Here is a 72089-nt window from a genome sequence, read left to right as displayed (position 1 = left end):
GTTTAATTTACTACATTCCTTTTTTGTTATTTCATGGTTTAGTTTGTTTTTGATTAAAAGCCTAGTTTTGCGGCTTGGTTTTATATTGTGATTTGTGGCATTTGTGCATTACATAAATGGTTTCGATTTATGGATTTACTAGTTGCAATAGTAGTTCAATATCTGTAATAATTGTGTCTACCAAGTATCAGAAGTGATCTTTTTATATAACCATGTTAGCAATGAAATCCTTTTCTAGCATGGTTACACATTTGAGGTAATTAAGACCATTTATAACCACAATATGGTGTTGTGTAAATTATGCGTGTTTGTCTCTTTAATATCATGGTTATTTAATGAATACATTAAGTATAATAAGCAAGTTGTAGGGTGTTACACCTTTTTCAACCTATAGTAAGGGTGCTATCGACTAATAAACTTTTATGACCAAGGAAAACCATCTTCCTTCCATGCTTGAGTTGTATGTGATGAGTGCCTTCTTCACATATAGGACATGCTTTATATCCCTTAATACTATATACTGACAAGTTTCATATGTTGAAAAATCATTTATCATGGTAAGGATCATGGCACGTAGTTTGAAGGTCTCTTATTTATGTGCATTAAACATATCAACATCTTCCTTCTATAATTTCTTCAAGTCCTCAATTAAAGGTGCCAAAGACACATCAATATTGGTTCCCAACTATTTTAGGCTAGAGATCGTCCAAGACAACATGATATATTTTTGCTTCATACACAACCAAGGAGGCAAGTTGTTAATCACAAGAAGAATCGGTGCAATTATGTGTGCTACTAAGATTACTATATGGATTAAGTCCGTATGTACAAAGCCCAAGCCAAAGGTTTCTTGGCTCACTACCAAATTTAGAAAATTCTTCATCTATTATCATCCATTGAGGAGAATTAGCAAAGTGACAAAGTTTTCCTTCATTTATTTTCTCATTAGAATGTAATCTTAAGTTCTTTGATTCTGTGGCATTTGCAAACAAATGCTTAAACTGCGATATTATTAAAAGATACCACAACTCCTTCAAAGGAGGACCCTTGGTTATCTCACACAATCACAACCATCTTTCTTCACTTTGTGTCTTGAAGTGCCATATTTAGGCACTTATTCAACCCTTAATACTCTTTTCTATAAGTTATGTAGTCATTAGAGCATGTATGTATCTTCTTATACTCTAAACTTATAGGACACATTCTTCTTCAGCTCGTATATTCTTTTTGGAAGTGAATTCCTTTTAGGAAGCATATCACTCAACAACTCAACCAATTTCATGAAACTATCATTAGTCCAACCATTTCTCACCTTCAAGTTCATCAACTTCAACAATGTTGTCAACCTTGTATAATCATCTTTACAGCTGAATATAAAGATGTCTCTGCATCACTACGCAAGCTTTCACATGCTAAAGATAACTATATGCAAAGGACTTGGCCCTAATATCATGGAACATATTTGAAAATTAATCACCAAGGTCATCATTCACAGCTTTTTCCTTTTCAAGGCAAAGAAGTCTTTTTAATTTAACCATGTCATGTCCAATTTGTGTACCTCAAATTTATCCAATCTCAGATAAGATGCTCTATTATCTCATGAATACTTCATTGACTATTGTTTAAGCACTTGACACAAATATAACAACATAAGCCATTCCTTTTGTTAGGAGCATTTCTTTGAGCAAACTCAGGAAACTTTTCAACCCCATCCTCATTTTTTGCTGATTCTCCTAGCTTTCAACCAACTACAATCATTGTTCTACATAGTTAAGGAGTATAGTTGTCAAGATCAATCTCAGCGACTTAATTTGAACATTCAAGTAAATCAAATAATTAAGTATTAGTCAATAAATAAACTTGACTAATACTTAATTACAAATTAGTGAGAATGTCTTTTTTATTTTATAAAAATTTTGGTAGATTTTCTCCTTAAATATAAGCAATCCAATATAATTCACACAATGTTCAACTCAACTAACCCAACAATTAACCATAAAATCAACCAACCAACAATATAAGGAACAAATAAAAGGCAAATTTGAACAATTATAACACTACTAGAAAAGAGACATTTAACATCACAAAATACTAGCAATTAAGAAGAAAAATGCCGTGGAAAAAAAAGCAGTGGCATTTTTGTAAATAAGTGGCCTAATGATTGATTTTCCAGGGAGATTATTAAGAAAACCACCGTGGAAAGTAAATAACCGCTGCTAAAAATAATTTTCACGGTGATTTTCTTAATAATTGCCATGAAAAGTTTTAAAATAAACCACGATAGGGTTTAGTTTTACTCATTTTCACAGTTCCGTATTAGTGCGCTGTAGTCCTCCTCTATCCCACCACTAACGAACTTCCATTACCAACCATTCCCCAACCTTTCCCACCATTTAAACTCCTCCATTTAGCTTGTGGTGTCTTGCCGCCGTCCATTGCTATTTCAACGCCCATCTTCTCACCTTTGAATCATCTTTACTAAGTGAGTATCCTCTTCTTTCATTCTTTTCAATTTTTCTTGGTTTTTTGGATGTTTTGACCATAAAAATTTGCTATATTTCAAACAGATTTGTTAGTTTTACATTGTGGTTAGTTTGCATTGTTGATTTTGCATTTTTTATATGCTTGAGGTGTTGATTGGTGACATTTGGTGTGAGAAAACCTCAATTCCTTCTTATATACGGTATTAGAAACATGATTAAATGTTTGGAGTTGATTAGTTTTGAAGTTTTTGATTTTTTATAATTTTTTTAATATTTATTTCGAATTTTTGGTAATTTTTTGTAATAAATTTGATAAGTTAGTAATAAATAATATGTTCAGTATTTTGTGAATTTTTTTTTCATTATGAACTTTGATTAATGATAAAGTGTTGTTTAAAATTTCATTACAAATGGATATCATTTGTCTTCCCGTTTTGGATTCAGAAATTTTAGCTTTAAGAATCTTTATTTATTGAATTAGTTTGAAATTGAATTTCTATTTTTGTTTTATTTGTTATATTTCTTCAAATTTATCCTGTCTCTAATTTGTTTATTACATTGTTAAGTTGGTTTAGTTGATTGATTTGTTTATTTTTTGAATAATTTGAGATTTGTTATAGAAAAAATTAGAATGGAGAACCTGAAGGGAATAATATTTTTACAAAAATTTACTTCTTTAAGTATATATGTGTTTTAATTTATTTTTACAAAATGTTAAATTTTATATACAAATCTATTTTTATTTTTTTATAACTTTAATTTAGAAATAAGTGTTTGAAAAGAAATTATATTAAATTAATTTAATATTTTTATAAAACTTTATGCATGTTGAAATATGTTGTGAAGAATAGTTTTAATTTTGATTAAAATAATTTTTGTTTAACTATTTTACAAAACTTATATTTGTTTGTTTGATTTTATATTTTTATCAACATTTTCGCTCATTCACTATACATACCAATTTTTAAGAAATTACTTAATCTAATTTTTAATAGTGATTATATATTTCATTTTTTTATTATAATATATTTAATACATTTATGGTCCTTTTAAATAATTACAATTTTTAAGATTCTTTATAATAAATATAACTTTTTCTTGTTCCTTCACTCTAATTTTCCCTTTGTTATATATTTAAGGGGAAATTCTGTCGAATTTTTTATTTTTAAAAAGAGACATTCTCTTTAATTTGTAATTAAGTATTAGTCAATTTTAATTTCTTGACTAACATTTAATTATTTTATTATTTCAGTATTTGAATTAAGAAGTTAGAATTGAGCTTGACAACTATGTTCATTAACTTTGTAGAACAATGGATTATAGTTGGATGAAAGCTAAAAAAATTAACAAAAAATATGAGGATGGGGTTGAAAAGTTTCTTAAATTTGCTCAGAGAAATACCTCTAGTAAAAGAGATAGATTGTACTATTGTCTTTGTGTCAAATGCTTAAACAATAGTCGGTGGAGTATTTCGAGATAAAAGAGCATTTTATGTGTAATGGGATAAATTTGAGGTATACAAATTGGATATGGTATGAAGAAATTAGAAAGACTACACCGTCTAGAAAGGAGAAGGTTGTGAATGAAGACTTTGGTGATAGAATTTCATATATGTTTCGTGACATAAGGTCTGAATCCTCTACACATCTCTCTCCCACTTTTGAAACTTTGTGTAGTAATGCAAAGATGCCTTTAAGGGTGTAAAGATGATTACACGAGGTTGACAAATATGTTGAAATTGATGAACTTGAAGGCAATGGTCAGATTGATGCTAGTTTCACGAAATTGCTTGAACTGCTAAGTGATATTCTTTCAAAGGGAAATTCACTTCCAAAACAAATGTATGAGACAAAGAAAATTTTGTGTCCAATGGGTTTGAAATATGAGAGGATACATGCGTGCCCTAATGACTGTGTATTATTCAGAAATGAGTATGAAGGGTTGAATAAGTGCCTTAAATGTGGGACTTCAAGATACAAAGTTAAGAAAGATGATAGTGATTATAGTGATATGACCAAAGTATCTCCTTTGAAAGTTCTGTGGTATCTTCCAATAATACTCCGATTTAAGCGTCTATTTGCTAATCCCACAGAAGTAAAGAACTTAAGATAGCATTTTGATGAGAAAATATGTGATGGAAAGCTTCGTCATCTAACAAATTCTTCTCAATGGAAAACAATAGATCAAAAATTTCCTCAATTCGGTAACGAGCTAAGAAACCTTCGACTAGGGCTTTGTACGAATAGAATTAATCCATATGGTAATCTTAGTAGCACATAGTGCTTGGTCGGTGCTCCGCGTAATTTACAACTTGTCTCCTTGGTTATGTATGAAAAGAAAATATATCATGCTATCTTTGATGATCTTAGGGCCAAAACAGCTGGGAAACGATATCGATGTGTATTTGGCACCTTTGATTGAGGATCTAAAGAAATTATGGGAGGAAGGTGTTGATGTGTTTGATGCATATAAACAAGAGACCTTCAATTTACGTGCCATGATCTTCATTACGATAAATGACTTTTCAGTATATGAAAATTTGTCAGGATACAGTGTTGAGGGGCATAAAGCATGTCCGATATGTGAAGAAGGCACCCACTACATGCAACTTAAACATGGCAAGATGACGATCTACCTTGGTCACAAAAGGTTTCTTAGTCGGCACCACCCTTATTGTAGTTGAAGAAGGCATTTAATGGCTCACAAGAATATCAAATGGCTCCAATACCATTAACTGGAGGAGGAGAAGTTTATCAACAGGTAGAGGGCATTAATGTGGTCTTCAATAAAAAGAAGAAGAAGACTGCCGATGAGAGGAATATATGGGAAAAAGAAAAAAGATCTATCTTTTTCAATCTTCGATACTAGCAAAGTCTTGATGTGAGGCATAGTTTAGATGTAATGCATGTGGAGAAGAATGTGTGTGTGAGCCTTGTTGATATACTTTTACATATAAGTTGAAAGACTAAGGATGGAATCAATACAAGATGAGACTTAATCAAAATTGAAATAAGAAAACTCCTCCACCAACAAGAAAGAGATGATAATTGGAATAAGTTCTTAGCGATCAGGCAAGGGTGACGGTGGATAGGATTCTTCGTAGTCAAGGTAGTACAGCAGTGCCCAACCCTACTGATGAGGTTCGACTATTGGCTCAGGCTAAAGGATATTTCATTTTGTGGCTAAAGAGACTAGTTGCAAAGCCATTAACAAAGAAGGTGACAGCGAAGAAGGCCACAAAGAGTGCATCATCAGATCCTGTACTCCTGCTTCTTCCTGGTGATGTTGCGCTTATGTATTCTAGTTTGGAAGTTCTTCATTTCATAGTGGCAAACATGGATAAACCCGTTACTTTCAAGATGCCACTGGGGATTGTGGGTTCAAATGTAATATACAACTTCACCATTGATAAGAAGGACCTCATTCAGTTCCTTAACTGTCTTCATACAGTTGGCTACTTTATAAATTACAATATCATTTTCTTATTTGATGTTATCCTTATGCATGTCTTAATGTTTCTTATTTGAAAAACAGGCACTTTATTGAAATCTGTTAGCAAGGAGGACTTGCAGGAACATGTGGCTTTATGTATCCTCAAAGGGTGCAGAAAATAGTCAATACTGTGAAAGCGAGGTCGATCTACATGATGACCACAATGACTTAGACAAGAAAGTAAATATATTTTACACCTTATGTGGAAGGGTAAGTATATTATTGTATTTGAGATACACAAGTTGTATGTATAGGATTATAATTAACATGGTTTGTATTTTACAGTTATCATTGGGTTCTAATTATTTGTGCCCTTTTTAATAACAAAGTCTACTGGTTCGATTCCCTCTGTGGAAATCCATCCGAAGAAACCAGAGATATTTTCGACACGTTAGTTTATGTTTATATATTTATTACGTGTGAAGTGTATAAAAACATGCTCTAATATCTTTTTTTTTTTAATTGTTGATAGGGCTTTTCATAGTTTCAATATTGTGAAGAAGCAAAATAGACAACCATCAACATAGATTCTCCCAAAAGTATGTTGTTTTAAGCTAAATATATATTTTTAAATCTTTTTCAATAATTAAAGTTAATGTTTATAATCAAAGTCTAATGTTTAATTTTATATTTCATTTTGTTAGTACCATTATCAACAAGGAAGTGTTGAATGTGGATACTATATCATCTGCTACATGAATGACATCATTGAGACAGGAGCGACTGAGAAATTAAACGAGGTAAAGATAAGTTACATTGCATGTAATTCTTCACTTCTTTTCATATTTTTGATTAAGTTAACTATGTTATTTTTTATTTACAAGTATTTCAAAATGCTGCTCTATATCACATGGATGAAATCAGCTTGATGAGGGACATTTTGTCAACAACATTGCTACAGAATTTTAAAAATTTGAAATAGTTAGGTCATTAAAAATTCATTGTTAGATTTTTTTCCCCTTAGTTTCCCTCCTATACATGTTTCTTAATTCTATTGTGCAGACAGAATTCACTTGTTACTATTCTTTGAATTATGCCTTTACTTTTCATTAGGAGAAGTAGCTTCTAAGGTATCATCTTGTAGTTATATGATTGGTTTCTATCCTACTTAGACAGATTGGCTTCTCTACTTTAAGCTTTGTGCCTTTGTTAAAAGAAATTTCAATGCTTGTTGCACTATATGTATATATTAACTAGCTAGTTGATTATTTGTTCATATGGTCATCTTGAAATTGTTCTGCATATTCTGTACTGTCTAGATTTATTTGGAATTGTAAATTATAGGAAGGTATAAAAGAAATTCACGCGGTATTATAAAAAAAAATTTAGTTTTTAACGGCGGTTATTCAAATAACCACCATTAAAACAATTTACCACGACGGTTATTAACTAAATCGCCATGGAAAATTGACTTTCCACGACGGTTCTGTAAAAAAGCACAGTGGAAAGTCAATTTTTCACGGCGTTTTCAACCGCCGTGTTTTATTTACCTTTCTACGTCGACTGTATCCACCTCGTCTCTAAAACCGCTATGAAAAACCCTTAATAACTGCCGTTAAAAGCCTTTTTTCTCGCGGTATAATCAACAAAATGAAAGTAACACAATCTCAAACCAGCAAATAAAGATTCTTAAAGTTAAAACTTTTGAATCCAAAGTAGGAATCCAAATGATATCTGCTTGTCATGAAATTTTTTGTCAATTAAAGTTCCGAATGGCAATTTTTTTGGCCAAATAGTAAGTAAATTAATAATAAAATAATAAAAAATTCGACATATATATCTGAAAATTTTGGAAAATAGCAAGTAATTAACATATTTTATGAGAATAACCATCAAAACATTCCAATCCTAAAGCCAACATGCTCCAAATTCGAACAAAAAGAATACAAACGTAATAAATCAACAAAACCAAATAATACAATGTCAAAATCATGTTTTTAGTCAAAGAAAAAAATACTCAACATTCCAAAATACCAAAAATACGAAACGCATGGAAAGAATAGAGGAGAAAAGGCAAAAAAACTCATAGATAACCAAACTCACAAAGGGCGACGGATGAACATGGTGGAGATGACGAAAAGAAGGGGGAAACACTGGCAAAGGTGAGAGGAGGAAAATATCAAGTAGGAATGACAATGGGAGACCACGGATTTTTGCTGTGAAAAGTGACTCTCTATCACGAGGAGTTAGGGATTTGAAATTCTTAAAACACTTTTAATGACGGTTTTATTTAAAACCACCATAAAAAGGTTTTTCCTCCAAATGACATTTATCAACATAATGATACCTTTTAAAGCCTCTAGGTAACCGTCTTTTCTCAATTCTTGCATGATCATTTTAACCTAGGTTTGGTACCCTTAAAAATTATTGACATTCAATATGATAGATAAGCATCTAAATCAAATGGGTCAAGTGTATGAAAAAGAAATAAATATAAACTCCAAAGTTTTCATATTTCTGCAGCCAAAAGGGCATGAAGAGTAGACGTTTAAATGATGCTTTTGTAAAATATCACATGAAGGAACCGCACTGTTTAAAAGCTTCATGGTAAATAAAATTGTTGGTCATGATTGCATGGGCCATCATCGTTGGTGTTTAATGGGTATAGAAGGGTCACTTCTAGCTTCCCATTTAAGATTATACTTGATCAAATGAGCACAGTAGAACAAGCTTTTGTAGATCCCAGTGAAGTTAGAAGGCTTCTAGAATAACTCTAGCCCATCAAATCAAGATATTTAACTCCTAATATTTTTGATAAAAGAGAGCTAGACGAAGTAGACAATACTTTCCACACTTGCTTTGCTAGAAGAGTTTCATACACCTGCTTTGAAGATCTAAGTCCAGAGCCACCATCTTCTCTGGGATGAAGGAGAAATAGGTGAAATATATAAGATAGTCCTTTCATTTTTTTTTTTGTTGGTCTCCATGTCTTCTCAACAATTTGCTGTTTTAGTTGGTTCTTTATATAAAATCGATAAAAAAAAAAAATTTGCATAGTTAAAAATTTTGCTTAAGCTTTACTCATTTTGAGATAAATTAACAAAATTTCTAATTTTCACAATTTGAACCATATGACCTGATTAATGATTTCTAAATTAAAACTTGTGTATTTCGATAGACTTTTAATGAGATTTTCTCTAATAAAAATCTGAGGGCATTAGTTTCTCACGTGCCATTTTGATCTAATAAACTGAGCTTGAGAGCCCCCCATTATTTATTAAAAAAAATAATCTGAAATTCCCCTAGGGTGGTATAAGGAAACTCCATTTTCCACTTCTCTTTCCTTTTGCTGCGAACCAAACAAGGCCTTAACTGACTATTGACTAGTGATGAGTGCCCCTCCAGATTCCAGGAAATGACAGGATAACACGATCATATCGAGTGAAGTGCGCGTTTGGGTGGTCAAGTGAAGGGGAGAGATGACTCTAAAAGTGTATGCAGATCGTATGTCTCAGCCATCCCGTGCGGTGCTTATCTTTTGCAGGTAATATTGATTCATAAGCTAGCCAACGTTCTTGGTTTTTTTTTTTTATCCTTGAAAGTTTTTTTGTTTTTTGTTTTTTTTTTTATATTCCGGGAATTTGCTTTGGTTTGGTTTGGTTTATGTCGTATTATCTTTATTCGCTGTAATATTGTGAAATTGATAGGTTAAATGGAATAGAGTTCGAGGAAATCAAAGTGGAACTATCAAAACGTCAGCAGTTGTCTCCCGAATTCAAAGGCACGTATAATTATTAAACTTCCGAACTTCCTTTCTGGGGGGGTTCAGTTTTCTGGAACTTTTTTCATTTCAAAGATGGAGGGGTGATGGACAAATTTTATGCACTCTAATTTTTCCTCCTTTTGGATGTGTGCCTTCAGCACTTAATCCCTTGAAGAAAGTCCCTGCTATTGTTGATGGAAGATTCAAGCTGTTTGAGAGGTACTGTATTTTCATTAATATTCTTTTGGGCATTGGAATTACGATTTCGATGGGAAACTGAAATTGGCATTCTTGTTTTGGCTTTTCTTGATTGTCATTCATTTACTTGTAGCAGCCTTTTACGTCAGAAGCTACTTTACACTCTTACTTGTGCGTCTGTTTGAAGATGTTCCTGAAATGTTGTTGCTCTTGTGTATCTTGTACTGGTCCTGGTAATCACTGGCTGAGACCCCAATTTTTTTAATATTTGTCTTCCCTGAATGTGATGTGTTGATTGAGATGGGAAAATTTAAGGTGGCAAAATAATGTCCTGTGTATTTGATAAGGCAATTAAGATTATTAGACTGCCAATGCCTCTTTCCCGTGCCCTATCCTCTGTGCAATATATATTATTGAAATAATTATTATACATTTATCATGGCTTCCCACTGTTTATTTCGTTAGATTTATCTTCAGGCAGATGGTTTTATGAATTACTACTTTTTCCAGGATCATTTCATCACAAAACTTTAAGCTGTTTAATGAAGGACCTAATGTATTTTATTAATATTTCTGACGTACTTACCAATGATCTATATGTCAAGATGATGACAAGATTTTGCGATGTTTTCAGTTAATTTCTAAAATCGGGTGCAACTATTAAGTAATGCCAGTAATCTATTTTTTTCATTTTTTATTGTGTGTTATTTTCTTCCTGGCAGCCATGCAATTCTTATCTACCTCGCCTCCGCCTTCCCTGGAGTTCCAGACCATTGGTCAGTATAGTCTTTCCTTTCCGGTGTGTCAAATTTAATAACAATCTTTTGAATGAATTTAAGATCTTCCTATGGAGAGAAGATAATATATTCACAAGTTAAAGTATTGAATTTTGGTGTCTCCCCTTAGCTAGAAGTTTTATCAAATCAAAGCAATCACCATTAAGGGAGTTCCTTGGCTAGTGATATATCATTGATGTTCATCATATTGTGAGATTTTCTTTCATGCATAGGAGTAAAACCAAGCTAAGCAAACATGTTCTGTTCAACTATGTTCCAAACTTCGAGCGTTAGACATTCACTTTATGGTTATGCCAATGATTGCCTGCATTTATGTTAGTCTTTGCTTGATGTTGTGGTCTGGTTTTATCTCTATAGTTACTCTTCATTCACTGAGATTTACAATTTTAACTGTTTTTCTAACCCATTTTATCAGGTACCCTGCTGATCTTTCCAGGAGAGCTAAAATTAACTCTGTGCTGAGTTGGCATCACCTGAACTTACGCCGTGGGGCAGGTACTTCTGAGCCCAGGATGAACTCTAGATTTTATCTATTATAAAACAACAAACAACAAGCCTTATCCCACTAGGTGGGGTCGGTTAGATTTTATCTATTATCAATAACGAAATTTCTTTTTTTTTTTCCTGAAATTATATGAAAATTAGTATAATTGTTGGTCTACTTTCACTTTTACTACACTCTGCATCTGATGTCGTGTTCTTGCTGAATAACTTCATACTCTGGTAACCAATGGTTGTTAATGGATTTGTGTTTTCCTCATAATTTTATTTTAACCTTCGGAAGTTTAACGATATTATAATCAAAGTAGCTAGAAAGTAGTGGTTAATGTACTGAAAATCTCTTTAGACATAATGCTTTGCATAATTTAATTAGTGGTGGATAATTATGTTATTAAACTCTGAAGCCTTGGACTGTACAAGATGGAGAAAATCTAATGTGCGAAGAAGACAAGAATCTTTCCAAATTGGCTGTTACTTAATATACGAAGACTGTTCTAACCAATTGCCGTACGTTTGGTAAAATTAGAATTTTGAGGGCATTCTAAAAAAGATGTTTAAAGAGAGTAAATCACCAGAGGAGGGAGGATGAGAGGGAGTTAAAAATATATTAGCAGAGGAAACAGATATGGAAACCGGTAATGCTTTTCTTTCAAAGGGTTTTGTGTGTACACAATCTTGCTTTTAAATAACTAATCTGCTAGAAGCAAAGTTGTTTGCAAAGGTTTGTGCAAAACTGGAAATTTCATATACTTCAAGGTGAATTAATTTTTGCTCTTTTGTTGTTGTGGATGCACATAATCTTGCCTTCATTATTTTCTTGTAAGTTCCTTTAGCATAAGTGCGGCTAATGCTATTCCTTTGTCATCGTTTTTGTGCAAGTGCATTTTTCTTCATCTTTTATGATCTATCTTTCTTGCTTTTGTTCCAGCCACATTTGTTCTGAATACCGTACTAGCTCCTTTCCTGGGTCTTCCGCTGAACAAACAAGCTGCTGCAGAAGCTGAGGAGATTTTGTCCTCATCTCTGTCAACCTTAGAGAATGTATGGCTAAAGGCGAATGGCCGGTTCTTGCTTGGTGGCTTTCAACCATCCATAGCTGATCTCAGCCTGGTCTGTGAAATTATGCAATTAGAGGTAAATGGGGAGATTTCGTAACATAAATGCTTTCATTGTGTCATGGCAAGGCAGGGGATGATTTTAATGGAATTCATTGTTTTCTTATCATGCATGATGATATCTAAACAGATAATTGTTAAGAAAAGTCAATGATGTTATGTGATCTATATAACTGACTTCTCATAACAAAATAGAGATTGTTATGCTCTCTCTTTTTTGGAGAAAGCATGGAACATGTGACTGTGGCGAAAACGATGATGTCGAGTTTTTTTGCAGTGAGTTCTTAGAAGCCAATTTTGGAACAACGTACTGGTTCTGTATGCCTGCCATCATGGATAATCTTTAAACAAACATCGAGATACATTGTTGCATATTATTATCTGAATATGGTGATAAAAGCTTCTTAATTCCATGGAATACTATTATACTAACTTCCATTTATCCTAAATGCAGCTTCTGGATGAGAAGGATAGGGATCGTATTCTTGGCCCACACGAAAAAGTTCAGCATTGGATTGAGAGCACAAGAAATGCAACAAAACCTCATTTTGATGAAGTTCATAATGCCCTCTATAAGCTCAAAGCAAAAATCAGGGTTAAAACCGCACTACCCTCAAAGATGTGACAATATAAAAAGGCTTGCGGTATACATGTGAAAAGCTGACTTGTAATAAGAATGTTTTTGCCTTTAGCTGAAGGCTTGAAGCTTGAAATATGTAATTTATCATTTGCAATCAAAAGTTAAACCGTTGTCTGATTAACTGGCTTCAGTGAAGTTTTGACATCGTATTATAGCGTCATTTTCTCTATTTAGGGGCACTTTTGGCTTCCATTGAATCATTATTACAAAATAACGAGTAGAATAAACCTAAAGATCCCATTAAAATATTGAATTTACAAACTGGTATTAGCAAATGCATAAAATGTATTTTCTCGTAAAAATTGACTGCAATATGTATCATATATATTTTTTAATTTTTAAATTTCACATAAGGCACAGGAGTTCATCCATTTATGGCTATTTAATCACGAGACATCAAATGAAACATCAAAGGAATATTAATACTTTTGTTTACCTTCAATTTTAGTTTGGATGATGATCACGAAATTTGAACCATGCGTGCTACAGCTAGAGGTTTTAGAAATTTTCCTGACTTCATTTCAACGAATGAAGAATCTTGAATAATGGTTGGCAAACAAAAGAATCTTAAATAATGATGATATTTTAGCTATCAATTTTAGGAAAATCCTTTTCTGTAAAATTTCCCACCAGTAGAACAGGACGACAAAACAGATACACTAATAAAATAGTCCGCCAGTTAAATAGAAAGAAAGGAAAAGAAGGGCGGGGGGGTTTAACACTAAGACCCATCGTTTCAAAACCCAGGTTGCTGTTTGCAGAAGGAGATTTGAATGAGAAAAAAATTATAGAGGCAAAATTTTCTCAATCTGACAGAACAATAAATATTTGCCAGATGACATGCTTTTGTGGTCGGAATCTTATAGAGATAAAACTGCAATAACATTGCCCTTGCAAAGCATCTTCCTTTCATGTAGCCGAAATATTTGGCACACAGCACGTCAGCTTTCCAGCTCAAAGGTTTAGATACGATTCCTGATCTCCCAAAACGTGATGATAACTCAACTTTCTCCCACACAGACACCTCGGTCACTTGGTTGGCGTGGCTTATTTAAAGCTCGGTCGGAATGGGAGACAATCTTGGACACAGTGAAGCCGGCAACTTCGAAGGTTTGAGATTTATGAGGAATCAAAGAATTGCGAAGGACAACATCTATTCCTTCATATGTCCAAACGCTTACTACTGCATCCCCTTTCAGTCCAATGGCAAACCAGCCAAGGCCAGCAACGGCAACGTCTACAGAACTTGAGTCCCAACTGTTCCCACTCACATGGAATTCTCGTCTCACCCAACTCCCCAGCTCTTGAACTCGTTTCTCCCCTATTGGTGGCTACACAGAAAATATTAGATTAGTGTCGTACAAAAAGAAAACCATAACGCATTGTACATCATGCTTATCAATCATTGTATTTTTACAGTTCTACATGCATTTTTACTGTGTGATCAAATGAAAATTACAACTGGCCAAGAGGCCAGCACCTTAAGGATATTTTGGCAGTTGATTATCATAGTTCTCAAAAACTTTGTATACCAAGTAATTCAGCTTCTACAAAGGCCGTAAACTTCTATGATTTTGAAAAATAAGAGCATGATCTTGCAATGATAGGTCAAAAATTCGCCTGGACACAGTACAGAAGAAGACAGCTGTTTAGGATGCCCCTTAACAAAAGAAGTTTTGAGGATGCATGAACATTTTAAGTCAGCTTATAAGATCCATGGGCAAAAAACTATCCTATATGTAGTAAACTGAGCAAGGAAGCACCTGCAGCTGGCGCCCAAAATGGTCCTGCAACATTTTATATGCATTTTCTACTTTACCCATATGCAATGGAAGTAAAGAAGATGCCCAGACCGTGACATAAACAGAATCCAGGGATGTTTCTTCTATATCCAATCTCATTAAACCAGCCACGTGAATCGATTGACCAGCCTGCCATAATCAATTAATAAAAATATAAACCAGCATAGGATTTAACAAGACGCAAAAGATAATGATAAACCTTGCGAATCAATGAGAATGCATAAGAATCCAGGCTGACAAGATACCAATACAATCAATTCATAACTCAAGATTAGATGTGAATATGTTTCTCGGATACTTAATGTCCACAAGAAACAGTGAAGCACCCCAGCAGAGCAATCGTAGTACCAGATTTGTATACGCAGGCCATGCCATAAAGCCCCCGTGAAGTACATATTTTCTTTCTCCAAAAGCCATCTTTTAGCATGTCACAAACAATGCCAAGCACGGTAACGTAAAAACAGCTCCCAGAACAACAAAGGATGCATCCAAAGATCAACAGCTTAAACTGCCAACCAATAATTCTAGGAAATTACCAGAATCTCTTGTAATCTTATTGGTAGTTACTACCCAGTCTGAGTCAAATATGGAACATAAAATATAGAGAATTCTCAAAAAAGAGGGGGATATTGTGATAGAAGAAATTGAAAAAACATTCCATATTCTAATCCAGAAGGGATATAATCAAATGAAAAATTGAAACATAGTTTCTCCCCCAGTGCATCCAATCAAGAAAATACTATCTTAGATTATTGAAATTTAGGTTTAAAGTAAAATACATGCAGAATTGTAGGGGGTGAAGAGAAACCTGCCATATAACCCAACAGCATTCTTTCTTTTTTTTTTTTTTGGTGGTTTAAAATGATATGAGAATAGAGTTTAGCTACAACAGAAACTCTGGAAGATAAAGATGGATAACAAAGCAACGTAAAGAAAACTTTCCTATCTCAACATCAAACCTGGAGAATTATCCTGAGTTAACTATGAGATTCCAAAAACAATAAGAAACGCAAGCCAACAAAAACTTAGGGAGAAATTAATCATTTGACCCATATAGTTTGTTTTGATTTTCAATCTGATCCTGTAGTTTTTTTTTTTTTTTTTTTGGGTTTCCAAAATAGCGTAAATTCCACTCACTTCAGTGTTACTCCCTACACTTTAAAACAAAAAAAAAAAAAAAAGAAGAGAGGGAACAAGAAGAAGAGGCTAAAATTTTACTCCCTGCCTCGCCCACATGGCATAACAAAGGTAATTTCTAGCTGAGGTGGCAAGCAGCTGGAAAATGTAGCTGCGCCCATGAGTAAGCAAACCCACCGCCTCAGGAAAAGGAAGATATGAAGTCCTCTCAAAACAAAAATGAACTTGCAGACTAATTAGCTCAAGAAAACTTCCCAGTCCATTTTTATTAAATTCACAAGGTTGGCCCTTAGAAAAACAATTAGCAGAAACCCCCCTAGAGGCCTTGAAATTAATTCTCAACCAAATCAAATGCATAGTAAGAAACCTCTGGTTAAACACTCACAATCTGTTATAACCGAAGACACCATAAACCAGTAGGGACAGCAAACTGCCAAAACAAATTGATTAGACTATAAAATCTAATTGATTAGACTAGAAAAACAAGACACAATAACTTAAACAACAAATGCTCAGAGTAAAATCAAGGAAACGTATCTCAAGATCTCAATACTAAAAAGGTGCCAATTGATAGATATCCGCAGATAATGATACCAGTGCAAGGAAAAACTATGGGGTTGTTAAGAAGAATAAAAAATCTTCTTGGGGGATTGTCTAGAAACGAATGAAAAGTGCAATGTGTTCAGGGAAGATCTTGAAGAAGTTTGTTAACAAAAAGTAGGTGAAGGCAAAGGGAGGGGCAGGCAGAAAATTGGGGAGTTTTGTATTCTTTAAAGGCGACTATCTATTCTGTTGAGCTAATCAAGGTGAGCCAACCAAGCACAAAAATTAATTTTTCTCCAGAAATGGGAAATGACCATGAAAATTTTATTCCAGCCATGTAGTAATCCTCTATGACTTTGCGCAAAAGAAACACACATTTAACAATAATAGCCAGTACTACAAATCAACTTTACAGCGTTCTAACCTTGATTCTATATGTCCTAGGTTTCAACTCCTTGCCAATGTGCACGAGCTTCTGCTCTTCCCTTGTCAACCTTGTTGTGATCTGAGAAGGATGCAAGAGGCCAGGTGTGTCAAACAATTTCGCCTGACCTGCTAAAATACCTTCCACTCTAATAATCCCCAGCGTAGTCCCTGGTATAGGTGCTTCTGTCAGATGTGTTATCCTCCTTCCAATATGCTTTCCGATGGAATTTATTAATGTACTCTTTCCCGCATTCTGTGCTCCAACAACCCATAAATTCCCTCTAGGCCCAGCCAAACCAATAATATCATCCACAAAATTCTTCAGTCCCCAATCTTTCAGTGCACTCACCATGTGCATGCTAGTAATCTTATTCACTCCACCCACTCTTGCTCTTTGCCTAATCCAATGCTCTAATCCTGTTGGTGACAAAGAACCAGGAAGTAAGTCAATCTTTGTTACCACAAGCACCACCCGAGGCACATTTCCTGATTTGCCTTGCTTCCATGCAGAAGAGTTATCATCAATTGTTTTAGATACTAAATTTGCAATCTTCCTTGAAATGACCCATCGAAATCTGTTGCATCTACAACCATCACAACCACCGACCGGGACCCCGTTGTCAAAGCCAGCTTCCTCCCCACCGTATGATAGAAGTCAAAATCTGGAAGCAAATTTTCCACTGTTGGATCCTTCACCTTCCCATAGTGCCTCAACGAGTGGCATCGTGCACAGACCACTGGCTTGTCCGGTCTCACATTCAAATTGCCATCACCATCAAGCTTTTCAGGCTCAATAACGAGTCCCCTTTTGATAGAGTTGGAAAATTCAGGCACTTGTGCAACATGTTCAAGATGGGTATACAACCTATAGCTCAGGTCCTTCTGAGAGGGTTTAATAAAAAAACCAGGGTGCTTTGGGTTGGAGTCCTGCATATAAACCCCACAACCGGGGCAGATAAGAAGAGATTGCGATGCGCCTTCATCATAATTACCATCTCGAGAGAGAAGCAAAGTTTGTGTAGATGCTGACGAGAAATGCCTAAACAAATTGATTGACGGATGTAAGCATTTTCCAAAGTTTTGGCCATAGGGTTTTGAATAAAGAACTAAAAGTGAGAAAGAACTTGAATGGGCATGGTTGCTAGACTCAGAAAAGAGTGATAAAGTGGCAAGCGGCTTAAGTCTAGAAAGTGAAAGTTTTCGAGCTGCCAGCATTTTTGTCAATGGCTTCAATTCTTGTTAGTATACTGTATATCATAGAGTGTTCAAGTGCTGCCTAATTCGTCGTTCTTTCCTGCCAATCCCCTTTCCACTCCCTCGTAACTAGACACAGAAAAAGGAGCAATGTTGGCCTGTTCATCTCCGAAACTTCTGTACAAGGCAGGTTCACATAGCCTTCATAAGACTCATCCAAACTTGCAGGACAAAGAATCCCATAATCAAACAATCAAAAGCATAGACAAGCCACTGGTAAAGCTTCAACCAAAAATCATAGTGAAGAATAGCCCCGCATGGTCATTAAATGTTATTAGAAAGCAATTTCAGGAGATATTCATAACTCTCAACCCATTTCTAAACACCGGAGATAAAGGAGACGAGGGTCGCTCTGGAAGCCGAAGCAGAAAGAGACGATGTTGGCTTAAAGAACGAAAGCCGGGTGCCAGACACGAGGGTGGCTCAAGAAGACTACGGACAACGGCGAGCTCGAGGACGAAGACAATGGCTACCTCAACGAAGTAGTGCAATGGCGTGGAGGGAGAGGAGAGAACGCTGCGCCCGCAGAGAGTATGAGGAAACAACCCACCGAAGCGGCACAAGCAAATACGGAGGGAGGTTTTCGAGCCCGATGGAAAAGAAGAGAGAAGAAACCGGATGAGCCATGAGTCAAAAATTAAAAAGAAACAAACATAAAAATACCCTCAAATATATAAAAATCCAGATAAGTACATGTAAAAAGTAATAACCCACATCAGAATTGGGGTAATGATCTCGCGTTTGTAAATATTACCGAAAGACAACTTTGCCCCTTATAAATGCACAAAAAGGAAGAGAATGCAAAAGGAAGCGAGTGGCGGGAAGCTTGTGAGAAATCACAGGAAGCAGCTAAAGAAAGGCAAGGTAAGTTTTATTTTAAAGCCATTAATACTATCTGAAGTTCAACATCTTCCTTCTCTCCTGATGTTGCTTATTTCGGCAGGTTGTGAATGTTGGTGAGTGGATTTTAGGTGGCTTGAGAGGTGAAGCTGTTGGCTTTTCATTTTTTGGTGTTGCAAAGAACTTCATTCATAGGTGTTGGCTTTTCAATTTTTGGGTTTGCATTGGCAAAAAGTGTTAAATAAATGAGTTTGTTGGTGTCTGATGTAGGTTAGATTGTTTAATGTTTGAGCATGACAGAAGGCATTAACATGGGTGGCAAGCATGAGCATAAATAGTGAGGAGACGATGAAGTATGTAGTTAATATATAAGGTAAAGTTATAAAAAAACTAATATGTTGTTGGTAAGGGAGGAAGTGGGGTTCTATTATAGATAGTGAGGAAAGTGATTATTGTTTACTGTTTTGTATTTTTGCATATTTGGGCATGACAGAAGGCATTAGCTTGGGTGGCTCTACGTCTTCGAAGAAACTTTCTTGTTATTTTCATGTTGGAGGGACATTTGTAGTTAATGAAGAAGGTGTAGTTCAATATAGAATCCAAATATGAGCTCAAAATGATGAAATACATCTTCCTTCCTCTTGAACCCCTTAAGCCAAAACACTTTTTCTTTTTCACTTAAATTTTCAATTTTGATTCCAATGCTTCCAAGACTTGTTCTTTAGGTGTATCTTACATAATTCTTCATTCTAAACATATTGGAAGCATCAAAACAATCAAAAACCAATTCTAGGTGAAAAGTCCTCTTGACCATGGGGTACCCTAAGTTTTCCAATAATAACACCATAATCACATAATACCACTTGATTCAAGTCATAAACAACTTCTTAAACTAATTCCCATCATCAAAATCATCCTCCACCATTCCTATATAATTTCGGCCAGTAGGAGGGGAAGGAAAAATCATGGATTTTCAACCATAAAACCCAAGATTTCTAAGTATTAAACCAACTAGGATTAACTACTAACCTTAGATCCAAGTTTGGTTAGTTGATTTCTTGCCTTGTTCTCCTCTTTAAGCTTCAAGTTTTTAATTCTCAAGAGTTTCCCCTATGAAAACCAAAATGTTAAGGAGGTGGGAGAGGAAGATGTGATTTTATAAAGGTCTTTGGACAATTTTGCCCTTAACCTTTTTCAAATTGTCAAAATTATGTGATTGATTGATAATTGTTATATATGAGATCATAATTCCTAAGGACTTATGTCATGCATATCTTGAAAATTCTCCTTGCTTCTTCCACCCTCCAAATAGCGCCAAGAATAGCTTAGTCAAGAAGGAAGAAGATTTTTCACAATATATCCTGTATAACTTTCTACCGGATTAAGTAACTTTTGTATTGACAACACCATAATTGTCCCTGATATTTTTGACCACTTATCCTCATCTTTTACCATTTACTTTTGAGTCATCACCCCTCATAATGGCTCTTAAAAGAATAGAACTCCTTGGTCAAAAGTGGTGGCTAAAAGTATTATTTTTCCTTCCGGGAATGCTTTCTAGAGTTCTAGAATTTTTTTGGGATTTAACTCCCCCTATTGTTACATCCCAATTTTTGGGCCTAGAAGTACCACAAATAGTCTAAATTGGATAGGCTACTAAACCCCTTTTGAGCAGAAGTTCCAAAGATGAAAAAGGAGGTCAAAGCAATTTTAGGAACTAAACAGCAAAGTAAAAGTTTTTAGGGGCTCAAGTATAATCAAGGCTAGAGGCTCCAGTAAAGTCTTAAGAGCCCAAAAAGAGAAAAGAGAGTAGAAATAGGCCAATGATTAAGTTAGAAGTTAAGTCCAAGCACAGACTAAACCGTAAATTCAGAAAATTATGACCAACAGGGATAAAAATTGAAGAGTATACAAAGAATTTAAAAAAAACCCTAAAAAATATGAAATAATATCCTAAGGCTCTTCTGTGAAGAGAAAAGACAAAAATACCCCTGAGGCAGCTTAAATGGAATTTATGAGGTTATGGCCGGTAAAAAGTATATCGTTTGAGGTAATTATTTAAAATAGCAAGAGACCTCAAAAATGCATACAAAAATGAGATTAAATGTTTGAAAGGTTTTACTAATTTATAAAATTAGTCCCGCAACCAAAAGGCCAGTGGAATGGCTTTAATAAAATATAAAGCCGGTTATGCTGTTAAAAGGATATTTTAGTAAATGAATTTTTATGCAAGGTTTAAAGGAAGTGTTATGGCCTAAGAAAATTCATAGGTACTCTCTAGAATTAAAGGGAATTTATAGAGTGGACAAAAGAATTCTTTAAGCTCCGGAAGGCCATAAAGAAAGTCGAAGAAATTACGTGGGCCAAGTAAATTCGGAGGAAATTTAAGGATTAAGTTTTGATCCAATGGCTAGGATTTAGGGTGTGTTTGGATTAGCGGTGGAGAAGTAACTTTTTTTGCAATCTGACTTTTACAGAAGTTAGATTGGGTAAAAGTTAGGTGATAAATTGTGATTTATGTTTGGATTGGCTTTTGTATAAAAGTCAGTTTGAGAAATTGAAAGTTGTTTGGATGATTAATAAAAAAGTCAGTTTAGATGCAAAATGATTAAAAAGACATAAATTTTATTAAGTAATATATATTTAATATTAAATGTATATAATGTGACAATTATAAAGAAAATATTAGAAATAAAATTATTAGAAATAAAGAAATTAATTTATTATTATGAAGAAATTGAAAAAAATACTGAAATACTTAATTGAATATATTTAATGGATATATGTGTGTGTATATATAAATCATTTGCCGCTGGCTCTATTCTTTCTCGTTTTTTCAGAGAGGAGATATGTATGTGAAAGAGGGTTAGGAAGGCAAAGAATTTAAAGTGTAATAATAAATGCTCTCCAGTAGTTTTCTCTGCTGCACTGATGGTCTTCACTGTCAAAAGTAAGATGATGCAGCTTATGGAAAAAGCTCATTTGAGGCAGAAAAGTCAGATTGCCAAATCGCTGAGCCAAACATCACCATTTCATAGAAGCTAGCTTTTACCAGTTGAGAAGTCAGTTTGGGCTCTCAAACGTGATGCCAAACACACCCTTAATCTCCCTTCTCCTCCACTATATTTGTGACACCTAGCACCTTCTAGAAGAATGAGGTAAGGATGATGCAAGAAGATGATGCAATGATGATGTAAAAGTCAACTTAGAATTCCAAAATTGCCCTTACCCTTTGGTCCATTCAAGTCAAAGTTTTGGCTATAAATACCCCACCTTGGAAGAGCATTTTGGTAGCCATTTGTAGAGGGAAAACTTTGCCAAAATTTAGAGAGAAAAACGTAGGGGTGAAGGCCAAGAAGAAGGAACAAGATTCAAGCTTCAAGATCAAGGTATGTGATGGTTATAGCATCTGTCTTAATGCCTATTTCGAATAAGTTACTCTTTGTATCTGATTCTGAAATTCAGCATGATTAAAGCAAACTCTGTAAGATTTAAATTCATGGGTAGAACACTTCATTTGGATATGTGTGCGATTTATGGTGATTTTTCAAATTTAGGGTTTGAAATCTGGAAACAATGTTTAACCTTTGGAATAGTGTCAAATTTCGTACAATTCTGGTACTGTTCAGCATAGAATTTGTTCCTAAAACTATTTTTCCTTTAAAGAGAACTTAAGGAGCTTTCAGTGAGACTCAGAACCACTCAGTTTTGATTTTTCTAGAATTAATTATGAATTTTTAAAATTGAGCAAAAATTCTAGAATTTCTATGTGAACAGTACCCGTGAAGCAAAATTTTTAGATTTGATCTTTTTGAATCTAAGACCATCTAAAGTAGTCCTAATTGACAAGAAATGGATCTCAAGGATAGGAAATGATAAGATTTATGTTAGAAAAGATAGAGAGAAAACTCCAAAACCAAGAGAAAGGGTTAAGGTTCAAGAGAGCTAGTTTTGAACATTATTTAATCTCTTAGTCTTAATAGATTGTATGATCAATGTGACTATGTTTAGGACCTTGGAACATCCAAGTGGATGTTTGGTGATGTTGACCGAATGCCTACATAATTGGAAAGTCAAAGGAGTCAAAGGAAAAGTAAGAGGAAAGCTTGAGGTGCAAGGTAGTAAACTTACCTATTATCATTGCTTGATGTTGTATGCTTGTGTGTTGCTGTACATGATGTTTGAATGTTGTTGTGACATGTATTGGCTGCTGTAAATGCTATTTATGATTAGTAGATTATGTCTTCATGGCCATGCATCAAGAAGGTAGCTTTAAGCATGCTAATATGTCACTAACTAACAAGAGAACAAGCAAGTTGCATGTAGTGCATTAGCATCCATCTAGCATGATTAATATGGTATTGTTTGCTATTGAGATTCCCTAGATTCTCACCTCTCCCTAACCAACCATTTAGGTCAATCATGAATGGGCAATAATGGCATGAGAAGCAAGGAGAAGAAAGTGGAGAATTGTTCATGTTAATGAATGATATTATTATTCAATGTGTAATTCTCCTATTATGTGATTTATATTATGGATGCCTATGATGCCATGTAATTAATTATAATATTTATGGCATGAATGAAAGTGTATGAGCATGAATGGTAAAGAGTAAGCCATGTTATGTATGCCAAAGAAATAAAAAGAATTAAAGTAAAGAGATGTTAAGAGATAAAACGTAGGTCATGGAGCAGTGAGTTTGTAACTCCAATTTGACCTATCAAACGAATGAGTTAGGCCATGAGATTTGGTAGAGTTATAGTACACATCCTAAGCTTTAAAATGAGAGCTAGATCACCTTAATTGGATGTGTACATAAGGAGATACGAATTTTCAAAAGTTGAGGCACATAATCTGGAAGTTCCAGATTTTATAAAATGAACAGTAATATTTATTGATTAAACTGTATGTATTGGGTAAAGATAAGTCTAATTAGATATTTTTCCCTTAAATAGCATTAAAATAGCTTTCCATAGAATTTTAGAACACCTCAATATGATTTTTATGGAATTAGCTATGAATTTTTGAAGTTGGACTTGTAATCTGGAAATTAAATAGTAAATAGTAACCCGAGTAATTATGTTGAAATTTTAAATCCACAGGCTTGTGTCATGATCTGCTTGAACCATAACACTTATGAATGCGTACTTTAAGGGGTTAAAGGAAGGACGTTTCACCTATAGATATATCTTTTTGAATTTCCTAGATAAAAGCCTTAGTTGGCTTAAATAAGCTTTAAATATTTTTAAAGCTAATCTCAGGGTAATTTGGAAATAAAAATACTTCTACAATGTTCTAAAAATCTCAAGGTATTTTATCCATATTTTTTCCAATTTTTCTGAGGCCTTGGAGTACATGAAATAATTAAATTTGATTAATTTTCCTTAATTAGTCAAATATTGTGAAAATTACTAGAAAATTAATATTAATTAATTTCCTTCATATTTTTAACTTCTAGGACCATCATCCTGTTTCAAAGAATTTTCTCCAATTTCTGGGGTTTTCTAGGCATTTTCAGAGCTTTCTATCATATTTCTCTAATTTATATTGACTTACTCAAAATACTGAAAATTTTACTTTGGTGCTTATCTGATTTCACATCAAAAGTTGTGCAATCTACATTAACACTAATATTCTGGCCCTTAACCATCTTTAAATTAATTATACCTTAGTCACAAAATACTGGATGTGACAATTCTCCCCTCTAAATTAATTTCGTCCTCGAAATTTAAAACGTATCTTAGTTGAAAAGTTCTGGATACTTTTCTTTCATCTCTTCTTCTATTTCCCAAGTTGCTTCCTCTGTGGATAGTCCCTTTCAGACAACCTTGACTAGTGGAATCTGCTTATTCCTCAACTATTTGACCTTCCAATCAATAATTCGATCTGGTTCCACTTCAAAAGACAGGTTGTCTTGAAGTGTAATATCATCGTATTCCACAATATGCGTTGGGTCTGGATGGTACTTCTTCAATTGGGAAACATAAAAAACATCGTGTGTCTAACTCAAGTTTGGGCGAAGGGCCAATTTATAGGCTACTGGACTGACTTTTGAGAGGATTTGGAATGGTCTGATGTGCTTTGAATTCAGCATCTTTGTCTTAATAGACCGACTTACTCCTGTGGTTGGAGACACCTTGAGAAATACATGATCTCCAGCCTCAAACTCTAACAGCCTTCTCCTAATATCTGTGTAACTTTTTTGTCTACTTCGAGCCGTTAAGAGCCTCTGCCTGATAATCTCAATTTGTCTCGAGGTCTGATCCACTAAATCTGGACCATACATCCATCTCTCACTGAGTTCTGTCCAGCACAAAGAAGATCTATACTTCCTGCCATATAAGGCTTCATATGGAGTCATCTAAATACTAGAATGGTAACTGTTATTTTAAGCAAATTCTACTAATGGGAGGTATATATCCCAGTTTCCTCTAAAGTCTAGCACACATGCTTGTAGCATATCCTCCAAAGTTTAGATTGATCGTTCTATCTAGCCATCTATCTGCGGATGGTATGCTGTACTAAATTTGAAAGTAGTGTCCATTTCTTTCTGCGGAGATCTATAAAACTTCGAGGTGAATCTCGGGTCTTTGTCAGATATGATGCTACTAGGGACACCATGTAATCTTACTACTTCCTTAATGTATAGCTTTGCCAACTTTTGAGGAGGATCTTTGACATTTACTGTAAGGAAATGAGTTGACTTCGTGAGTCTATCAACTATCACCCATATAGCATCATGCTTCGAGGACCTAAGTGGTAGCCCTATAATGAAGTCCATGGATTTGCTATATCATTTCCATCCTGGAATGTCTAAGGGTTGTAGCTGTCCAGCAGGCTTCTGATGATCTGCTTTTACCTTTTGGCAGGTAAGACACTTTGACGCATACTCTGTAATATCTTTCTCCATTCCAGGCCACCAGAAAACTTCTTTCATATCGTGCTACATCTTGGTCATTCTTGGATAAAGGGTATACCTGCTCTTATGTGCTTCGTCTAGAATTCTTTCTCTCAAATCGGTTGCTTGAGGGACATACATTCTTCCTCTAAACTTCAGTAATCCCCCGTGAGAAATTTCAAAATTTCTAGTTTCTCCTTTTAGTAGCTTGGCTTTGAATATTTCTGCCAATCGATCTTGCTACTGAGCTTCCCTAATTTGATCGTAGAGCAAAGCTGTAAATTGCACCTTACCACTTCTATCATCGACTACCTGCATCTAATACAAAGAACTCCAATCTCTAAAGTCCTCTAACAGTTTCTGCTCTCTAATCATTAAGGATGCTATCTGTACTGTCTTACGACTCAATGCATCTACTACTACATTCACCTTACCAAGATGGTACTTAATCTGGAAATCATAATCTTTTAGCAGTTCCATCCATCTACATTGCCTTATATTCAACTCTTTCTCGTCTTACAGATACTTGAGGCTCTTATGGTTACAATGTACTTCTACCGTTGCACCATAAAGATAGTGTCTCCATATTTTAAGAGCATAAACTATTGCTGCCAGCTCAAGATCATGCGTTGGGTAATTCTCCTCATGGGATTTCAGCTGTTATGAAGCATAAGCTACTACTCGACCTTGCTGCATAAGCACACATTCCAATTCTTGCTTACTGGTGTATGTATAGACTACATAAGTCTAGGTAGGATCAGGAATAATTAGCACAGAAGTAAAAGTGAGCCTCTTCTTTAGCTCCTAAAATCTGGTTTCACATTTCTCATCCCACAAGAAGGATTAATTCTTTCTAGTGAGCTTGGTCAGCAGAAGGGCAATTTGAGAAAAGTCCTTAATGAATCTTCTGTAATACCCTGCCAGTCCAAGGAAACTTTTGATCTCAGTAACTGACTTTGGTCGTTCCTAGCTTAGAACAACATCTACATTGTTAGGGTCAACTGATACATCTTCTTTAGATATCATATGGCCAAGAAAATGGACTTTGTGTAGCCAGAACTCACACTTACTGAGCTTGGCATATAGTTACTTCTTCTTCAGGGTATTCAGGACAATCTTCAAATAGCTTTCATGTTCTTCTGAAGATTTTGAGTACATTAGAATATCATCAATAAAGACTGCGACAAACTAATCTAGGTAAGGTTGAAAGATTCTATTCATACAATCCATGAATATAGTAGGTGCACTGGTCAATCCTAATGGCATCACAAGGAATTCATAATGCCCATATCATGTTCTAAATGCCATCTTTGCAACATCATTAGACTTGATCTTGAGTTGATGATAACCAACCTCAGATTAATCTTAGAGAACACGGTAGCACCAGCTAACTGGTCTAACAAGTCATCAATTCTCGGAAGTGGATATTTGTTCTTGATGGTAATCTTATTCAACTCTCTGTAGTCTATACATAACCGAAGACTACCATCCTTTTTCTTGACAAAGAGTACTGGAGCACCCCATGGTGAAACATTAGGTCTAATAAACCCCTTCTCTAAAAGTTCTTCTATCTGCTTCTTCAGCTCCCCTTCTCTAAAAGTTCTCATCTTTACCGTAAAGGCTTATCTCCTTTCTTTCACATTCTTATTTCATATATAGCTTGTTTGAATACATACTGTTCAAGACTTACTGCTCTTAGTTCCTTTAGTTCTTACTTTCCTCACTTTCCTTCATTGACTAGAACAGAATTGAGCTTAATCTAATCAATAATAATGGTATCTGTGGAAAAAGTTAAGGGTACTCTCTCTATACTAGAGACCAACCTGAGGAGGTTTCCCTATCTTAAACTTATCCCTGGTCATCTCATTCTCATGCCCCAGAGAGATACTACCCTTATAGCTCAGCAACTTTCCCTTAGGCTTGGTCTACTACAACCTTGGGAGCCATTGTGCTCTACTGTAAGCCTCTTTAGGATCCATTGTGACCCTGGATTCTTTCACATTCTACTCAAGCCATGTTCCACCATTTGGGAGCCTTTAGATCAGTGGACTGAGTTAAAGAATAAGCCACCTACCCTCAGCTAGTAACTTGACTGATTATTCCCCAAGACTGATCACAGACGCTAGTACTGCCTTTTTAGGCCTTACTCAATCCTTTCCGTCAACTCCGGAATCATTCATCTTTCCTTCCTTTCCTTTTCTCTTAACCTTTAGCTATCTCAGGCCATTTCCCTTTCATCGAGCCCTTATAATTCTCTGGACCATTAATTTACCTCTATGGCCTTCTAGACTTGTTATCATATCCATGCCAATTTGTCATGCCTTACAAATTCTCTTTCTCATCTTACAGGTAGAGGTCTTGTAAAATCATTTTTATCATCTTCTCAAATATTCTATCCTTTCATCACTCTTAGCCAGTTTTGCTCTTATTAGGGTAAGGTTAACTCCGCAAGCTTTGCTCAGTAGCTGTTACTTTTTCCTGTGGGAGGACATATTGTGTAACAACCCCCGTAATTCAAGGTAAATAAACCTTTTCAAAAGGATAATTACTTTAAAAGGCTAACCATGGTAGGAAGGACAACCCTAATCAAATAGAAATCTACCATAGACAATAACAAACCAAATCTTTAACAGAGTAGTAGCTACTGTTCTAGAATAGTAAAGATAGTTAATCAAATAAGAAAGGATCAACATTTGATTTTTCATGTATATATCAAATGCATCAGCAATACTCTAGAATCTCAAATACAATTAAGACCAATTGTAAAAGGACTAGGGCATTTGAAGTCCACCAAAACAACTACCACTGCTGCCCATTAACAAGTGCAATCAAAATAACCATCACATATGTCCAAAAAGGGCTCCGCCCAATAGTACAAGTCTAGAATGCAGCGGAAAGGCTATGATAATGTTAACTAAAACAAAAAGGCCCTAAAGTTTGGCAATATACATCAGTCAAATCATGTATATCAAAATAGAGGCTATACTGAGTGGAAAGGAAAACTCAAGCCTCGAACACCTTCCCCTTGGGACCAAAACCTGAACCCTTGCCTGAAAAATGTTAAATAACCACGGGGTGAGTCAAATTGACCCAGTAACCACAATTCCAATTCAACAGGTATCCAGGGAGTGATTACAAGATAGCTAAGCTGGCAAAGTACAATTTCCAATAACATATAAGTTAAACATCTTTACAGAAAACAATATATAATAATTCAAAAAGTAACTTGCATACATAGGACTTCATCAACCATCCTTATAACCTCCTTGTAACCTCTGACAGAACCCATGGGCTATTCACACATAACAGGATTAATCTCTTTTACAAGACTGCACCAAGCTCTCCAATAATGAGGTGTAACTCGGCCAAAAGTTACAGAGCTCATATCGGACCATGGGTTCCCTTTCCTTGGAATATGGAAAGGTGTCATGTCCCTTGGGCTGACCCTTGACCCGGCCAAAGGAAGGGTGATACCGAGGGCCCTAAGAATGTTAATGCCAACCACTGGGCGCCAAGTGGCGGCTATACCACGTGGTATAAATAATCAGACCTCCCACAACTACATTTCAGCACAACCAACACAGCCCAATCCAACCATCCAATTCCACACAATTTCATATCCATAAAGTATTCTCATATTCAATAATCAAATTTATTCAATATCAACAAGATATTCATAAGATGAAATAATTCATGCCCACTTAACTAATAAATTTATCAAAACATAAATCTTGATACAGATATATAATTTACTTTTCATACAAAAACCACCATAACACATATTGAGAACATTCATAATATCAACACATGCTTATAATCACATCAACAAGCATACAAGGTAAATTAGAAAGTGGTTACCTCAAGTTCTTGACACAAGAACTAAAAGTAGGAGGATTCAAGACCCAAGAGCCCAAACCAAGCTCACTCTACAATAATAAATTGATAAACATATATTAATATAAAAAGACTAATTAATATAGCATTAAAATAGTTTATTAACTAAATCCCTATAATTGGCTTATCTAAAAATTTATCCTTAGGAAAAATAATAATTCATCTATTCTTCCAAGTGACAATTCCTAATACTTCCCAACTCTATTTCTCTCATTCACATTATTAATAAGAATATTTCCTTCAAATCATCTAAAAATCTCCAAAAAGTGCTTACTTTAACTCTTAGAAAAATAACCATATATCAACTATGCCTTCAATCATTATTAAAATCATATTCCCTTCTTCCATTAATCATTTCCCACTCATTAGAATCAATAACTTAGAATATTTTCCTCAATTTCCTCCAAACACCCAACTTCCACTAATTAAAGTCTCTCCAAGAATCATCAACATTACTATTTCAACAACAATCCTCAAAATTTAAGCATTGGATCCTCAATATAACCTCAAGTGAACTCAACTAAGAGATAAATTTTGAAATTAATATCATCATTAATACAAATCACAATTTCCCAACCAATCCCTAACTCACATTGCCTCAAATCAACCATCAACTAAAAATCTAAGTCATAAGGCTTCTATTCTAACCCCATAAGCTCCATTAATATCATCAAAATGAGTTAGAAACCTTAAAAATTAAAAAAACTAACATACCCTAATAAACTTTATTTTCAGCCATAAACATACAGAAATAAAAAGAAAAAGCTAAATAAAAAATAGTAGGATGAAAATAGCTCACCTAAATATCTTACATGTATCCAAGTAGAGTCCTTCCTTTCTCACACACTCAAACTACCTCTCACACCCACTCACTGTCGCAGCGCGGCGAGGACGCAGACCAGAGGAAAACAACGAAGGAGAAGAGGGGGAAAAGCGGACGAAGGGAAGGGATTAATAGTGGGTCACGTGACCCACTATATCATTCTAATTTTCAATATTTTTTTTTTTGAAAGCCACAGTCTAACGGGGGCTTACACCCCCTCGCCTTCCTCCCGCTGGTAGTGGGTGGCCCACGTGCCACCCACTTGCCTTTTTCTATATATATATATATTAATATTTTTTTAATAAAAATAATAATAAAATTTTTTTATATATATGATTTATATGTATATAACAGAAATTATGATTTACAATTTATTCAATAAGCTTTAATATTAAATATTATGAATTAATCTCACCCATATAATCTAAATCCTATAATAAGATAAAAAAAATGGAATGTTACATATTGCTCACACCAGAACATGTCAACTCAACCACTTTCCCTGCCTTGATGGAGGACATAACACTTTCATAGGTACGATGTCAACTCTACTACTCCAGGAGGACGTGCTGTTACCTTTATAATATTGTCAACCCCATCGTAACTGTTTCCCTTCGTTTTCTTTAGAGGACAGCTTGCTCTCAGTAGAGCAGTGTTAACTTTGCGTCAGAGAACCACGTCCTAATTTGAGAGACATTCTATGGCCAAGAATATTCAATTTCTATCAAGGCACTATATCCTTATAAAAAGGAGCCTTTCAACCTGACTTATTTGATCATCTTTGGTAGTGGCATTTGTCTATAAGGATCTCATCTCTTAGATTCCCTATTAGCCTGAGTGCTACGATTGCACTTCTCATAGATACGTTAGGGACACAAAAGAATACTATTTAGTCCCCAACATTATCAAGTATATAAGCATAATCAGGCTCTAAGCATCATTGGGAACTTACTTATCTCTTTTTATAAATCAGTTCCCAGTGCAACCATCAGTTTTTACATTCTCATCTATTTATGTTCAACTCTATCCTTAAGAGGGATCTTGCCTAACCCTACTATTTCTAACTTTCTTTACCTTTTGACCAATCATTTCTATGGTGATGTATTGATCATCATATACTGATCACATCACACAGCGAATATTCAATCACCTTGCTATGTTGTGTTTAGGCCAGGCACCTCACTTATCATCAATTTTTCATTCAATATCATCTAATCTCTATCCCTCTTTGTTTACTATCCCTTGGGGGTTTCTACCTCTATTTAGGGATTTGAAAAACCTCAAACATCTTGTCCTGTTACCTTGCCTCTATCGAGGTCACATTGATTACTTAAGGTTTAAGTTGCCACTCGGTTCCCTACTAGGACACTAACTCATACCCCTGATTGGCTCACTATTCTCTCAACCATTACTCTTTGGGAGAGTCTTTTGATTTTGACTCATACTTAGTCAAGCTCTCTCAGCTCAACTATTCTTCTACTTCTTCTAGACCCAAGCACTCTAACTTGGTTATCTCTCGAACCCATCCTAGGGTACTGGGAAGAGTTGAAATGATAGTCCTAACCCACTGTTCATCAGTCAATCAAGATCCACTTCGGCACAAGGCCTGATAGTAACAGCGTACTTGTTGGAAGTATCCTAGGTAGGAAATCATAGTTGGGCACCATTCTTCTTTAAGATACCTTCCAAAATAGTCCATCATATCCCTTAACTGGGCCTCTATTCTTACTTGTGGTTCCTCCGTCTCTTGTAGTAGCCACACAGTTAGGGACACGGCTCTAGGGTCAACATCATTAGAATCCTTTAAGGAATGACCTAAGCTTACATGAACTACCCACTCCATAGCATGCTCTTCACCATCTACTAGCGAATAGTTCAGATTTGGGATGTCCCCATGATTCACAGTAGAGTCTAAGTGCACACTATTAACCATCCTACTCAAACTCAATTCACATGTCAATTTACCCATAATTGACACAAATAATTCATAAATCCTACTAAATAGAGTATTATATCCTGTGCCAAAACGTCTGCTCTGATACCAAAAATGTCATCCCTTAGCTATAGACCATATTTGAGATCATTTTACGTCAATTAGAACCACATTGGATGGCTTACAGCGCAAGAAAACAAATCTGGAATTTTTGCTTTCTCGGGTACTGTTCATTTGGTAAATCCAGATTTTTTTTAGCTAATTTTGAAAATTCATAACTAATTCTAGAAAAATTAAAATGAGATGGTTCCAAGTCCTAATGAAAGCTTTCAAAGAGATCTATATGAGAAAAATACTTTCAGGGGCTAACTCATTGTGGAACAGTGTCATCATTGTACGGAATTTACACTGTTCATATGATCAAAACTGTCTTCCAGGTTTAAAACACTGATTTTGAAAAATCACCATAATTCACACACATCTCCAATTCTAGTGAATTACCCATAGAATTAAAGCTCAAGATGTGTATTTTAAGCATACAAAATCTCATGGCCAAATTCATACGGCAACTATTTCAAACATTTATTAAATTTTACAGCTCCATAGGTAACAATTTCCAACATCATTACATACATATATCAAATTCATGCCATGGAATGTAAAAATATGAAGCTATTCTTCCATTATGCTCTTCCCTCTTCAAAATGCCTCTGCCCGTACTTGTATCATGGTCAATTTGAAAGGAATGAGATTTCATAGAAATCTCAATATCAAGATAAATTCAACTAAGCATTAACAAGCATCATTATCACACAACTTTACTAAAAGCCATTGTTAGGGAACTAAAACTAACTCATACATTGTGAAACTCTAACATGCAATAGCCAAGGCATAACATGGCAAGGAGCAACCACAAGTCATACATAAACATTCATATAGCTCAACCATCCAATGGCAATAACATAAATATAACAACAATGCAATGTTAACAACAAAGTTAATTAAATCTTGCTACCTCAAGTGAAGTGAACCTTAACTCTCTCTTCTTGTTCTTGGCTCCTTCCTTCACAAATATCAAAGCCTATCCAACAAAAGGGCATAACCATTACATTCCATATCATAACAAAACTCAATGTTTAAATTGAATAGAACCCTTAATATCTTTTTCTTTAATTTTTGAGTTTTGTTTCCATCAACTTATAACTTATTCTCTTAGGCCAATCCTACATAATTTTTTATGTAGAATCCAAATAGGAGCTGAAAATTATGAAATTCATCTTCCTTCCTCTTGAACCCCCTAGGCCGAAACACTTCCTCTTTTTCATCTAAATTTCTAATTTTGATTCCAATGCTTCCAAGACTTGTTCCTTAGGTTTATCTTATATAATTCTTCATTCTAAACATATTGGAAGCGTGAAAACAAGAAAAAACCAATCCTTCAAAACTCTTGACTCTGGCAAGACCAACTAAATCTCTATTGAGACTACTTTTTTATTTAAAAGAGGACTTATTTCTTTTCCTCTTTGACAAGCATCACAAACAACATTATTCTCAAATTTTAATTTTCATTACTGGATTACTAAATCATTTTTAACAAGCTTGGGTACTTGGTTTATATTGACATGAGCAAGTCGCTTGCCCCATAACCAACTTTCCTCACTTTGACTTATAAACTAGTTATCTGAGACGTTAGAATCAATTGTAATAATGTGGCAATTACCATCTGTTGTTGCTCTTAGCTTTGTCTTTAATTCTTCTTTGACTAACTTGAGATCATCTTTGTTGATCATCATGCATTCCTCTGAGTCAAAGATTACCCAATTTTTATACTGAGCAAGTTGTGACAGAGTCCTTTCATGTAATACACATCTTCTAGTTTCATTCCATTGTTGCCCCTAGCATCCATTCTTGATTATTTTCCACCAAAACTAACTTTTCCTCTATCTTTAAGTTTGAGATTGGAAAATTTTTCATTATTCCTAATCATATGTCTTGAGCATCCATTATTAATGTACCATTTACTTATCTTGGACGCTTTTACACAAGTCTACATTAAAGAAAATCAAGTTTTAGGTACCCATACCTTCTTGGGTCCTTTTAAGTTAGTATGAATATTCTTTTGTACATAAGTACCTTTAGGTACCTACTTCAATATCCCGTAAGCCTCTTTCCTCTTATGATGACAAGAAGATGCAGTATGACCCTTATAGTTACAATATGAACAATGAGCAAAATAATTAGAAGCATGAACTGAATGTTTCAAGAAATCAAGGTAGGATTTTTCACTACTCTTCTTCTTTCCATTTCTCTTGTCCAATGCAGGATCATACCCTAATCTAGATTTGTTTGATATACGCCTTTGAGCTCTAAGTATTACTTTCAATATTTCATTACATTTAGTGAACCTTTTGAGAGTTTTGATTAACTTTATGTTCTTCTCTGAGTTTTCAGACTTTGCACAAGATTGTGCAGCTTCTACCTTTTGTTGAAGTTGTTCTTCAAAGGTTTTGATTTTCTTTTTGGAGCTTACTAACTCCTTGACTACTTTCACAAATTCAGAATATAGAGCATCATACTCATGTTACAATTCATCATAGGTAGGGTCAAAATTGTTTACCTCCTCTATCTCTGATTTTTCTTTTCCTTGGGCAATGAGACAAATATTGGTTATTTCTTCTTCAACGCTATCTTCACTTTCTAATGAACTATCTCCCCAAATCGATGAAACATATGCTTTCTTCTTTCTAAATCTTTCCTTTTTCTTGTCCTTGTCCTTTCCTTTAGAAAGGATAAGACAATCCATCTTGATATTCCCTGGGTTGTTGCATTCAAAGCAAATTATCTTATCTTTGACTTCTTTCTGAAGGTTGAAGCATTTTTTTCTCAACTGGAATTTCTTCCTAGCTCTATTTCTGTAGAAATTTTTCAACCTTTTTATGAGGAAGCCCATTTCATCATCTTCCAAATTGTCCTCATCTTCTTCTTTACTTTCTTGAGATATAAGAGCAATTCCCTTTGTTTTTTCGTTCATCTCCTTTTTGTATCTTTACTTGCTCTTGTATTCTGTAAGACTTCCAAAGAGAGTAGTTACTGAATGAATAGATTCTCTCTTGGTTTCCTAGATAGTAGTTAGTTTTGGTTCCTATTCTTTAGTGAGACCATTGAGCATTTTCTTCACTTGGTCTTATTGACTATATTTCATTCTAAGAGCATTCAGATGATTAATTATGTATGAAAATTTGACTTTCATATCTCAGATGGTCATTCCATCCTTCATCCATAATAACTCAAACTTTGTAGTTAGAGTATTGATTCTACTTTGTTATGAGAATCTAATCTTGAGAGATTTCCATATTTCTTTGACTATCTCCATACTCGATACTCAGAAGTACTTTTTTTTAACTTAGAGCACATGTGAGTATAATAATAGCTTTGTCATTAAGCAAGATCAACCTTTTATCTTTATCATTGAATTCACTTAGAGACTTTAGAACATGTTGTCCATTTTTTTATTTCATAGGAACATAGTTTCCTTTCTCAATCACATCCAAGACTATATTCTGAGTCTTTAATGAAAATCTTCATTGTTATCTCTCAGAACATGAAGTTCTCTCCGTTAAAGCTTAGTGGCTTAGTTTTGAAACTTTCTTGGGGTAGTACACTATCACATCCCAATTTTTAGTAGCCTAAAAAAGGTAGGCTACCAAGCCCCTTTGAGTAGAAGTCCCAGAGATGTGAAAGAAAGTTAGAACGGGAATAGGGACTAAACTGCAAAGTGAGAAAGTTTCTAGGGGCAAAAGTGTAAATAATGTCAAGGGCTCCAAAAGAGTCTCAAGGGTTCAGAAAGAGAAAATAGATTAGGTGTAGGCCTAATATTGATGTGCAGGCCTCAAAGTGATGATTCATGAGGTTGAGCCCAAGCAGGGGCAAAGCTGTAATTTCATGAAGTTACGGGCCAATATGGGTAATTATGAAAAATATACAGAAAATTCAAAAAAAATCCTAGAAAATGAGAAACAGTGTATAGAGACCTTTTGACAAAGATAAATGATGAAAATACCCCTACAGTAACTTTAATAGAATTTTTACTGTAATAGCTTAGTTTGAGGTAATTATTTAGGTGTAATTATTTGAGTCATGAGGAGGCCTGAAAAATGTACGTAAAAATGGGGAATAAATATTTAAGATGTCAAAGAAGTTTATAAAATTAGTCACATCCCCAAAAGGCCAACAAAGTGGCTTTAATAAAATATAAAGTCTAGTTATGCCCTAAGAGGCATTTTACAGGAAATTCAAAAAGAAAGTTAAAGGAAGAGTTATGACCCAAGAAAATTAGAAGAATTTTCCTATAATTAAATAAAGTTTAGGAAGTAGACAAAAGAATTTTTTGAGCTCTAGAAGGCAATTAAGAAATCTGTATAAATATGAGCCAAGTAAATTAGGAAGAAAATTGGAGTTCAAGTTTGATCTAAGGGTCAAGATCTAATCTTCTCCTTTCCTTTCCATGAGATTTTGCCACATGGCATGGAGAGGCAAGAAAGAAGTTTGATGATGTCATGAGGACACTTGGCAAGTTCTTGTGGAGGAAGACTTAAGGTTTGGACAAGTAGCCTTTGGAATTGTCACATTTTATCAAGGGTAAAGTTGGCAACCCTTATCATAATTTTGGCTATAAATACCCCCCTTAGAAGAGCATTTTGGCAAGCACTTATAGAGAGAAAAATCTGTAAAAAATTAGAGAGAAAAATAAAAAGAAAAACATGGGGTGAAGGCCAAGAAGAAGGAACAAGATTCAAGCTTCAAGCCTAAGGTATGTGATGATTCTAGCACCTATCTTGATACCTATTTGATTAAGTTCATGTTTATATCTAACTTTGGAATTTGGCTTGATTAAAGTACACTTCATAATCTTTAAATCCATAGGTAGAACACTTATTTTGGATATGTGTACGAATTATGGTAATTTTTCAAAGTTAGGGTTTAAAATCTAGAAACAGTTTTTTACCATTGGAACAGTAGAAATTTTCATACAATTCTGGCACTATTTCACATCGAATTAGTTCCTGAAACTATTTTTTTTAAAGAGTACTTAAGGAGCTTTCAGTAAGACTTGGAACCACTCAGTTTGAATTTTTTTTGGAATTAATTATGGATTTTCAAAGTTGAGTAAAGATTCTGGAAATACCGAATGAGCAGTACTTGCGAAGCAAAAATTCCAAATTTGATCTTCTTGAATCTAAGGTCATCCAAAGTAGTGCTGCTAATTGAAATGTTCAAGTATGGGAAATAATGTTGACCGAAAGCCCACATGGTTGGAAAGTCAAGTGAGTCAAAGGAAAAGCAAGAGGAAAACTTATGGTACAAGATAGTGAACTTACCTATCTTATGTGCTTAATATTTATACTTGTATTGATTTGCATGATGCTAATTGTGATGATATGAGCTATGTATAAATCATGTACATTCTATCTCTTGATGATTTTATGGCCATGCATGTAGTATGAGACATTGAGCATAAGGTTAGATCACTAAATTGACATAAAGATAATCAAGGAAGCATATCATACACTTGGGGCGAGGAGGGATTCGAACCCCCAACACCGTGGTTCGTAGCCACGTGCTCTAATCCTCTGAGCGCATATATTGATAGTATTGTTTGCTATTGGGATTTTTTTCAATCTCACCCCTCCCTTAACCAACCATAGTAGGTCTAATGATGAGGAGAAAGCATGCATGAAGAAGGGCAAGAAGATGGAAGCAAAGAAGGTGGAGAATTTCTATGTGTTACAATGTGATGCTTGAATTCACTAATAATGTAATTATTTTGTAGACATACCTAATATGAAATGTGATGTAATATGGTGATATATGATGCTAATGGCATGTAATTTAAAGTATAAGAATAAATGGGAAACCATAAGGCTAGTTTATGCATGCTTGAATTAAGGAAGAATTAAAAATAACAAGCTAATAAAAGATAAAACATAAGTCCTAGAGCAGTGAATTTCAAGCTCCAGATTGACCTAGCAGTGGTTGAATCTAATCATGAAATTTGGTGGTCATATAGTGCACATATCAATCTTTAAAAGCATAGGTAGTTTGCCTTAATTGAATGTGTATATTAGGAGATACGAATTTTAGAAGTTGAAGTAGAGAATCTGAAAGTTTCAAAATTGACCAAATGAACAGTAAAGTTTAACAAATAAACTGTATGAATTGGTCAAGGATAACTCCAGTTTCATATTTTTTCTTAGTAGAACATTAAAAGAGCTTCGATTACAAATTTAGAGAAACCTCATATGATTTTTATAGAATTGGTTATGAATTTTCAAAATTAGACCTGTAATCTAAAATTTCTGCATGAACAATACCCAAGGACCTTAATGAAAAGTTCTAAAATTTTTGAGCTTAAGTAACAATTCTACTTATCTATTTCGCTTCCGAATGCATGCTATGAGGAGTAAAAGTAAGGATATTCACCAAAACCTGTCATTTGAACTTCTCGTAAGACAATTAAGTCCTTTCTAAGAGACCTGCTTTAATAATAGTGCTGGAAAAATGGGCTGGCTAGGCCCTAAAGGGTTGGCCCATAGGCTTTAAGCCCGTTAAGCAAAAAATACTATTTTTTTCATATATTTTTAAAGAAATGGACATAAAACAATAAAATTTCTAATTAAAAATATAAAATTATTAAAATTAAGTTATAGACACAAACATTATCAACAATTTAGCAATATTTAATTATCTAACAACAAACACGATTCATCAATTCATGGAGGCTTTTATATCTATAAGGCGTGCATCTATTTGATAAATGAATAAGACTTGCAAAAATTTTATTTCTGGCCTAACCAGATTTTTATTAAAGAAAATAATTAAACAGAATGGTATTGTCCTTTCAATTATTGCTAATCACAATCACAAATTAGATTATTAGCATTTAAATTTTGATTAGTGCTCTACAACTATTAATTTCTAGTGCTCATACTCATACACAACACCCCATCCCATTATTTGATTAAAAGTTCAAATAAAATCGTATATTTTCACACACACTCCTACTCTCGTTTTCACTTTAATTCTCATAAGTTTTGTATTAAAAAAAAATTTAGAAAGGGAGCTGTGGTAGAATAATTATTAACATAATTTTGGTAAAAAAATTGTCCCTCTATTTATAATTGCTTAATCTCTAACCTAAAACCACAATTTCGATTTCATCTCAAGATTATTATAAGTGTTTTGCTTCTTTTGTTTCTAAGATTTTCTTTCTGGGGATAAAAAAAAGGAATAATACAATAATAATATTAATTAAAAGAAAAAGTAAAATAAAATAGTGGGCTTAAATGGGCCAGGCCATTTAACTTTTGGCCCTACAGTGCTGGTCTTACTTCTAGAGGTTTCAAATCACAAGTTCGGTACTCAATTTAAACGAGTTTAAACGAGCTGACCTAATAAGCTTGGCCTGTTTTTCTAACTCTATCTAATACCCAGGGGGTGAATTGGATTATATTAAAAAATTAAAAAAAACACTTAATACAACTAAAATAAACAGAATAACTGAGAGAAAGAAAGATATTACTAAAGGAGTAGATAAGGAGAGGGGAGACGAGCCTGACCCATAAGCCCTTCGGCTCAATCATCAAATTTAGAATTCATCTAGCATTTCGTTGTAAAATTTCTCAAATTTTCTTATACATGGGCGAATTTGCAAACTTCGGCCTGGCAACAACATCAGTGAAACTTTTATGAGTAAAGTTTAGAATATTTTTGAATGAATGTTATTAGGATATCTCACAAATGATAAATATTGTTGAAGTAAAACGTGTTATATATAAAAATAGACTCCATAAGATTTTTAACAACATCTACCTCAATAAAAAATTGTTTTCATTTCGAGGACAGGTCATTTGCCCGATATGAATTTGAATTGAGAAAGTTACATTTAATTGAAAATTGTTCTGTTTAGTGCATCAAAAACGTAGTGTCCAAGTAAGACACAATAAAATTCAAATTTTGTGCAAAAGTCAGAATGTATCATGCATGAATTGGAATTTGTTTTATTAATAAACCTATGGTTAAGCTTTAAACTACAACAAGGAAGTGAGCAAATTCAAATTCAAATTGGAAATTTCTTGAGCTGATTCGAATTTGATGCACAAAAATTGGAATTTCCTGCATCAAATTTGAATTTTCTTGTTCATTGCCTTTACACATTAAAGCTTAAACTTTATCAGACATAACTTTATCAATCTAAATCTAAATTGAGAATACATCATTAAAAAGCTATTTAAATCTAGTTTCCAGTGAAGTAAAACCCATTTCAAAATTCTTTATATTTGTATAGCTATTATTAAAATTGTGAACAAAGGTAAAAAATGTTTTAGCTTTGACCTTTGGATTAATGTTAGCGAGAATCCCAAAAAAATAACATTTAAATTTTAAAATTTTAAATCAATTTTGTTCACTACACTCTAATACTCCCTCCGTTCCTTATTATAAGAGACAAATAACCAAATTACATTGATCAAAAAAGCAGTTAAAATTAGTTAAGAACAATCAATGTGTAAAAAGTATAATTTTTTCCCCAAAAATGCCCTCATTAATAAGGAGAGAGAGCATGAGAGAGAACAATTAAATTATTAAAAGAAAGAGAAATGGGAGGGAGAGAGAGTGTGAATTGGAGATAAAATAAATATGGGTAAAATAGGAAACCAACACAAAAAAGTAGAGACAACTTTTAAGTGTCTCTTATATATAGGAACATGCCATGAGCATTAAATGTCTCTTATAATAAGGAACGGAGGGAGTAATAATTAACAATATTTGAAAAGCACCTGACAATACATTTTTGTAGTCATTCCTGATTTAAAATTTTAAAATTTTAAAGTTATTTTTTTAGAATTTTTACTTAATGTTTATCGTGATATCTCATAAATCGTAAATATTTTTATAGTGAAAGTTGTTCGGTATAAATATAGACTCAATAAGTTTTTCAATTATATGGATTAAATAATTTAATTATGCAATGTTACTTTACTTTTGAAAAAGTTTGTGACCTTTGTTTACTATGTTTAGAATAAATTTCAAAATATAAAGAGTTTTTGAATAAATTTTGTTGCTTTAGAAAGTGAACTTAGAAAGCTTTTGAAATTCCAATGATAGATCATTTCATCCATTCAAATTTAAATTAAGAAATGTATATCCATTAAAAATTCACATTTCCTTCCTTTTTCTCATGTGGACGGATGTATTCTCATTCCTTGTTTGACCTTCTCTACTTTATTTATATTTTGTTATTTAATTTTTTTGCCATATTGTTATTTAATTTTTTATTTAATTGTTTTTTAATTATTTAATATCTATTGTGATTTTATATTTATATTGATTATTCACATTTATTTAAATTATAATACACTTTTATTCATTTATTTTTTTTAATTACTGAATTTTTTTAATAATATTATTATTCTATAAGGTTAAAAAGCATATTTTTATTTTAAAATGTTATATTATTTTTTTAGGGTGATATGGTAAAATAACTCAATATTTCAACATATTTTCATCTAACCAAACATAATATTCTTCATCAACCTATGTTAAATTCCGATACATAGTAAGTTCTCGGAATCTCGTTCGGAAATTTTTCATTCCTTTCCTTTCAGTTTTTGTCCATTTCTTTTCTTTCTAATCAATGTTTTTATACCAAATGGGTCCTAAGAAATAATAGGTTTAACAAATTGAAATATGAGGATTCAAACAAATTAAACCAAGGGATCTAATTCAAAATTGATGCAAAGTATAAGAATTTGAGGATTATTTTTTTCCTGTAGTCGGTCAACAATTACATACATAAAATAAATAAATCATAAAATAAATTAGTAATAAATAAATAAATAAATTGACCAATATTGTTCTTGGTAAAAAATGACCAATAATATGATACTAAATTAAGTTATCAGCGCAAAACAAATAAGAAATTGATTTAAACAATAAATACAAGAAATAATTAAATAATTAACATGCAAATTAATCAATAAAACAATCAATAATCAATAATAAATAATTAAACAAAAAAGTGAATAATGAATTTGCTTAAGGCTTTGTTTGGTTCAGTAAAAGGGAGGGGAGGTGAGGTTAATTAAAAGAAGGGGAGAGAAGGGAAAGGGAGGTCATAGGTTTTGTTTGGTTGGAGGGAAGGGGAAGTAAAAGGAGATTTTTTGTTTGGTTCATAAGAAGATGGGAGTGGAGGTAATTATAAATTAACAAATATGCTCTTATCTTTATATTTAGACTACTTTATTCTTTTATTACAATATTTATATCAAAATTATTATTTCTTAATTTATCAATTTCAAAAAAACCAATTACCTCAATTACCTATGATAAAAAATTATGATAAAACTAAAAACAATTAGAAAATATGATAAAAAAGTTTAACATTCTATCTCATTGATTTTATAATTATAAGACACATGCATGTGTATTAATATATATGATATTTATATATTATATAATTATAATACACACACGTTATGACATGTATATATTAATATATATATGCATTTTTGTAATTCATCTGAGATTATAATAAACATGATATATAATTATAATACACGCATATTATGATATGTATATGTTAATATATATGATATGTATATATTATATAATTATAACACACCACCCTCTATTAACATATACTTATCATATTATATTACGAAAAAAATTATTGCCATGATAGAAATATTATATTATCATTATCAAATATTATTAGTGGCCGAAAAGAGAAAAAAGTGAAAAAGGGTTTCTAATAATAGGGGCAAACTTGAAATATTAAAAAGCTAGTGGGGGTAATTTAGTCAATATTAAACATAATATTTATCTCCTCTTTAAAAAACCCCAAATTTAGAGGGGAGCACTAAAAAACAAATTTCTTCCCTCCCCTCCCCTCTATTTTTCCCAACCAAACACACTTATCTCATTTCCTCTCCTCCCCTCCCCTCAATAACCTTCCAATCAAACAGAGCCTAAGCAGTAGCTGATGAAGAGGTGAGTAAAAAAATCCGGCGGAAAAGAGAGAAAGGTAGGGAAGGAAAGGAGGAAAGAAGAGGAAAGGAAGGACATCATGAGTCAAAGAAGCTACAAAGAGTGAAGAAACCTCAAGAGTGTGAACCTTTGCCAAAAGAGGTGAGCCCAGTGGCACAAAGCAAAATAGACAAGATAAGGCTTGTTAGGTGACTAACCAGAAGTCAGAGACACATAGGAAATTAAACGTGAATTTTGAAATGTGAGATCTCATATTTGTGACACAATGAATTTTAAAAAAACAAGAGAATTTAATAATGTGAATCTTTTCAAAAGTTATTTTTCTGAATATATTTTTGTCGTCAAATACTCAAATTCTTTAAAGAAATTTAAATTAAATATTGAGACTTTGCTCCTGTTATCATCCAATATTATATATATCTTAAATGTAAATTTTGTGAGAGAAATCTTTCCTCAAATAGGACACCAATTCAGTCATAACAAAAATGAAAGATTAATTCAATCCTTCAATTATAAATAATAACCTAACGTATTAATTAGTATCGGCTAAATGATATCTAAATTGTCAAAATAAAAAATAAAAAATTTAAAAATAAAATTGTGAAATAAAATTTATTTATTATCAACATACAAATAAAAAAGGATTAATATAACTTTTATTCCTTGAAATTTGGGTTCATTTTTATTTTCGTTTTGGTGCATCAAATTTCAAATCTATAGTTTTAGTTATTAGAATTTGATATGTCTTAGTATGTTAGTATCTAGAAGTGCAATAATGTTAGAATTTACTAAAATGTTGTAAATAATGTTAAAATCATGATGTGAACTCACTAAATGACATTTAGTTGAATCCTATCTAGACAACCAAAGAAGAAGAATATGTCCTTAAAACACAATGTAAAGAATGATTATATAAAGAATGATGAGTTCTCAAAATGTAGCTTAGTGAGCAACTTTTCAAACAAACAGCAAGGGAAAAAGGGGACTAGATAGCTGCATTTTGAGAACACTTTTTTTTTTTAATCATCTGTTGTCTACACAAGATCTAACTAAACGCTATCTGGTTAGTTTACATAATCACTTTAACACTATTTATGACACTTCAATAGATTTTAACATTATATCTTCAAGGATTAACATTTTAATATTGACTATATTCAAGTGACTAAAATCATGGGTTTAAAATTTAAGAAACTAAAACAAAAACATGCCCAAATTTTAGGGACTAAAAATTAGGGGAAAATATAGAAAAATGACACTTGAATATTGAAATTCCTTTTTGGTCACTTAAATCATGAAAATTCCCCTTTAAGTACACATGACCAAATTGGGATTTTGAAGTTACTAAAAAAACCAAATTGTCTTTTAATTTTTTTTAACAAAAACCATCAAGCACCCTCATTGCCCCGCCAATTGAGCACATGAGCTTTGGTGTCGGCGACAGCCACCAAAGTTTAAGTGGGCCGCCAATCCCGGGCAATGACTGGTTGTTACAACTTCAGCTGACAACTATTTTTTGAGGAGTTTTTCAAATTCAATAACATAATTAACAAGTTCTTTAAAGTTATTAACAAGACCGGTATAATAGTTAACAGCAGGTTTTTTAGAAAATTTAAAAAGTGATATTTTTATAATTTTAATAACACCATTAATAAGTCATGTAACTATATTAACAACTCTCATAATGTTATTGACAACTCTCATAACAAGTTATGTAATGATATTAAAAACTCATAACCATAGTGATTGCCTAATAAATATAAAATTTTGTTGTACAATCTTCATATAGAAATAATATTAAAAACATCAACATTCATGAAATTTTTTTTGTTAATGACATTATGAGAGTTGTTAATATTATTATACGATTTGTTAAGCGTATTACTAAAATTATAAAAATGCTACTTTTGAATTTTATGGAAAAACTTGTTACTAATTACTATATCGAACTTGTTAACTGCGTTACAAGACTTGAAAAATTATGCCATGACTAATTTCTCAAAGTGCAAAAAGCTCTTAGATCACACGGTTAATGGCATTATGAGAGTTGTTAATATAATTACAGTTCTAGCTAACTACGTTACTGAAATTGTAAAAATACCACTTTTTGAGTTTCCTAAAAAATCTATTGTTAATTGTTATAACAAACTCATCAATAGTTTTAACAAATTTATTAATCGCGTTACTAAATTTGAAATAATCAAAAAACAAAAAAATAGTTATTGATGGCCGAAACTTTAGCAATCGGTCATCGGCCAGTGACCCACTTGAACAATAGCGCCATCAACCATTAGCTGGCTGGTAAGGGTGCTTGATAATTTTTTTTTAAAAAAATAAAAGGCAATTTGGTTTTTTTTAACAAATTTCAAAATCCCAATTTGGTTATGTGCGCTAAAAGGGTAATTTTTACTATTTAGTTGACCAAATAGGGATTTAAATATCCAGGTGTCATTTTTATGTCTTTTCTCCCAAAAATTATATTAACCCAATAAAAAATTATTATAGCTTATCATTGTTTCTTTGTATTTACCTGTAATCGGTATTATTATTTATTTTGATTTTATTTAAATTTACGTATCAAAATAATATAAATGTATATTAAGGATTACTCCATTAGCTATTTATGTAATTTTTTTTTTTACAAATTAAGAAATTGTGTGTATGGCGAGATCAACACAAATAATGAAGAAAATTATAAAAGCTCAGTTAAAAACTATACAGTACAAAAAAATTGAAAAGCCAGAAAATTTTCTTTTAAAATAATATAAAATTATAAGATGTACATACCCATTAATTTTTCCTAACTTTTTTTCCCAGTATTAATTTTTCCCAACTAAAATAAGTAAATAACTCCTATTAATCCTTGGCGAAAAAATGCTCCATTGTTAACATTAAATTTTATATTTTCACCTATTACGTCTGCTCAAACAGGTGCAGCCGTACTTGACCAAAAAAAACAGGTGCAGCCGTACAGGTGATGTCATCTGCATCATCCTCCATCCAAAGTGAGGATTCTCTCCCGCGGGAAAAAGGGGCAAAGAAAAATCCTCTCGTTGGTTCGGTGCTTTAGCAGCATCCTTGCATGTTTGAAGTCTCGCAGTTGATTGGTCAATGCCGTAACAGAAGCTCTATTGATTATCTTCGTAGCTGAAAGCGGATAATGACGAGGCTTAAAGTCTATGCAGATCGAATGTCCCAGCCATCTCGAGCGGTTCTTCTCTTCTGCAGGTTCTTCTTTACCGTCAAAAGCATTATTTATACGATCATTCTAACCATTATCATCTGTTTTTGGAAATTGGAACCTGAGTATTGCTTCAATTTAAATTTTGGTACTCGTTGAATAGGTTAAACAGATTAGACTTCGACGAGATTAAAGTAGATATTTCCAAACGTCAGCAATTATCCCCTCAATTCAAAGGTATTTATCTAATTTCTTTTTATCAGATTTGGTCCCCATGGTTTAAGGGAAGATTTGCCGCTGTGGTTGGGTGCTTTTATAGCAGATTCAATTAAGCTGACCAACAGTGACAAAGTGGGGAAAAAACAAGGATCTTTACGTTAAAAATACATACTTAAGAAAGTAAGATTAAAATATCACGTGGCTACTATAAAAGTTTGGGTTAAGGTGCAATTTCAACAACAAAATTTATCCTAAGGAGCACTGGGCACCATAAAGTTTATTTGGGTCCAAAAATATACATGAAGTTATCAAAAGGGAGCATCTGGCACCATGCCATTAACGTCCGTTAGTTTACCGTTAGAGAGACCCAGAAAATCAGTTTTAAGGTGCATTTTTAACAACAAAGTTTGCATCAAGGGGCATTAGGCACCATGAAATTTACTTGGGTGTAAAAATATACATGAACTTTGTAAAAGAAAAAAAATAACAAAATTCTTCAACTTTCATAAACGTCTATTAATTTTATTCTTTTAGGTCTCACCAAATGTTATATTTTATCTCCATCAATTTTCACTTCCAAGTCGATCCATCTTTCTCTCATCATAGTCAACACGCAGACTCTTTCTGTAATGTCTTTTTTTTAGCCTCCAAGCCTTTTATATGTATTTAAGCAAAACACATCTTTCTCTTCTAGGATATAAGGTTTATTGCTTGCATCCAAGTACTACCTCCAGTCCTTAATATAGGATACAATGGACTAATTTGAGGAGATTAAAATAAATAAATAAATTACTTTAAATATTATATTATTTATTTATTTGACGCAATAGCATATAGTACATGATCTCTCTAAATTTATATGCATCATTAAATTATATATTAGTTTACAAGCTAGGAAAATTAATTTGGAGAAAAAACAATAAATATAATATTTTAAGGTAATTTATTTATTTATTTTTAATCTCCTCAAATTAGTCTATTGCATCATATATTAAGGACTGGAGGTAGTACTTGGATGCAAGCAATAAACCTCATATCCTAGAAGGGAAAGATGTGTTTTACTTAAATACATATAAAAGGCTTGGAGGCTAAGAAAACGACATTACAGAAAGAGTCTGCGTGTTGACTATGATGAGAGAAAGATGGATCGATTTGGAAGTGAAAATTGATGGAGAGAAAATATAGCATTTGGTGAGGTCCAAAAGAATAAAATTAATGGACGTTTATGGAAGTTGAAGAATTTTGTTATTTTTTTCCTTTTACAAAGTTCATGTATATTTTTACACTCAAGTAAATTTCATGGTGCCTAATGCCCCTTGATGCAAACTTTGTTGTTAAAAATGCACCTTAAAACTGACTTTCTGGGCCCCTGTAACGGTAAACTGATGGACGTTAATGGCATAATGCCAGATGCTCCCTTTTGACAATTTTGTGTATATTTTTGCACCCAAATAAACTTTATGGTGCCCAGTGCCCCTTAGGGTAAACTTTGTTGTTGAAATTGCACCTTAACCCTAAAAGTTTTATGTATTAAGTGCAACTTCTTTGCTCTTCTGTAGGATTCGTTTGTTTCTTGGATTATATTGCCTATCAGATTTTTATTTTGTGTATTCTAATATTGAAAAGAACCATCCGTCAAATACTACAGTTAGTTTGAACACTGAAGCAGATTACACTCGAAATGAGTGCATATCTCTATCTATTGTGATCCTCAACGTATGCCATGGTCAGTGGATTGTTCATCTGATCTCATATAAGGTTTATGTACTTTTGCTTCGTTAGTTTATTCTACAACTCTCCATATAAGCTGAGGAAAATAAATTCAGTGAAAGAGAGGGAGGGTGGGAGAGATTATAATTTTAAATGGTAGATAACAAACTAACAGAAATAGAATCTCTGCCCTTTTTCATTTGATTTCAGAAATTAACCCTATGCAGAAAGTTCCAGCTATTGCTCATGGAACCTTCAATCTCTTTGAGAGGTAATTACCCAATAATGCCATTTCTTTTAGCCCAAGTTGATGGTGCTGCTACTTATGCTCTGTTGTACTTGTCACCCTGAAAGAAAGTAAAGTTCTTGATGCCAGGATTATTGTTTTTTTTTTATAAAAAAAAATTGGGAGGGGGTATGAATGAATTGTTATGTTAAAACTTAAAACCGAAAAGTTAGATAAATAAAGAATTGTTTATATTAAGCCCCGAATCTTGGCAGTAGTTTTCAAGTGCATCTAAATTATATCTTTGTGGAAGGAAGAGACTCTGAAACTGTGACGCATTTGACATTTCTAGTTACTACATGGTAGTTTCTACTCAAGCCTCAAACTGAATCAGCTTATGTCCAACGAAGATGGATTCTTTCTAGATGTATTCACTAAGATTTAGTCATCAATATCAACATATATAATAAGAATATAAAGTATATTGCAAGCGCAATTATTCATAAGTCATGGACAATTCAACTCATTCTTCAAACTTTCTGCATGCATGGGAAACCGGAAATGTAACTAATTGCTTATGAAATCATATTTCTTATAATTTGTGAATTAAATCTCAGATTCTGAGTATTTCATGATCTATACATGATAGAGAGTGATATCTGAAACTATCAATGAATATGAATTCTCTGATAAAATATCTATTTTGATTTTTTCCCAATCCAGTTTTTTTTTTCCCCGCCAAATGATTTTATTGTGTTTAATTGCTTATTTACCATTTTGCTCCACCTGTTTTTGATGCTTATATTTTCTGCTTCATATTTTAGATCCTATTATTGTAATATTTGGTTTTTATTGAATAATTGATAATTTAATCTTCTTAATTTATGGCAGCCATGCAATTCTTATCTACCTTGCTACCGCCTTTCCCAGAATTGCTGACCATTGGTTAGTATAACCACCTCTTTTCCTTCTGGAGTCCTCCTGAACTATTCTGTTTTATTGATCAACACTTTGGGATGTTTCAAATATCAGAACTTAACTGTTTCAATATGTAGTACCTGAAAATAATAAGACTCAAACTAACCATGAGAATTCAGAGTTTCTCACTACTAGACTTTTATTTAGTCCAAATGAATTCCTGTTGCTGGGATATACATTTACCAGAATCTAAACTACATGTAGGTCGCAATACAATGTAGATAGAAGACGCTAAAAACGACCTTGGTCTTCTGATTTTATGCTTATTGCACAACTTAGAGTCGTACACATGCACCCACAGAGAATCTTTGTTAACGGTTATATCTCTTTAATTTATCAGGTATCCAGCTGATATTTATGGGAGAGCAAAAATTAACTCGGTACTGGATTGGCATCACTCTAATCTACGACATGGTGCAGGTGCCTTATACATTTAATTCTAGAGGCAGACGTCTGTGAGTTCTTTAACAATGTGGCATATGAGTTCCATGTTTGTCACATGGAAACATGAATGCATGTTGCGGAGAACTTCATTTTACATAATTGTATTTTATATAGATTGTCTTGGATTATCTCCTAGTTTCCATGATCAACATTACAACTATGATGGTAAAGTAATCCTAGGGAGAATTTCATGTCATGAAATATAACTGATGCAATTTCTTGTTATGCAAAGATCAAAATCAATCTAGAGTGTGCTAATCGAAGTCATATTCTATGAAGTTATCTTTGAAACAAGAACAGTGTATCTTATCAAAATCTAAATGAAAAAATGATATACTTGAGGGTGACTTAAGCGGGGACGAACCCATTTATGTATTGGGAATTAGAAGTAAATGGATTGTGTATGATATCATAAGGATCTAGTAATTTCTTATTATTGTGTACAAATCTAATCTTTTACCTCCCCAAAATATATTGCAACACTTTTTGTTCCCCATACCCTTTTTCCTGGTCCCACCACAAAACTTGAGGGCATATAAGCAAAACTGTTGAATCATACTTTCCTAGTCATAGTGCATCTTTTTTTTCTACCTTCTGGATAGAAAAAGATGATATATTATAACCTATGGTTGACTGCAGAAAAATTTGGTGGCTTAGTTTTACTGATTTTTTCCCTGAAGCTCGTGTTCTTCTTATGTTGCAGTGACATATGTTGTAAATACTGTATTAGCACCTGCTCTTGGTTATCCACTTGATCCCAAGGCAGCTGCTGAAGCAGAGAAAGTTTTATTGTATTCCCTGTCAAAACTAGAGGACGTCTGGCTCAGTGGAGATGGATGTTTCTTGGTCGGTGGCTTTCAACCTTCTATAGCAGACCTCAGCATGGTTTGTGAACTCATGCAACTCGAGGTAACTATATATGTGACTCAATTCTTTCTGATATTATTGATTCTGGGTTACCTGATAAACAACTTTTGTGCATCTGTGCTCTCTTTGTTCTTAGCTATTAGTATCTTCCTTGTGCTGGATCTAACAAAGCTTTGAGTACAACTAGGTTTTGGATGAGAAGGATAGAATTCGAATATTGACCCCATACAAGAAGGTTCTTCGGTGGATTGAGGCCACAAAAGCTGCAACAAGTCCTCACTTTGATGAAGTACATAATATCCTCTTTAAAGCTAAAAGGAAATTTCAGGAGCAGCGTTTAAGGGAAGCTAACTTTGGGACTAAGCCTAACAAGATGGGAGGGCTGTCAAAGATGTGAAAACAAATTGCATCTTTCTCGTTGGTTTAAGGTTATGATATACATTTAGTCGTTTTCTTTCTATATGCTTCAGCTGATACTGTAATATTGTCGTCTCGCTGAAGCAAATGAATCTATGTTGGAATGAGTTTTGTGCTTCATATGACTGTTAGAAGAATGTTTCTTGTAACTGAATAAGATTGTGTGAAATCAGTTAAGGAATACGGTTACGTATGGCATTCCATGATCTATCTTCTGCTTGTGTTTAAGTTATTAACTATGAACTATAATTTCAAAAGACATCTTAAATATTATGTTTCTGCATTATGCTTGTTGGTCTTTATTAAGCACTTCAAATATTAACATACTGGATTATATGGTGTTAGTTATTCAGTAGTCTTCAAAATGCGTTGTGTTTGAATTTGACAATTGAGATTGAGACTTTAAGGATGATAAACCCTAATATGAATTGTTATATGATGGGGCCAAATTCAAACAGATAGCATTCCGTGGTAAGGATAAAAGCTGTAGAAGCAGATTGTTGGTAAACTCCATTTCCATGGTTGCAAATATTTGGACTAAGTTAAGCTTGTTTATTTAGGATTGATAGCATTAAGACTAAACTTCTTCCTAGCAAGATGGACAAACTATTAGAAACTGGCAGCAATTGACTTGTTGACATTGTTTCCAAATTATGATCTATGGAAAATTTTTTTCCACGGAAGAATTATTCCTAGTTTGGCTTGATAATATTCAAATGTGACCCAATAATATTGATGCCGGCTAACTTTGTTAAAAGAAACAAAAAACAAAAAATTCATGAAAGGTAATCGAAATATTGCAGATATGGATTGAATAGAATGGGGTAAGCAACCACTTCCATATTTTACATTCAAAAGCAACATATTGTACATGTAAAAACTACTAAATGGATACCGAACAAAGTGAACTAGCAGAAAAAGAATGCTACAAGTACAAACCTACAGATACATGGCACCCCGTATATGTAGATGGACATCCTACACCTAATCCTATGAGAATTTTTAGGCGCTTACGCCCTGTGTGCTAATCAAAGTTTCGGCTAGGAAGTGTTCTCTACTTAATACCATTTATATTCACATAACAAGATGTAAAGCAATTGATTGCTGATTATTCAATCTTAATACCATTTATCTCCAAGTTATTTAGCTTCGGGGGTCTCTTATAGTTCTTTAACAAGAGGGAGGAGCAAACAACACTGACGGAAGATGCTGCCATTGCAGCTCCAGCAATCCATGGCGGTAAGCGGAATTTAGTAGATGGGTAAAGGATTCCAGCAGCTATTGGAATTGCTAGTAGATTATATCCTAAAGCCCAAATGTAGTTTAGACGAATCCTAGAGAAAGTTTTCTTTGCAAGGTCAATAGCAATTATTATGTCTTCTAAGTTGCTCTTCATGAGCACTATGTCAGCTGCCTCAATAGCAATATCTGTGCCAGCACCAATCGCCATTCCTACATCAGCCGCCACAAGTGCTGGTGAATCATTGATGCCATCTCCTACCATTGTCACGGTGTAGCCAGAAGTCTGTGAGAAAATGAAGACAGTATAAACTAAGCCTGGTTTAAGGTATGCCTTTATGGTTCCAATCTAGGAGTAATTCACAATATGAGACTTTTTTGCATGTTTTCTTAGAGTTTATAAGTGATTATTTGAGACCTCGTTTTTGTATGTGCCTACCTGCAAATCTTTTACTCTGTTTGCTTTAACCTCAGGTTGAGCTTCAGCTATGACAGTTTCAATCCCAACTTGTCTGGCAATGGAATTTGCAGTTCCCCAGTTATCTCCTGTCGCCAAGACGCTCTTGATTTTCATGGAGTTAAGAATGGAAATGACTTCTTTGGCACTTGGTTTCAACGCATCGGAAATTGCTAGGACTCCTGCAATTTCTCTACCTATGGACACTAGAATTCCTGTTTGTGCCAACATTTCAGCCTTTGCTAGTGTTTCTTCAGCTTTTACGGGAATGACTATGTTATGATCCTGCATCAACTTCTTATTCCCAACTATTATTTCCTTGTCTCGAACAATGGCTTTTACTCCATGGCCTGAAATGGAAAGAAAATCTCGCACTTCTGGCCAATCAAGGTTCTCATAATCTTTTATGGCCTTCTCAGCATGCTTAACTATGGCCTTGGCTATTGGGTGTTCACTGTTCACCTGTTATAGATACACCACTAAACATTAACTAATTTTATATTAGCTAATATTATAGTCAGATCATCTAGGTGCTCCATAGGAAGAGTAAGGTCTACCTCAATTGCAACAACAAATTTGTAGAAATCTTGTAGTGTTATCTTCTTGAAGAGTTCTGTGGTACTAACGACTGGCTTTCCAATTGTTAGAGTTCCCGTCTTATCAAAGACAATGCAACTCACCTACAAAATTGTAGTTGCCACAATGAGTAAAGTTGATATTATTGATGATAAAACTGATAACAACATAATGCCGGAAACTGACCTTATGTGCCTTTTCTAATGCTTGGCCACCTTTGATCAACACGCCTTGAGTCGCACCAACTCCAGTACCAACCATGACAGCTGTAGGAGTGGCTAGGCCTAAAGCACAAGGACAAGCTATGACCATCACAGAGATCCCAAACTGAAGTGCAAGCTCAAAGTTGTTCATGGAGGATGGAATCCAAGATTTCGGGTATGCATGTAATTGTCCAGCTACAAGCCAGGAAACCCAAGTTGCAAGAGAAAGCATTATAACCTGCATAAGAAAATGAAGACCTTGGGGAGTTAACTAGACAACACCTAAAAAACAAAATAAGAAAAAAAATAGCTCACCAATGGCACAAAGTATTTGGAAATACGGTCTGCAAGCTTCTGAACAGGAGCTTTAGCCATCTGGGCTGACTCAACAAGTTGAACAATCTGTCGGAGGGCGCACTCTGATCCAACTCTTGTTACCTTCACATGCAAAACCCCATTGTCATTCACAGTGCCTCCAATCACCATGTCGCCCTTCCTCTTTGCCACAGGCTTGGCTTCTCCTGTTATCATACTCTCATTTATGTGGCTTTGTCCCCAAATCACAAAACCATCTGATGCTACTTTGGCACCGGGTACAATTTTTATCACATCATCTTTTTGTATCAATCGGCTATCTATTTGTTGTTCACTTGTTACATTGCCTTCATCATTTAAAGTTAACAAGATTGCTGTGTCAGGAGTCAATTCCATAAGTTTGGCAATGGCTTGTGAAGTCTTTCCCTTTGCTAACACTTCCAAATACTTGCCTAAAAGAATAAATGAGATAAGCATAGAGCTGGTCTCAAAAAAGTCGCTGCCCATGAAGTCTCTGGATAAAGCTGCTCTAACTGTAACATATACAGAATAGAAGTAAGCTGCATTTGTTCCCAAGGCAATCAATACATCCATGTTAACGGAACCATTGAGTACAGATTTGTATGCCCCAATGTAGAATCTCCTGCCTATGAAGAACTGCACTGGGGTCGAAAATTCCCACCTAATGAGGAGTCCAATAGTCAGATTGTTCACCACTTTCATATATAAAACACGCTGAATTCCAGGAACATGCATAAGGATCATAGATGTTAGAAATATTGGAATGGAGAAAGCCAAACTCCATATGAATAACTTGAAGTATCTCTTGATTTCCTCTTCTTTGTTAGTCTCCCTTCCTTCTCCATCAGGATATATCATAGCCTTGAAACCCCCAGACCCTAAAGATTCTATGACTTCAATGAAAGTTCTAGGTCCTGTCATATAGGGTTTATATGAAATGGAAACCTTCTTCATTTCTTCATTAATGTCTATGTTTTCAACTCCTAGAAGTGATTGGATAGACTTTTCAATCGCCCTCAAAGGTTGATCAGTTTTAAGGCCTTCAATTTTCAATGCTATCTTGCTTATGTGTTCACCTGTGCTTATTAATATGGCTTCAAATCCTGCATCTTCAATGGCTTCCTTTAGGTGATTGTAGGTGACAATCTTTGGGTCATAACGGACTTGAGCTTCTTCAGTTGCCAAGGCCACTTGTGCTTTCTGCACTCCAAGAATGGCTTGAAGAACGGACTCAACAGTAGAGGAGCAAGAAGTACAAGTCATACCGTTTATGTGTATTCGGCAAATTTGAGAAGGCTTCTCTTTTGATTCTTCTTCGATGGACTTGGCTTCAAATCCAGCGTCCTCAATGGCCTCTTTTATTCTCTCCTCCTGCATGTTTCATTTGTTAGTGAACTGTTTAGAAACAAACACCAAAGGTTCTTCTAAACCGATATTATAAGAGTTGATATTTATGTAAATATAGTCCTAAGAATAGGAGCGGCATTAAGTAAATTAATATTTAAGTAATTAATTTTAAAATATTTCAAATTTAGAAGTTTGGAAAGTAACTATAGAATACAAAATAGATAAACAATTAGAAGTAGAAAAATTAAATCTGTCTGCATTTTTCTTTTTGCCTTTTGTTAATTTCTTTAATATTTTAATTCCAAAGAACGTAAATTAAATTTAAGTGTTCTTTAAAACCAAGATCGTGTGCAATATTTGCTTTGCCTTTTTTTAAAGGGGGAAAAAATAAAAACGGCAACTTAAAGTCTTCAACAGAAATCAATTCCTTTACATCAGCATTTTTTTTTTTTCTGTATAACCTGAACCAATTACTCGCACACATCATCTGAAAATTTATATTTCCTTAATTTTTTTTAAATATCTATTTATCAGTTTTTAAAAGTTTAGAAATAAATTTTTTTTATCATTACATATATCACAATACAAATATTAAAATTGTAATAAAAAAGTATACGCTATATTATACAAAATTCACTGAACCTTATGCCATATCTAAATAATCTTTCTAACTTTTTTATCCAAAAAAGTAACGTTTCTAACTTTTAAAACTTTATAATAAATCGCCATGAAATTTTATATTTATGCAAATAATTTCCATACTATTAGTTTTATTCATTATTTATCATCACGTAACTCAAAATTTGAAGGAGTTATATGCATGCAAACTGGCAAAAAAAATGAAGTTTAAGGGAAAATAAAATTGATAATTTGGGATAATAGGCATAGACTTAAAAGTTTGGTCTAGCATTTGTTTTTTGGACAGAGATTTTTTGTTTTATTGAATAAAATCAAAGATCATCAACATAAAGTGTGAAACAAAAACAAAAATATCGAAAAGGCTAAAGTCCACACAACAAAACCCAGAACCCAAACAACACTACCAAACCTAAACCCTAACCTTAAGGGTATGTTTGGCTCAATGAGAGGAAAGGGAGGGGAGGGATTTTAATGGAAGGAAGGGGAGGGGAGAGGAGTGGAAGGATTTTAATATTATCTTGTTTGGATTTATAAAAAAAGAGGGCAGGGGAGGGAAAAATATTTTAATATGGATAATTTTGCTCTTATTTTATTTAAGGTGTGGGCATAATGGTCACAATATGACAAAATATAGACATAATGGTCACAACATGACAAAATATGGGCATAATGGTCATAATATGACAAAATATTGCCCTTTCCCTCCAAATCCTCCCAATTTTGGAGGGAAGGTTGAGGAGGGGAGGGGAGGGGAAATTTTAAAAAATTTTCCCTCCCCTCCTAAAATTTGTGTGTTGCCAAATAAGAAAAAATGATTAAAATCCCTTCCCTTCCCTCTCCTCCCTTCCAAATCCCTCATACCAAACACACCCTAAATCAAAGTGAGAAGGACCCATGCACCGCCACTGCCACTACTGGAAAAAAGAGCCACCGGAAATCATGTCCTGAACAAGGGATGGGAGTTCAAAGAACCATCCTAACGGTCCCATCCCTTTTAACAAATCATCTGCTATCATGAGAGCAGACTCACCACCACGCAACTTTTAAGTTTTAAGCATTAAGCAAGTTTTTTGTTCATGATTCTAATTTTAAAGAAATTTATCACGGTCATTTGTCACAACCGATATTTAGCATCTCATTAAATCTTAATTAAACATGAGGTTACGTGTTTGACCCTCTTAAGTGTGATGGGTATGATAAGTTCTTTTTGCCAAGTGAAAAATGACAAAAAAAATGTTCATAGAAGTTTTGTATATTTTACTCTTAAACCAAATATAAATTACCCACAATCATTAATACTTTGTAAACATGGAGGTGCTAGCTTTATTAATTATAATTCTCCGATAAACAAAAAGAAACAGGGAGTTTGGATCAACCCCATCACATTACCTCGAGCGCACCTGACATCTTTATGTTTTTTTTTTTTATAGGGAGAAAAGTGAAATTGTTCCTATATTGAACGATTTCAACATTTCATCTCTCTCCTCTAGCCCTTTTACCAAGAGGCTACAAACAGTAAAAGAAAAATACTAAAATCCCATATGATCAAAAATATTTACCTAAATACTACACCTAAAATCATTCAGACTAAAAAATTTTTTAAAAGTATGAAGAATTCGTTCAAGTCAAGAACGAGCTTGCATAAGCACCATCACATCACCTCTAACACACCTGACTCTTTATTTTTTATATTGGGAGAAAAGTGAAATCGTTCCTATTTTGAACGATTTCAACATTTGATGTCTCTCCTTCCTCCACCCGTTTGAAAATGTCCCTCTCTCCCCATTTTACCTTCACATGTGAAAATTATATCCATGCCTAGTACTCAGGTACTTTAAACTATTTTTCTAGTTCTATTTATAAAGTTGAGAGATGATTTTTATCCTATATTAAATTTTTAACATAAATGTATTACCTTCTGTCCTTAATATAAGAATTAGTTTAGAGTTAAATAAAGTTGAAAAATTGTAAATTTTAAAGAAATTAGTTAAATTAGTTAATTATCATAAATATGTGCTCATCTCCTTAAACTATCATCTTTAATCATATGTATTAGATGCAGAAATGTCCATCGGTAGGAAAGATGGATATTTTGACTGAAGATGGAAGGCAAGATGGATTAAAGTCTTGTATTTAGGGTCAAATTCAACTCTGTCAGATCCTAAATTTTAGATCTAGAAGTATTAAAATTAGTCTAAAATGGGCAGGCTACCAGACCTTTTTTGACAGAGGTCCCAGAGATTTCCTTGAAGGACAGAAAGATTCTCAGGGACTAAATCGATAAGGGAAAATTTTCTAGGATTGAAAAAAGAGGAAGTTAGAGACTTGCATGAAGTCTTGGGACTCAGGAATGAGAAATAGAAATAAATATAAGCCAAAAGTCATGTTGAAGGCCCCAATGAGCTGAATTTCATGTTAAACCAAACCAGGGGTAAAATTATAATTTTGTAAAGTTTCGGGTTAGTAAGGGTAAAAATAAAAATTCTGAAAAATTCCAAAAAAAAATGTTAAGGTGTAAATTAGAGGTTTTAAAACCTCAATTGAGGCCCAAAAGGTAAAAATAGTATAAAATAGCTTATCACATAATTTTCTGAAAATCTCAGTGAAAAAATTGGAGGAAAATAACTATTTAAAATAGTTAGAAGCCTCAATAAATTTGGAAAAAATATGGATAAATTATCTAAATATGGGATTGAATTTATAAAATTAGTTTCAAGCTTTGAAAGTATAAGAATTAATTTTAAAAAAATTATTTCCCACAGTTTTACTGATAAAAGTCTAATCGGGGGAAAATTCAAAATCAATATCTAGAGGTGGAGAAAAATTCTGAAAATTTTCAGATCATATTCTTATATGAAAATGGAATTTATCATGAGAGAAATAAATTTTTGGAGGTCTAGAAAAATTACGGAATGTTACAAGTGAATAGTAACGGAAAAGGAGTCAGAATGGTTTGTGGGCCAACTTTTTGAGCCATCTTAGACCATGTGTGGGGCCCACATTGGGCCTGGAAGAGAGCCCAATTTCGTGACTTGCTACCAACTCAAAGAAATTAATTAAATAAAATTCAAAATTCATGGATAATATTGAAAATTTCAAGTAAAATAACACGTGTACAGTTAGATTGAAGACATGTGGCTTAATGATGTAAGCATGATGTTATCAAGATGATGTAAGTATAATGTCATAGGACACTTGTCATCACAAGATGAAAAGAAAAAATGAACGGTCAAGATTAAGCCACATATTTTTAAGATCAACAGCCAAAATTCAATCTTGTTTTCTATAAATACCCCATCCCAACCCCTCATTTCATCCAAGCTCATAGAAACCATGGGAAAGCTCTTGCAAAATGAATTCTAGAGAGAGAAAGAAGAAGGAGAGAGAAAGGTCAAGTGACCCCATGTAAGATCAAGCTCTAAAACAAGGTATGTTCATGGTTTTTGATGTAATTTTCACTACCCTTGTTGTTGAGGAGCTTGGTTATGGATTTTAATGATTTTTGGGAGCTTAAAACCCTAGAGAGGTATGCTACACGAAATCTCTAAATTAAGAGGAAGATGAAATTGATGTTAGAATAATGTTTAAAGGTTTAAGAAGAACAAGAATCAAGTGGTTTTATGTTGGAATTGGTTGAATTTCATGATTGTGCAAATTGAGTAGTAATTCAGCTAGACCTGGCTCTTGTGCCTAAGATGTGATTTTGATAATTTTAATGCTTTCAATGTGTTTAAAATAAAAAAAATTGTGAGGGATAAAGGTGAGACAATAAGTTTGGAAGTATTAGAATTGAAAATAAAAATTTTGGACCCTAAAGGTATACTATTTGGTCAAGGCTGGTTCATGGGGAAGGAGTTTGATTTTGATTATCTTGAGCTTGAAAATGGATTCTACATGTAAACTTGTGTAGGAATAGCATGTGGAATTAATTTTAGAAAGATTGTAAATCAAGCTCAAACGTTAGAAATTAATATAGTTCAGAGAAAACAAAGTGTTGATATTATTGATTACCATGGCTCTAATGAATGAATAAAAATGATGTGTTGATGTATTTAGAATCATGAGACATTGAGGAAGATGAATGGCAAAGGCTGAGCAAGCAACCTTAATGGTTGGTAGCAAAAGGAGTAAGGGAAAGTAAAGAGAAAGTTTAAAGACATAAGGTAGCAAACTTTACCTTACTCTTATGTGCTTAGTATTTGCTTGCATGTATAACATGTTTCTATGTTTATATGATTTTATGAACTCATGTGTGGTGATTGTGAATGTGTTTGAAATGTGCCATAAGCCTATGTGTTTTATGATAAATGCATGATGATTTCCAAACATATCATTATGCTATAAAGGTGTTAAGTTGCAAGCATGTTATAAATGCCAAACTTGTGTTAGGATTATAGTTTTGATGATAACAAAGTCAGATAATTTGGGTTAAGTATTTTGATCGATCAACTGATCGATCAATCGTTTATTGCTAAGGTTACAGATAATTGTTCAAGTGTAAATCTGGTTTATAGTAGGTATTTTGATCGAAGAACTATTCGATAAGTAGTTAATCGATAAAATGATCGATTATCGCTAACGTGGAAATCACACAAGACTATGGTTAATTATCGATCAACTGATCGATAATATCAGATAAACAATCAAGCTACTGATAAAGAGAACCAAATCTGAAGTGTATTTATCGATCACATGATCGATAAATCAGTTATCAATAACGACTTCGATAAAAGGTAACACAATCTACTTGTTCTGCACATAAATTCTGTTACCAATTTATCGATCATATTCTCGATCATTTGTTTATCGATCACATGTTCAAACATTATGCTCTAACTCTCTGGATGCAGGTAATCATCTTTACTGATGGATCGATAACCTTATTGATCATAAAATTATCGATCACATGATCGATAATCAATGTCCTTATCTACTCTTATTTAGTTTTCCTAAACCAAATTATCGATAACATTATCGATAATTTAACTTGTTTGCATAAATATCTTTTCACATAACGTGATCGATAAAGAGTCTAAGGATTGCTATATTCGCATTAACTTATGTTGAACTATTTTCGATCACCTAATCGATCATTGGCTTTTCGATAATATGATCGATCATTCAATTCTCTGAAACTCATGTTTTCACAAAACGTGATCGATAATCAGTTTCTTTACCTTACAGAATTAAATTTCTTTTCTCACTTTATTCGATCACTTGTTCGAATATTCATTGATCGATCACCTGTTCGATCACTTCAGATAGTCTGTGTCTTTCACTGAATATATTCATACTCATGGTTTATCGATAACATTATCCATCATACATTTATCGATAAGTTGTTCGATCATCAATGACTGAAGTTTCATTTCAATAACATTTGAATTATCGATAATCTGTTCGATCAAACAAGTGTTCGATCACTTGTTCGATCATGGAACGATTTCCGTTTACTATGATAATTCTTAAAGTCAATGATCCAACACTTGATCGATAATATTGTAGAACTAATTCGAAAAGTCTTCATTCTATTTATCGATAACATGATCTATCAACAAGTAATCGATCATCTCTTCGATCAAACATATCCAGAATGTCTTTCTGCTCTTCTTACAGATAAATCATTTCGTCCCAAATCTTTGAATGATAAATTTGTTTTCTCTTCTTAGTTCATGACTAAAGTATTTACCGCAAGACTCTTATTTGTTTAAAGCTTAAAATATGCAGATTAATGAAAAAGAATACAACGGCTCTTCAACGGGATTACGTAGACTGCAACCTACAGTGTCAGAAGCTCAGACGCATTAATGGCGGAACCGTTGAAACCAGCGAAACACGCAAACGGAGTCACAACAGCTAGAAGCTCTTCCGTCTAACGGCTACTTAACGATATCAACTATAAAAGGCGCAAAGAAGCATTAATGAAGAGATTGAATACCGGAACTACCATCTGTGATTATTAAGTCTAGCATTCAATACTCTGTTTTCCGCGTTACTACCGAGCATCAGTGTTCATCATTAAATTCACTCTGTAAAAGAGCTAATTACTACTCTTATTAAATACTTGAGTGATACTCAAGAGTGTGGACTCTTGAGAGGGCTTGTATCCTTACGGGAGTAAGGGGGAGTGATTGAGCGATTCAATTACTGTACCGAGGCACCAAGAGCCCTGTCGATCTTGGAAGATAGTGAAATACTCAGAGGTGTTCTGGGGACTAGAAGTAGGTCAAGTGGTTAAGACCGAACCAGTATAAATCTTGTGTCTTCCCTCTGCGGTGAAATTTCTCCTGACTCTAACTCTCTGTTTTTATTCAATACTGTCACGCATTTAATTTAAAATTTTTGTAACTCACCCAATTCACCCCCCTCTTGGGTGAGATTGTTTCTAACAACTTGCCATGTATGTTTGGGTTGTTATTGTTTGCTACTGAGATTCTCCCAAATCTCACCCCTCCCTAACCAACCATTTAGGTCAAGTATGATGGACAATGATTGCATGAAGGAGAGCATGAGAAGAAAGGAGAAGAAAGTGGAGAATTATTTATGTTAATGAATAAAGCTATTGGTTAATGTATAATTTTCCTATTGTGTAAATTATGTATATGAATACCAATGATGCAATGTATTAGTTTAGAACATTTATGGCATGACTGGAAATGTATAAGAATAAATGGGAAAGAGAAAACCCAAGTTATATATGCTAAGGTAATAAAAAGAATTAAAGCAAGAATTGTCCAATAGATAAAACGTAAGTCCTAGAGCAGTTAGCTTCTAGCTCCAGTTTGACCTATCACATGTATGAGTTAAGCTATGAAATTTGGTATGGTTAAAGTATACATTCTGAACTTTAAAACAAGTGGTAGATTACCTAAAATGGATGTGTGTGCTAAGAGCTATATTTGGTCAAAGTTAGGGCAGAGAAACTAGGACGTACAATTTTGACTAAATGAATAGTAAAGTTTAATGAATAAACTGTACGAATTGGCCAAAGACAAGTCCAGTTTGATATTTTTCTCCTGTAGAGAATTGAAAAAGATTCAAGTAGAATTTTAAACCACCTCAATACGAGTTTTCTATAATCAGTTATGATTTTTTAAAGTTGAATGAAAAATTTGAAATTTAACCAGTGAATAATAATCTGAGAACTATTGCAAATTTTCAATCCATAGACTTATTTCATGAATTGCTTGAACCGTAACACTTCTAAATGCGTACTTTGAGGAATTAAAAGAAGGATGTTTCAAACTCCTAACTAGTCCTTATATTAAGAACATAAGGTAATATATTTATGCTAAAAATTCAATATAAGATTAAAAAATCATCGCTCAATCTAATCTTATAAATAGAACTGAGAAAATAGTTTAAAGTATTATGCACAAGGCATAAATATAATTTCTGCATATCAAGGTAAAATGGAGAGAGACATTTTCAAATGGGTGAAGGAAGTATTATGGGAGAAAGACGAAAAGATGAAATCATTCAAGACAGGAACGATTTCACTTTTCTCCCAATAAAAAGAAAAAGATGTCAGATGGGTTGGAGGTGATGTAATGGGGCGAATGCAAACTCATCCTTTGTTTGAATGAGTTGTTTATATTTTTAAACTCGTTTTTAGTCTAAACAATTTTAGATGCAGTGTTTGAGTAAATATTTGTTGTCATGCAGGATTTTAGTATTTTCTTTTGCAGCGTCTTGATGAAAAAGCCAAACGACAACTAAAAACAGAACACACACTCCCTCTCTTTCACACGCACGCACAGAGAGGCGGTGTGTTTGGCGGAGTAGGGGGATGCTATTACAACCGTGAAGCATACGTAGGTCCACAACTCTTCCTTTTCTCTTCTTTTGTGTTGATTGCTGCTTTTTTCAGGTTAATAATTTTTCTTAATAGTGTCGATTGTGATTATTAGGTCACATAAATGCTTTTCTTTTTTATTCGGAGACAATCTTGGATAAAAAGTCAGTTAGAAAGTTATATATCTATTTGCGTATTTGTCCTATACATAACTCCCTATGGAACGTACACACATGTAAAGGCAAAGAATAGAAAAGAAAGGAAAATTTTCATACTTTTAAAAGATTTTTATTCATGGACCTCGTTTTTAAATTTATATATAAATCACCAAATCAACAACATAAATGATGCCTCAGGCATGTGCAAGAAATAGTATGAAAGTAACAACTTGCGGGGGAAAAAACATAAAAAAGAAAGAAATGGCAAAAAATATTATTTATTATTAAAATTAAAATGAATTTCATATACTTCTCCACTCCTTAATATAAGACCTAATTGTTAAATTAATTTTGGTCCTAAATATAAGATCTATTTATCATATTTATCAATTTTTTTAAATTACCACTATGAATACTCCCTCAATCATAATCAAGTAAATGAGAGAAGAAGGGTATTAAGAAAGATGTTTTAGAAAAAACATGTCATATTTTTTTATAATTAACTAACTTACTTAATTTTTTTAATTTAATCAAATTAATTAAATAGGTCTTATATTAAAAATCAGAGAAGTATTTGCACAAAGTCATAATGATTCATGTTTTTTAGGGCGAAAGTTACCAAAGAATATGAATTATGCTTTATGGATGGGTCCACGGCTTTCTTAGCAGAATATTATATATAGTAAAAAAATTACTACTAAATTTTGGGAATTATTCTCAAAGAGAGAGTGGTAGATGGCAGACTGGCAGGACTGTGGTTAGGTGAGGGAAGGCTGATCATGTGAGAAGGGGAGCCTATGGGTGGGTAGCTGCCACCTTTTTCATAGAAAAAATTTATTAAAAAAGGAAAAATGACCGAAAAATAAAATTTCAAAATGTTAGAAAGGTGATGCTGACACATCATTTGCAGCATTTTGGTAAATAGTCCGTTGGGTGTAGTATCTTAATTTTTTTTTTTTACCGTATATAGCATTCGGCTCAAAATGCCTTGGCCCCCTAAATCCACCAGCAAAACTTGTGTTGCATTTGTTAGCAGGTCAGCTTCGGTTAGAGCTGCATAATCTATAGGTTAAGTGCCAGAATTGGCACGCATTGTTGAGACAACCGACACGTTTTTCTTTCAGTTTTTTAACGGTTGAGCTTAAAAGATGGGCTAAACTAGCTTGGGTCACGTTTTTCCCTTGGCTCCTGGTGGGGCAACTAGGATTTACTAAGATAAACCACATTTTCATCTCTATGTATGGTAACTTTTTATGTTGTTATATTCTATAAGTATATTAATTCATTATAAAAATTAGACATATTTTTGCAAAATTGAGACCAAGAAACAACCCAATTTGATATGTTTTTTAATCAAGAGTTTTTTTGTGTGCATTTTATATGATTTCAGAAATGAAATACTCCATTCATAATTAAGTAATAATACAATTTGTCATAGATGATATATGATGTATTGATTATTCAAATCAACCCAAGTTATAAATATTTCAAATGGAATCAATCGAGTTTAAATCCAATAATAGCGAGAGATGATGAGATAGAAGGAAAAAAAGGGGGGGGGGATGAAATGATGATACAAATTATGAGAAAGGAATGAACAAAACACAGTAGAGTCAAAAAAAAAAAAAGAGTGCTCCAAGGACAGTCGTTATATATATTACTACTTTCGGTCATAAATATAAAAGCTAGTTGACTAATTTGAATATAAAACTGAGCAAGCAACCCGGAACTCGGCTACCCGCCCACAACCATAAAAAGCCCGCCCAAAAGAGAAAATAAACGGGCGGGTTCACAAATTAAATGGGCGGCCTACGGGCATAGGCATGAGCTTCCTGTACCCGCCCATTTACTCTTTTTTTTTTTGAAAAAAATACAAATAAGATAGATCAAAAATCTACCTTAGTTACTGGTTACTGGTTAGGGACTTAGGGCCACTTACAAGTCCAGTCCAACAATTCATGGCCTATTTCACTACACCGTCTCTACTCTTTCGTCTCGCCTTGCCAGTTGACCTCACAGAGTCACAGTCATGCCTCTCCTATCTAGTGTCTTAGGCAGACCGTAGACCAGACAGGCACTCATAGTCATAGTCACCCACTCGCTCAGTGCTCCCAGGCTCACCCCATCCATAGTCACGATCACCCCTCTGTCGCACCCTGTGTCTTTCATCTTCGCCAGTTCACCGGTCGTGCAGATGCAAAGGGCCATAGCCCCTCTCCCCTCGCCAATCACCATCGTGAAGTCCCTCTCCCTCTGGCATCTCGATCTCTCAGTCTCTCACGCAGGGTCATCGCTCCCAGCCTCCCAATTCAATCTCTCTCTCACGCTGTAAGTTTTTCAACTTTCGAATCTCCCACTTTAATATTTCATTTTACTCTTGTCAGCTAGATTTTATCAGTTAGGTAATTAGGTTGTAGCCAAAGTTGGAGCCCCAAGCATGACCCAATCAATAATGCAATTGAAAACCCATTGCTTCTGTTGTGAATAATGTAACGTAACTTCATTGCTTCATTGCTTCTGTTGTGAATTAACTTGCGGTTGTTTTGCTTAAAGCTTGAACACTCAAAATTTAGCATGATGGATTGTGATTGTATGGACTATGAAGTATGCACATTGATTAATTACGGACTATGAAATATGAATTTTGATTAATTATAGTTAGGTTATCCTGTATTATGATTTTAATGTCTTTAAATTTAAACAGTCCAGAGTGCATTTTTCGTTAAACGGGTTACCCATAACCTGCACAAACCCGCCCATTTAACCTGGCTTGCTTAACAACGAGTTTAAACAAGCTATATACTGGTACAAGCTAGCCTGTACCCGTGTAACCATAAACGGGCGGGCCACAAGTTAGGGGCCGGGCTGCCCAACCCGCCTGTTGCTCCACCCTATTTGAATAGATTAAAGAAACAAGTTTAGTTAGTTATTTGTAATAAATAGGTGTTGTTTTTCCTAAAATATCCTTGCTAATCAAGTTTGTTGGTTAAAATTATCATTACTAGAAAGACTATCTTGGAAAAAAATGACTAAATATGAGAAATAAAATGGATTGAAGTCTTATATTTAAGATCAATATAAAATTCAAATGAAATTTTATATTGAGGAGCGGAAGTAGTATCTTATATTTCATTTAATGGGTGAAGAAAACTAATAATGCTTTTTCAGGACAAAGGTGGATCCAACACCAAAATTTTTAATGATATATTTAATATTCTGATCTTATCTCTTTTTATATATTTAACACCCTCAATATTATTTTTTTAGTTACATCTAATATTTTAAATAAGATTATGGTATTAGATGCATCAAGAAAATAAAATAATGATATTGGATGTATCATAAAAAATCAAGATGCCTAAAATGTGGTGCTCCTCTATCCTTCCCCTTTTTCTTTTTCTTTTTTTCAAATAAATCTATCCAACCAATAAAGAGAAGAAATGTGTCCTAGTCCTGACATCCATCGACTCATAAAAAAGAAACACAGGAAAAGGAAAATCATATTCCTGCAGTTATATGTGGTAGAGAATGAGAATCGCTTTTATATTTGCTTTATGACCAGTTTTATTTACATCTTTTAAGATCGATGATGATGGGAGACAGATAATTATTTAAAAAAGAATAAGGGACCCTTCACTCCAAAATAATAATAATAATAAGGGATGAGAGGCAAACAAAATGAATACAGAAATAAAAGTAGGTTTGTCCTAACTTCTAGTGAAAAAAATTTCTTATGATAGTGTGCTGTGATTTTGTAAATACTGTATTATAAATAAAACCAATAAGATTTATGAGGGCTAGATTTAACTAAATCACGTGATTTGGTTTGTACTGATACAAAAATTTATGTATTTATCTAATTTATTTTCTTCAAATCTCCTTTCAAAGCTCGTTTATTTTTTTTGCTTTATTTTCTCACTGTTTTACTATTTTATTGTTTTTGAATCGGGAAAAAGTTTATAAAAATTTCTAAGAACACCCAATTTATCTCTCCTTAGGTGTCAGCTTTATTCAACATAAAGAGAATGGCGAAATAAAAAGAAAAATTGAAAAAAATGATTTTATGAATGTAAAGTATATTTTATGCCCATAAATAAAAATAATAAGAAGAAATAAGTATTGTACTATTGTTTAATAATAATAATAATAATAATAATAATAATAACAACAACAGGATTATAAAGATATCTTTGAGAAATTAAAGAAAGAATCTACCTTTGGGAAAACCTTTTTTTTTTTTAGTGAAAAATGAAAACAAGTAAATTTTCACGTCAGGGGAATTAACTTCAACGACCACTCTGCATAATTTAGACAAAATTCGATAAATTCCCATCCTCCAATCACTTATTCGTGAAGGGTCAATCTTTTGGTTTTTATATAAATATATATATTTATATGATAATTTTATGGACTATATTTAGTTATTTATATCAAGTTCCTTATTATATTTATTATGTTAAGTTTTCCAATTACACATAGTCATGTGTCCTAATTTTAAAATATTAGCCTTTAATTATAAACTCATAAATAAAATAAAATAAAATACATGGCATGTGTAATTGGAGAATTTGATATAATAGATATAAGAAACTATACTTAAATATTATCCTAATTTTATTACAGTCTCTCTGTATTTGAAGATAAATTCATTTTATACTTTTAAAATTCACAAACACCAATAAATTGGTTGATGACTTGATGTTTAAATTTGTTTCTCTTCTTTTCAATTTTACTCTCAATTAAATATGTTAATGACATGCATAATTCTAAAAAAAAAAAAATTCATTTTTTAGGAGAATGGCTTGAAAGATTTTACTACTTTGGTCTTCTTCTTCTTTTTTTTTTTACCGAACTAATTTAGATAAATTAAGAAAGTTAAATAAATTATTTAATTTACCAAAAATGACACAATCTTCTTAAAATACCCCTATATAACATTAGATTATATACATCAGTTTATAAGTTAAATAACTTATTTTGACCAAAAAAATAAATATAAAAAATAATCTGAATTAAAGTTTTATATTAAGAATCAATTCCTAAAATTGTGGAAAAAAAAAGTCTTATAAAAATAAAAATAGGTATTATATCCCCTCAAAAATAATGCTCTGCTTGGATGAGAAGACAAGTTGGGAGAAAACAAAATGGGAGGAGAGAAAATAGAGCGAAAGAAAAACTAGAAAGAAGATATTATCACCCCTCTTGTTTGGATAGATAAGAGAAAATAGAGAAAAAAGAAAATGAGCAAATACTTAAATTACTAAAATCTCCTTATCAAAATATATCATATTTAAAATTAAATCAAATTAAATATTGCAATAGAAAAATTGTACTAACATTAGCATCATCAAATAATTTAAAATCAAGTTATTTGATTTATATATATATTTTTTTCATATTATTATATTTTAAAACCAAATTATTCAATAAAAATATTTTTTAAGATAAAAAATAAAAAGTGAATATTTTTTAAATATAATAAAAGAAAATAAATATAGAGAGGAAGAGAGAGGAGGGGCAGTAATGGAAATCTAATTTTTTTCCTCCAAATTTCTCCATATATGGAAAAAAAATTTAGAGAGAAAATAGGTATGGCTCACCTTATTTTCTTTCCCCATCTTCCTTCCTTCCACATTTTCTCTCCTATCTAAACAAGAGAAAATTTCTCCTAATATTTTACTCTCTAATTTTTTTTCTCCTTTTTAATTTTCTCTCATCCAAGCAAGGGGCAAGTCTTGCCAAAATAGGGAGAGAGTGTTAGGTGAATAGGGTAGTTGATGTATATTATTAATAAAATCAAAACAAATCCCATTGCTTACAGATTAATTAAAGAAGCATTAATATTTAAAAATTAGATTATCTACTAACAACAATGTTAATTAAATTACGTTAGTAATAAAAAGATGATACTATTTTGATTACTTGATATTAATAAAAGCAATTAAATCGGAGCTTTCTAGTAAGCTAACATAAAGAGAAGCTTCTTTTGACCGGCATGATTCAAAAGAAGCCGAACAACTGTAAATAAAGGTCACTTCAAAATCATTTTCCTTGAGCTCTCATGACGAACACACCCCTATCAGTTATCAATTAACATTAATCTTTTTATATATACATGTACATACATACACACAATATATATATATATATATATATATGTAATACCTACGAAAGATTATCATTATCCCTCCTGATTCTTCAAGAGCCAAGGAGAACTACCTCACAGCCCACCCAAGCAACACCGTGTATTAAATATATGCACACATCACACATAAATGTGTAATTATAAAAGTGTTGATGAAGCAAATCGATCGTGTATCAATTTCTTCTGATCAGATTAGTTAATTATCAGTTTCTTCAGACCATTTCAACAATCACGCAATCATAAACAAATGCATCAGAGACAGAGAGAGAGAGAGAGAGAGAGAGAGAGAGAGAGAGAGAGAGAGAGAGAGAGAGAGGAGATCTGAAGGATGAAGAAGCACTTACAGTAACCATCGCCGGAAAGTAGCGAACCAGCGCTTTATCGTTCAAGACATCGACGACGGCGTCGCGAATTCCAGGGAGGCGTTTGACGGCTTTCTCCACGGACCCAGCACAGGCGGCGCACGTCATCCCGGTGACTTTCAAAACTGCTTTGGCTTCCGGCGATCTCAACGCCTCTTCCTGCGAGGAGCCTCTCGGAAATCTCGTCATCGACGGATAGTGTGGCTCCGGCGACAAGTTGGCGCAGCACTGGAAGTGGTAATTGCTGACGCACCTCCAGTTACTGTACTCTGTTAACCTGGTCGCCGAAGTGGATCCCATTGATCGTCGACGAATTGGAGCTTCCTCACCTATATATCCTTCACTCTCAGATTTTGTCTACAAGACTTGGATTCTTGAGATATATATAGTGTTTCCAAATCCAATGCTTGCCCTTAAAATTATAAATATATGTATGTGTCGTTGTGTATACTGCATATTTTTAAATATGTTTTAATCTTTTTAGTTGTACGAACGTGCGCGCAGAAAATACACGTTTGGAAAAATTGGGGATAAATCCCTTGCTACAAATTTAATTGGTAAATGGCGTTTAAAATGATTGATTGCACAAGAGAAGATTAGTTACATGTAAAGGAAAGTAAGTTACACAAAAAGAAGATGGTTTGCACAAAAATATTTAAATATAAGAGATTAGTTTGCATATAGAGAAGATGACTTGCACACAAGAGAATTTTAGTTGCACAAAGGGCAATTAGGTTGCACACCGCATAAAGAAAATTATTACATACGAGGGAAGATAAATTACACATAAAGGAAGTTAAGTTACACACAATAAAAGTAAAGTTGCACAAAGTTCTTAGGTTCATTTGCTAATTAAATTTTTGATGAGGGATTTATCTCTAATTTTCCTTATGAGCTTTTTTAATAGGCTAATATATATATATATATATATATATATATGAATGTTTAGTGAGGAATGGCAAATAAAGAACCTAGAAAATATATAATTACAAACAACGTATTTGAAATCAACAAATTTCAACTAGAACCAATCACTAGAATTTCAGAACCCAAGCAAATAGACACAAATGGTTCCATTTATAATTAAGTTATCCTTTTAAATGTCAGAACTTCTTTACACACATATTAATTAGAAGTTACTAATTCATATATTTTTATTGAAAATAATAAATTTGTTAATAATATATTTTTTGCCAACATAATAAATAATATAATAAAAATATAAATAATTAATAATTAATATGTGTGTCTATATTTTAAAAAAAAA

General features: G+C 33.4%; 5 protein-coding genes across 6 annotated transcripts; 2 read left to right on the top strand and 3 right to left on the bottom strand.

Annotated features, from left to right (window-relative positions):
- The first annotated feature begins 9268 nt into the window (after nucleotides 1-9268).
- On the top strand, nucleotides 9269-13089 carry LOC114761877 (glutathione S-transferase T1). Of its 2 annotated transcripts, XM_028951330.1 has the most exons (8): nucleotides 9269-9459; nucleotides 9623-9696; nucleotides 9837-9897; nucleotides 10599-10652; nucleotides 11089-11168; nucleotides 12103-12308; nucleotides 12466-12565; nucleotides 12744-12884. In XM_028951330.1, exons 1-8 carry the CDS (start codon nucleotides 9395-9397, stop codon nucleotides 12752-12754), a joined length of 651 nt encoding a protein of 216 aa, XP_028807163.1. In that variant the 5' UTR covers nucleotides 9269-9394; the 3' UTR covers nucleotides 12755-12884. The 2 variants fall into 2 exon arrangements, with proteins under 2 accessions (XP_028807163.1, XP_028807162.1); XM_028951329.1 differs by lacking the exon at nucleotides 12466-12565 and having other exon boundaries at nucleotides 9270-9459; nucleotides 12744-13089.
- Nucleotides 13090-13512: 423 nt separating this feature from the next.
- Nucleotides 13513-18658, bottom strand: LOC114761900 (GTP-binding protein BRASSINAZOLE INSENSITIVE PALE GREEN 2, chloroplastic). The gene is given in 4 exon segments (XM_028951353.1): nucleotides 13513-14260; nucleotides 14693-14860; nucleotides 16836-17395; nucleotides 17398-18658. Coding segments are annotated over 4 exon segments (1713 nt in total). The 5' UTR covers nucleotides 18053-18658; the 3' UTR covers nucleotides 13513-13930.
- Nucleotides 18659-24789: 6131 nt separating this feature from the next.
- LOC114761878 (uncharacterized) lies at nucleotides 24790-27437 on the bottom strand. Its single transcript, XM_028951331.1, has 3 exons — nucleotides 27184-27437; nucleotides 25051-25264; nucleotides 24790-24900 (listed from the first exon to the last, which is right to left on the bottom strand). Exons 1-3 carry the CDS (start codon nucleotides 27435-27437, stop codon nucleotides 24790-24792), a joined length of 579 nt encoding a protein of 192 aa, XP_028807164.1.
- Nucleotides 27438-46496: 19059 nt separating this feature from the next.
- LOC114761891 (glutathione S-transferase T1) lies at nucleotides 46497-51797 on the top strand. Its single transcript, XM_028951341.1, has 7 exons — nucleotides 46497-46751; nucleotides 46868-46941; nucleotides 48844-48904; nucleotides 49751-49804; nucleotides 50178-50257; nucleotides 50985-51190; nucleotides 51336-51797. The coding sequence occupies exons 1-7, from the start codon at nucleotides 46684-46686 to the stop codon at nucleotides 51543-51545; spliced, it is 753 nt and encodes a 250-aa protein (XP_028807174.1). The 5' UTR covers nucleotides 46497-46683; the 3' UTR covers nucleotides 51546-51797.
- Nucleotides 51798-52324: 527 nt separating this feature from the next.
- LOC114761890 (probable copper-transporting ATPase HMA5) lies at nucleotides 52325-71293 on the bottom strand. Its single transcript, XM_028951340.1, has 6 exons — nucleotides 70805-71293; nucleotides 54356-55747; nucleotides 54024-54278; nucleotides 53819-53941; nucleotides 53244-53723; nucleotides 52325-53090 (listed from the first exon to the last, which is right to left on the bottom strand). Exons 1-6 carry the CDS (start codon nucleotides 71120-71122, stop codon nucleotides 52674-52676), a joined length of 2985 nt encoding a protein of 994 aa, XP_028807173.1. The 5' UTR covers nucleotides 71123-71293; the 3' UTR covers nucleotides 52325-52673.
- Nucleotides 71294-72089: the final 796 nt, after the last annotated feature.

This window comes from Neltuma alba, unplaced genomic scaffold (genome assembly GCF_004799145.2).
Source record: "Neltuma alba isolate B1F8T4 unplaced genomic scaffold, ASM479914v2 tig00011146_pilon, whole genome shotgun sequence".
Taxonomy (NCBI): domain Eukaryota; kingdom Viridiplantae; phylum Streptophyta; class Magnoliopsida; order Fabales; family Fabaceae; genus Neltuma; species Neltuma alba.
This window is presented reverse-complemented; position numbering and strand designations above follow the sequence as displayed.

Excerpts from the sequence above, each read along its gene's own strand:
- LOC114761890 (XM_028951340.1), bottom strand. The coding sequence starts at position 71,122 with ATGGGATCCACTTCGGCGACCAGGTTAACAGAGTACAGTAACTGGAGG. Across the intron at positions 53,724-53,818 it reads AATTTGTTGTTGCAATTGAG|GTGAACAGTGAACACCCAAT; the intron begins GTAGACCTTACT and ends TATCTATAACAG. Across the intron at positions 53,091-53,243 it reads ACAGAGTAAAAGATTTGCAG|ACTTCTGGCTACACCGTGAC; the intron begins GTAGGCACATAC and ends ATTTTCTCACAG.
- LOC114761878 (XM_028951331.1), bottom strand. The coding sequence starts at position 27,437 with ATGAGAACTTTTAGAGAAGGGGAGCTGAAGAAGCAGATAGAAGAACTT. Across the intron at positions 25,265-27,183 it reads TTCTCTAAGATTAATCTGAG|GAAGTATAGATCTTCTTTGT; the intron begins GTTGGTTATCAT and ends CTTATATGGCAG. Across the intron at positions 24,901-25,050 it reads AGGTGTCTCCAACCACAGGA|AAGTACCATCCAGACCCAAC; the intron begins GTAAGTCGGTCT and ends TCCCAATTGAAG.
- LOC114761877 (XM_028951329.1), top strand. The coding sequence starts at position 9,395 with ATGACTCTAAAAGTGTATGCAGATCGTATGTCTCAGCCATCCCGTGCG. Across the intron at positions 9,460-9,622 it reads GCGGTGCTTATCTTTTGCAG|GTTAAATGGAATAGAGTTCG; the intron begins GTAATATTGATT and ends TGAAATTGATAG. Across the intron at positions 9,898-10,598 it reads AGATTCAAGCTGTTTGAGAG|CCATGCAATTCTTATCTACC; the intron begins GTACTGTATTTT and ends TCTTCCTGGCAG.
- LOC114761891 (XM_028951341.1), top strand. The coding sequence starts at position 46,684 with ATGACGAGGCTTAAAGTCTATGCAGATCGAATGTCCCAGCCATCTCGA. Across the intron at positions 46,942-48,843 it reads ATTATCCCCTCAATTCAAAG|AAATTAACCCTATGCAGAAA; the intron begins GTATTTATCTAA and ends ATTTGATTTCAG. Across the intron at positions 48,905-49,750 it reads ACCTTCAATCTCTTTGAGAG|CCATGCAATTCTTATCTACC; the intron begins GTAATTACCCAA and ends AATTTATGGCAG.